The sequence below is a fragment of the Sceloporus occidentalis genome, unplaced genomic scaffold (assembly GCF_023333645.1).
Source record: "Sceloporus occidentalis isolate IW3139 unplaced genomic scaffold, rSceOcc1.0.p SCAF_280, whole genome shotgun sequence".
NCBI lineage: Eukaryota > Metazoa > Chordata > Lepidosauria > Squamata > Phrynosomatidae > Sceloporus > Sceloporus occidentalis.
In genome coordinates, this window is record NW_028317260.1 from 637,820 (window position 1) to 709,908 (window position 72,089).

The 72,089-nt window shown below is 40.1% G+C and overlaps 1 protein-coding gene across 2 annotated transcripts; it reads right to left on the minus strand.

The window, feature by feature from the left end:
- Nucleotides 1–5,014: 5,014 nt before the first annotated feature.
- Nucleotides 5,015–58,696, minus strand: LOC149275562 (SH3 and multiple ankyrin repeat domains protein 1-like). 2 transcript variants are annotated; one of them, XM_089504595.1, is made up of 25 exons: nt 58,571–58,696; nt 58,427–58,507; nt 51,622–51,825; nt 51,235–51,306; nt 50,746–50,854; nt 48,775–48,926; nt 45,357–45,524; nt 44,591–44,707; nt 43,479–43,556; nt 42,791–42,857; nt 42,283–42,565; nt 41,812–41,975; nt 39,640–39,753; nt 36,458–36,533; nt 17,073–17,155; nt 16,404–16,528; nt 15,639–15,774; nt 15,544–15,546; nt 14,964–15,044; nt 10,765–10,821; nt 10,187–10,311; nt 9,281–9,389; nt 7,759–8,796; nt 6,249–7,713; nt 5,015–5,585 (listed from the first exon to the last, which is right to left on the minus strand). In XM_089504595.1, exons 1-25 carry the CDS (start codon nt 58,694–58,696, stop codon nt 5,015–5,017), a joined length of 5,604 nt encoding a protein of 1,867 aa, XP_089360721.1. The 2 variants fall into 2 exon arrangements, with proteins under 2 accessions (XP_089360721.1, XP_089360720.1); XM_089504594.1 differs by having other exon boundaries at nt 58,427–58,696.
- Between the last annotated feature and the right edge of the window lie 13,393 nt (nt 58,697–72,089).

The following is a 72,089-nucleotide window of genomic DNA, read 5'->3' on the forward strand; positions in this document are numbered from 1 at the left end:
TTTACTTGGTACACAGTGTTTAAAATAAGTTAATTTACAATCCTATAAAAAACTTTTTCTTCATATAATGAGTCTTGGCACACACTTTTTTGTTAGCTTTTATCTTTTTTTTTTTTAACTTATATCTATGTACATTTCGCTATGTTGCCACTTTTTTACTAAGCGCAGTGATTTGGCGAGTATGGCAATGAGATGAAATGATTGTAAGATAGCAGCGTCTTTTTAGCGGTGACTCGTATTTACACCGTGACCTGGTGATCTTCAAATAACTTCGGGGACTAGGGACCGAGTGCCACCACAAGGCACACGACGCAATTACCTTTATGTGACTTTATAGATCGTGGGGAAGCACCAGAGCCTTGTGCCTAGCGGTGCTCGGGATCTAACTATGGTCCTGAAAGTTGAAGACCAAAAACTTGGTGGTAAGCCATTCACCGTGAGCCGCATTTCTGATTTTTATTGGCATAGTATGCCATTGTATGAGCAATTATCTCTATATTTATACAGCCATTGACGTAAAAATCTTATGCCGTCCGTCAGAAAATGATTAATTCTCAAATCAAATCCTGGTAATGAAAACAGAGAAAATCGATAATGCCACAAAAAAAAAAGACTAATAACTTATAGCGTTAAAAATTAGGAGAAAAGCTAAATAGGGATTCCAGAAGCTGGGTCGAATTTTTATGAAGGCTGCTCCTGCCTCGAGGCCTAATGCCACCATCTTAGATATATCTCTATTGGATGGTTTGGATGGGTTCTCGTCAACTATGACATAGAAAGGAAGAAAGATGCGATCTTTGGCAAAAAATGGGTAACTGGATTTTAAAGTGAATTAAACATACAGCTTAGTAAATTAATCGGAAAACAGCAGACCGAGGTTGGCAGACCAGTGGTTGACCTTGGCAAGCCTACCGTTGGCACACCACCATAACTGGACCGCCATGGCTTAGCGAAGACTAATGAGCTTGTTGCGGACCATAGAACTTTTTGGTTAGCTCCTGGGGGCCATAAAATGTCTCACTGAGCATATATGCCTCGCCTACTGTCGGAGGAACATGCTCTCCCTGACAACGGATATCTCAATTGAAAGAGTCACCAATGGTGAAATTAATACAAACAGTTAAATTAATCAGTAATCTACACATACATTTTTCTGTAATCTACAAAAAAAATCATAAAATTTCCTGTTCAGCTAAACATATTCACTAACCCCTAATTTTAACAAATCTTAGGTCCATCTCCTATTAAATTTACCCAAATGGTAATGGAGATCGGTCGGACAACTGGCTCCAAAATCAATGACAATTATAGTACAGATTTGCAAATCTTAGGCAATTTCTATCAATCATTTTCTGTTGATATTTGCAGTGAAACTATAGAATCAGCTGTTTTATTTCATTCTACAAATCATTTGGAACTCTGTTGGATAATTAACACATTTTAAGGCGTAAAATATTAATGATTTTACATGAACAAAAACCTGAAATAATCTTTTTTGCACTGTAGCAAAAATCTCCCCAAAACAGGGTCAAATGTATTACCCCTTTAATAAGTAATTTAGTAAACCTGTACGACTACGGTACCAAACACTGATATCATCAAACACTATTCCGTCTTTGTTCATTGATTTTGGAAGTCAAGAAGAAAAACTGTATATCCAAGACATGAAAACTTTAGCTTAAAAAGCATAAGTATCCTGTTAACAAAACTCAACTTTTTAAAAAGGATCTTAAAAATAGTATGAAACACAAAAGAGATATACTAATGCATCTTATAGACATATCAAGCCCCTCGTTTCCAAAAACATGACTGATAACCATAAAATATTAAAGTGTGAATCACAGTTTACAGCCTATTGGTAAAAATGGAATTCCAAAACAATTTCAAAAAAAAAAAATCACAATGGGAAAGAACTTTAAGTTAAAAAAATATAGTTTTGTTTTTTCTATTTACAAATAAAACTCAATGATTATGCCTAAATTAAATTTATATTTAAAATATTAAATTTTGCTTTATTTAATGTATGTATTTATTATTTTAATAGATGTTTTCCCTGTGAAAATACTGTTGAAAACAAAAGCAAGCAAAATAGAAATACCTGATGTGATCCTTTTTAAGGAAAAAAATATATTTATTTGCAAGATCAGGTGCATTGTTAGTTTTGCTGTAAAGAGACTGATTAATTAGTCGACGCTAAGTATCTATACATTTACATCCTATAACTCAACACCGATATTTGCAGGAAATGATGATGCCATGAAATAAATATTTTAACCCCTTAATGACAAAGCCCGTACATGTACGGGCTCAAAATGCATTATTTTCAATGGGTTAAGGGACCGCACATTGTCCTTAAGGGGTTAAAAAGGACCTGGCAACCAAATTTCCATCATGGAATCGTTACTTGCATTTTTTTTTTTAAAGAAAATTCAAAGCACGAAGAAAATTCCAACATTTTTATCATATCTATCATCTGGAAGACAGTCTTTATATATATGTTTTTTTATATATATATATAATATTTTAATAAAATGAAATCATCAAGGTTAAAATATTATGGAAATATATTCCTAGCCTTTTAAACAGAATATTGGGCTATTACGGAAACGAGCGCTGACTATACTGTTAACTACAAAGTGCCTGAATAAATCATATGCCTGACATCTTCAATTACCTAGAGGATTGTGAAAGTGGAGGAAGTTAACGTATTAAATTATATATATATATATATATTTTATAACTTTTATAAGAGGAAGCAGCATGTGGCTAATGGCTATGTATCCACTAGCCCCAGGTCTTCATGATGAGGTGGTCTTGGAATTTTTTTTCTATAAGACAAACCTTTTCATAAGATAATACTTTAGCTGATATCCACATCAGTAACCAATTGGAATACTCAAGACTAACCGTAGAGAGCTATATAAAAGTTATATATATTTTTTTAAATGTCTAAAACCATACACTGTTAACCCACCAAGGACTAAATATGGGTTTGATTCTCGTACAAAGGATCTCGACGCGTGAATTGCTTCTGTGGCCACAATGAAGCTTCATGGCTCTTGTCCTGCTGTTTGTGAGATGGTTTAATAAGTGAATGGTAAAAAAAAAAAAAAAAAAAAAAAAAAAACTACAAAAAAAAAACTTAATTGCCACATCTTTTGAGAACCAAGAACTTTGCAAACCACAAGGCCTAATCGATCTTTAGTTATTAACACATTTATATATATAAACCATGATACAGATAAAAGGGGCTTCATCCCAAAGGCTTGCTTTCATCTAATTAGTAAATACTTTTTTTTATCTAGAAATATTAGTGTCTATTGAAAACCAAAATATGGTAAGATATTGAGTGCCATAGGATTTCTTTCACCTTGTTCTTGAGTATTTTCAGCTCTGCCTGTTCCATAGGTCACATTACTAGAGTTTAGCAAACACACAGAGTTATAAAAAACAAAACAATATATAAATAGTAAGTTAAAGTAAGGCTATAATTCCCAGGTATTCCTTAACACAATATGTTCTCAAGTATCTCGTTCCTCCGTGTTACATCCCAGGTACCTTTTGTCTAGACGTTAGGACTCACCCATGGGGTTTGTTGAGAAAAGAAACGAAGGGCGCAAGGAACAGAATCAAAAAGTATGATAACGTTGTGTCTGATTTAAAGGAACCCTTGGCTCCCAGTCACAACAGCACAGTGGTCTTTCGGCTTTGGCTAAAGAGAAGGAGAGTATGCAGTCCATCCTACCAAGATAGAAATGACCGCCGAGGCTGTCTCTGAAACAAGAACTGGCCATCTCTGAAATTTAGACAAACTGCACTCCATGTTTATTCTCACAGCTTCCTGGCAACGTGTGCTTCGTGCTTGTTGGCCGCAAACCAGATGTCTTTCTATTCAAATCCATAAAGGCAACAACACCTTGACTCAAAGGCCCAGGCTTATTAGAAGAACAGCGTTCTTAGCTGTAATCCCCATTTATTTAGCTAGAATTGCTAAATTACTATGTCTTGAAACAATCGCTCCCGCGATCGTACTAATGCGAGACTCCTTATCTGTCTCTACACCCAGCAAAGAAAGAAAAGAATCCCTATTACATTCTGAGAATACGCTCAATTCTATTGACTGGGTAGCGCTCTTCTAAGAGCCGCCTGGGAATCCTACGGGGAAAAAAAACAGTGCTAAATATGGGTCATAACTGACCCCTCTAAATAACATTGTGTGAATAATAAAATCTACCCATTTAGTTGATACAAAATTGAAGTAACCTGGGGCTAAGCAATCCATCAAAGCTCCAGCTGATGTTAGACCTCAAACCCAAAAAGGATCCTTGTTTAGGATCATCAGCAAAGCAGGTACAGGTCGTCTACCCCTATGGTAACCGAATGGAAATATCACCCAAACATAGAATAGGGATGACGAAGGCGTTGATCATGATTTCTCAAAACTAAGTAGTTAACTACCAATGGTAGAATGTTCTTCACGGTCATCTCCCCCCCCCCCCCCTGTCTTATCGCCCACCTTCCCCACATATAATATTTTTATCTTCCTTTCTATGTTTGGCTGTGACATTACTACATGTTGACAGTACATGTGGAATATCAGAAACACCGGCGCAGCGGAAAGGGAGGACTTGTGCTCCGGAATAAATTCCTTTCCCAACAGCGCCACCAGAATGTGTTTTCTTTTTTTATTTATTTTTTAACGGCTCTCGAAGGAACCCGTCATTGCCTCTTGCCCCCAAAACTGTAAAATAAGCAGCTGGTGAATCAATCATTTCAGGAATATCCTGTGCAGTTTTAAGAATATACGTGTGTGTGTATAAATATATTGTGTATGTATATATATATATATATTATTTTTTTTCCAGTGATTTTCTTGCCTTTGTTGTTGTTTTTCATTGGCCTCATAGTACATTCAAATGTGCCTGCCTTGTGACTCTGTAACAAACCTTCTTTTGGTTTGTGATGATGGATTAGTGTTGAGATGAAAGAACTATGAATCTTATTATGTTTCAAATCACCTTTCCAAGAAGAATTTCAAAGCACGGTCAATGTTCATGCGATGACCCACCCTGGTCACTCCTAGGTCAATGTAATCCTCCTTGGTTAGTGAAGGTAAGTGGCTACCATCAATCTCATTGTCTAGGAAATGTTCTCGGTGTTCTCCAAGATTTAAATAGTCCAACCAGTCAGCCACATCGTATTTTGTCCAGAAATGAATAGGCTTAGAGGCAAAGGGTTTCTCTGTAGGTGGTAGGATGAAATGAGTTGGGGAAAGCGACCGACTGCCTGTTTGGAAGCTGGGGAAAGAGTCACCTGCTGCAGTGGGAGATCCTCTCAGGTCAAAGACTCCCGTATAGACAGGGGCTGAAGGCAGGATGGGGAGAGAAGACGGACGGGGAGTTGGGCTTATTTTGTGCTCTGTCGACAAAGCTGAAGGGCTCGGTGCTCGTCGAAGAGTAGGCCGGATGTCAAAGTCCACACTTTTGGGGTGTTTTGGAGTTGGCTGGGGAGACTTAGGCCAGTTATGGAACAAACTGCTCACAGGTTTAGAAGAAATCAAGGAAGCAGCCGAATCATCAGCTATCCTATAAGAAGACACAAACTGATGAATCAGAGTTAATAGCCCTTCAGAGAACACACATATATATATATATATATAGGTATCTACCTCCTATGGGTACACACACAAAGTTTTTTACTACCATATGGGGTCTCCCCAAATTTTAGAATCACTGACTGTCATAAACTAAGCTATGTTTACAAAGAACAGTCCTGGAAAGTCTAAATCAATCTTTAGCAGCCACCTTGTCAACTAATGGAATGTTCCAGTTGGTCTGCATCAATTTTAGAACTTTATATCAGAATTGTTCTTAAGATACATGGCCCATCATTCTTAACGTGATGTGATAGTTGATATAAGAAATCATTTAAAGTTACTGCAATAAATGAATACACATAGATAAGTCTCAACACATACCAGAGATCCTAGGGGTTTATCTTTTGATGCAATGGGTTCTATGCAAGTCAAGACAAGGAATTTTATTTTCACCGATTAACTATGCATTACAAAGAATAGCCGCAGACAGTTTTGCCATCCTGGCACAATAGAATGTATACTTAAGTCAATAAATAAGTCTCAACAATTTAACTACACATATTGTTGGGCAAGTAAAACCCTCCTTGTAAGAGGAATAAATGATATGACTATAAAACCGGTAAAAAGACTTTAGCTAAACCCATACGAATACCTGTGCCTCTGGAGAGATGTAGGTCTTTCCGTCGCAAAAGAAACTGCAGATTCTGGGGGCCGAGACCAGGAGACTCCACTCATATGATGAAGTTTTGAGCTCAGCTCGCTGATCATGTTGCTCTTTACTGTAGAGACAGGAGAGGTTTTTTCCTGGGAGAAGTCCTCCCAAGGAAGAGTGGGAGATTTCCGCTGAGCCTCCTTGGCTGACTCTGATGTTGCACTGAGCGAAGGCCCTTGAGATGGGGTCAGTGTAAAGACATTGTCTGTACAAGGAGCTATGGAAATGGTAGTGCTTGTTGCTGTAATGGGATCCCTGAGTAATCCAGGGGTTCTACTTGGAAATGTTCTTGAACGGATCTTATTTTGGTGGACAGCCTTTTCAGCACCAAATGCTTGCCCATCCAGATAAGTAATGTAAGTGTCCAGAAGTTCTGTTCCTTCTGTTGATAAACCCGACATGCTGGACAACGTAGAGACACTGCTGATCGTCTCTAGATGGTGATCACTGCTGCTACGGCTGTCAATCTCTTCAATACCAGAATCAGTCACTGTCTCTATAGTATCCAAAGCTGGTATTTGGATTGATGAGACAACGGATGAAAAGTTGACATGAGGTTCTTTGAGTTCTGGAGTCCCCTGGGTTAAGTTTGCTACTTCACTGTCATAAGAAGTGAGGCTAGAGGTTGTAGAGTCTAATGCAGGTGTGTTACTGGAGTCAGGAGGTGGAGGTGGCACAGGTGGAGGAAGGTTGGAGGCCATGCCTGTTGCGCCCGGTGGGGAGTCAGGCTTGTCAAAGCTATTTGAAAACTCTATGGGTGGAGGAAGGGGCTCGGTAAAAAGAAAGTCATCGTCAACATCAATAGAAGGTGCTGGGGGAGGCAGGACTAACAAAGGGAGACCGTTCTCTTTGGAATTTGTATCATTCGATTCAGGATTTGTGTTAGACAATTGAGGATGATTTGCCACTGTGTTTTTTACTGGCCTTTCATGTTTTACTTCCTTAACTAATGGGGTTTTGCCGTGCTCTTCCTCATCTTTGTGAGTGGAATTCTCCATAAACCGAACATGTAGTTCTATCTTTTCTGCCCCTTCCGCCCTCTTTTCCCATGCTTTACCTTGTTCAACCCCTTGCAGAAGCAACAGAGCAGGTGACCGGTGGCCAGAATTCTCGTCTGATTTCCTCTCTCCCGAAGACACCATACAAGGCTTATAATCTATCTCTTTTTTTTTAACAGATCCAGAGTCCCAAAGCCGGTGTGGGGAACTACTCCTCGATTCAAGAGGTGACTTAGGCTGTTCTGGAAAGCGTGGTGACGATGGACGCGATCTCCTATCTTCCACCTCATTTCGGGTATGCTGCTGGGTCTCTTTCAAAGCCCTTTCCCTGGCTGCCAATGCGAGACCAAGTGGAGAGTTGGGATCGAGGATTTTTCCTGTTAGGGGATGTATGAGTGGAGTGGTGGCTCCTCCACCTGGGCTAACATTAGACATTGTCAGTGGACTGGAACATGATTGTAGTTGTGGAATAAAAGTGGAACACACAGTGCTAAAAGCGCTAGTTGTACTAACGCCATACGTCTTGCCAGATTTAGGCTGGTAAGCATACCCACTAGTAACGTCTCTATTTACAGGGACTCCAAAGTTGGCGGGAATATTGAGATGCTTGTAGGGTTCACTGGAAAACATACCTTCATCAATAGATTTGGAATGCTTAAGCCTTGGGGCAGGTGTGGGCTCTGTATCTTCATCTGTTGAGAGAAAGAGAGCCGACTTTCGACGGGCTTCATTAAACCATTCACGGTCCCGCCGTGCTGCGCCAACAATGGCTGCTCCAAACTGGCTTGTAAAATCAATATTGTCGCGTAGTTGTAGGGACGGAATTGGGTCTGGTTGAGTCTCAGCCTCCATGCTGCTGCCTTGGCTGCTTCTTCCGCTACTACTAGTTGATGGGGCTTTGATAATGATGGTTGGGATAGGAATGGAACTTTTCTCGTGGGATTTTGCTGCCTGCTGTGACTGGTGATGAGACTGGTATTGCTGCTGTTGTTGTTGCTTCTGTTCTTGTTCATTTTCCACCTTAACCTGCTTGACCAGTTGACCTTTGCGACGCATTGCCTTTGCCGGGACGTACATTGCGGTGCTGGCAGCTCTGGCTGGAAGGTTGAAGTAACGCATTTCTTGTGCCTGGGATCTCCAGCCTCTCATGTTTGCCATTCTAATCTGATCGTCGGTTCCCTGTTCAGAGTCCTGGTGGTAAAGCTGTATTTTGTCTCGTCTCTCTCGAGTAGCGTCCATCATTTGCTGGTCGAAGAGTCCACTCTCCTGTCGCATTGTTGGTGAGTACAGCTTTGCATCTCCACTCTGATTAAAGTTTGATCTGGGAACCGGACTAACCCTGGCAGAAGGTGAGGGAGCGGTGTTGTATGGAGGGTCTGGCGGGGAAGTCGTAGGAGGGGGAGGGATGTCCTCTGAACTGGGAACCGACAGACTTCGGTTGAACTTCATTGGTGGCGCTGACAAAAATGGCTTTTCATCATCTCCTGTTCCTGTAACGATGAGTTCAGGAAGGTAGTGAGAACATGAATCTTGTGAAATCAAATTCCAATTGAATAGTTGCAGATTTGTCTTTCAAGAGATCATTATAATTACTGCCAGATTTTGGAGGGGTTTACAGAAGTCTAATTTTGAAAAACAAACCCAATATAGATTGCTAATTTTGGTTGTTATATCATAATCTCCACTGCTAAAACCCCCAGAAACTTGGTAAACTGCTGTTTTTCATCTTACATTTCAATCTATGTTATATATTTGTATAGTCAATAAATAATTCTGGGTTTTTTTATTTCAGAAAACTAATTAAGGAGGACAAAAGTAAAAAAAACAAATCACAAAAAAAAGCTTGTAGAAGGCTAAAAATTTGGTTGTAGAAGGCTACTGATGGAATAAGTTAAAGGGCTGGTATAATATTCAATTTAACTTAAATCAACTTATAATAAATAAAATTCAGCAGTATCCACAAATATTTCTTACCAATGGATTTCTGGCGCATCATCATGGCCTGGGAGGGCGAAGAGGACAAGTAGGAAGACCTCTCATACACCGACTGTGCACTTGGAACTCTATGTTGACCAAAGCTTGACTACAGAAATCATAAACATTAGTAGCAAAATATATACAATTCCGCCAAAAAAAACCAACATCTATAACACTAGAAGGAGGTTTTTTTTTTCCCCCAAGAAACACAATAAATAGGCACATAAATATCCATACTTTTAGTAGAAAAAAAAATCCCAATTCTTCATCTAAAATATTTAATTTCAAGTGTCATAATCATAAAAATAATAGTTATAATAAAAGTTATTTTTGAAATGTAATTACTCGGATATTTCTACTGAAATATTTGAATCTATCTGTGCCATCACTAATTGATACAGAAGGCATATAGGTTACAAGCCATTCACAATCAGCCACTCATGGCATCCAGAGGAGGCACAGCAGCCAACCCATGTCAACTAGAGAAAATAGAACTGTCCGATTGAAAATGGAATATAAAGTCCATTTTCAGTTACGAAATTAGATACATTTTAGGGCTTTGCAATGCCCTATCCATCTTCTTGATGACAAGACTACAATCCCATTTTTAGACAGCAGTATTATTCAAATAATTACAAGACTATCCTTGTTGTCTAGTTGGAGGAGAGCATGGACCTCACTTCTTCAGTATCTAGCGTGACTCCAGGCATGGCTGATACCCCAAAGCTCTTAGTCCTCAAGACTAAGAATTGATGAAATAGTGGAAAAGAAATGTACCATCTGAGCCCTAGATAGATTATCCAGCTCAATGCCTGTTGCCATCTAAGCAGTACAGAGGTCTCTAGGACCAGGTCTCAGTTGTCCACCGACTGAGAAACACAAGAAATAGGCTTTTTTTTATACCTCAGAGGAGAAAAATCCCTTTCCGGGAGTCCGTGATGATCCTAGTGGTGTCAGCGGGCTGGGACTAGTGGTCTCGTTAACACTAATGGTTTGTTGGGCAGCAGCCAGAATCTCATCCAGTTTATCTGAAAGAAAAGAAAAGCGGTCAACTGGATGTCTCCACCGCACAGCAGGAATAAGCAAAATCACCCAAAAAATATAGTTTCTCATAATTCTGAGATCCAGAAAGTCGTCTTTTTAGGCGCATGCAAAATTTAAATCTGATGTTGCCCTCCTTCTAGTAACTTGTGTTGTCTTTTGGCACAACCTTTATGAAGGCGGCTTGACTCAACAACAGCCAACACAACAATGGGGTAGAGAAAGCTTACTGGGGTGGAATAATCATGCAGATCCTAATAACCACCAGTCCCTGCCATAATATATATACAGAAGTTGAGTTTCTAGTACATATACATGGATTTTTTTACATTTAAACATTGCTTTATTTAGTGTGTAGAACCGTAAATTGTAGGGTTTAGGGGAAAACGACAGGTCTTCAAACTCTTGTCAAATCAGTTGGCTTTTTTCTCAGTCCTTACTTAAGGCCATTTGGTACACAGTACGTTTCTTCTCTGTATTGTGAGCCGGCTCATATTCTAAAATGAAATAACATTAGAAAGGTAAGAATGCTGGTAGAGGAACTAAGGCACTACTGCTTCTGCTGGGAGACAGAACACCCTGCCAGTAATTATTTCACGATTAAATGCAAGAAAACCACAAAACCTTGTGAAGACTGTTTTATACCAGACAGATAGAACGTCACACTTCTTAAGCGACTGGTCTATTTTTAAAAATATTGATTCCTTTAACAGGTAAGGAGCACTTACACCATTTTACCAAAACCTCATGAAAATGGGAGCAAAACATAGAAGAAGGCTCCAGAAATGTGGGTGGAAATACTGGCAGAATTCATGAAATGACACAGAATTTCTGGGAACGCTGTTTTTTTGACGATACGTGTAAGTTTAACTCTTGCAACACACAACGACCAATTTGCATCAGCCAAAGGACAGCTTGTCGAGGACATGCGCCTTTCGGGCAGTATTATTCATGTGCCAATGGAAGCTTCCGAGGCATGGATGCTACGTTTAAGAGAAGGGATGCTTGTAAGTGCTTCTTTTTGCCTTTCAAACATTCTATGGCTACGCTTGGAAATTGGATATCATTCTCAGTCTCATGCTTTTCAGAAATATCTGTAGTCAATGGGTCCATAATTCAATATGACGCTTACCATTTTTCTTTTTCCAAGGAGAAACTAAAGGAAACAACAAAAGAAGTCGTTAGTGAGCATCCATTTCTAATTGCATGCATTCCATCGGAGGAAGAGACCTCTGGGGTCTGAAGGGGCTCTATATCTTTTCCTGTGTCAACAGGTATAACCTTCAGCTAAAGACTCCTCTTGGACCAATTAATCTCCTCTTGGACCAATTAATCTCCTCTTGGACCAATTTATTTTTTATAATCCCACAAACATTCCCATTCTCAACCAGTGATGGATTCCCATCAGGTGGACAACACAATTGTCTTGAGTGACACATTTACCGTGAAATTGAAAAGGATGGAGGGGAAAAGTCTTGCCAGTAGCTCCGTCCACCCCAACCCATACAAAGCTTGCCATGTCACCACGTCTCACTCATTATAAGCATATCGCAACCATCCAAATAATCATAATAACATTTTTAGCAATGCATGAGTAGGACAGGGAGCGGCTGTAGTTATCAATATTTTTCCAGCAAACCAGAAAAAAATAACTTATGGCCAATAATAACCCCTATATAAGCAACATTGAGGTCATTTTCCAGGAAAGTTGGCCAACTTAGGTGGGACACAGGCATATCTGGATGGAGTTACCAGTTAACCACACATAATAGCCTAGAAAATGGACAAATACTCAATAAGGTAGATCTGGCGGAGTTCTAACTATGGCTCGATTGACAGTATCACGGGCTGTCTCTAAAACACCGTTCCTTTTATGTCCCTCCCAGACTATGGAAAGAGTACGAAGGGCAAGAGAGATACAAATGTCTACAAATGTAGCTAATGAGCTACAACCTCCGAAGCCCTGGTCTATATGAGGCCTGTCCCTCCACTACAGGCATAACAGTAATGGCTTGGGACTTACACATTCTTAGATGCGGCTCCTCTTGCCGGTCTCCATTTCATCGGTAGCCGATCCTTGGATCTATATAAACTATCTTACCAGCAGAACGTGAGGTGGAGGTGACCGGTGATTTACAGAAGGTGATGTATGGCAGCTGGATTTACCTAATTACCCAGCCGGATGTCATGATAAGATGTGTACAGACACTGGATCGTTGATAATATCTCGATGTATCCAACAAATTACATACTCAAATATACATTGTTATGTTACTCTATCATTTATGAACGGATGGACCAATCCTATCCACTACTTCTAGAGTTTTATTGGCAGAACCTGCCGTTTCTAGGATCTACAGATTATTTTCCAATTGTGTATTATAGATGGATACTTCTATAGATAAATGTCTTTTTTAATGTTTGCAATCAAAAAAAATAATATTCTTTTCTAGGTTTTAATTTATAATAATCGTGACACTTCATGGTCAAAATAATGTCCTTCTACATTCTTGGGTTAAGTAAAAGCTAAATTTTTGGTGTTTTGTTCAACATTCATTACCCCATTAGGCAAGTAGACCCCTACATATAACCTCAAGCCGCCAGCTATGCAGGGTTTTGGGTTATTATCATCACAAATTCCCAATTGCTCTTTAATTAGCACAATGAATCTATCATGAAAACGGAGCGATTGTTTGGTTGTCTCTGTGGACAAGGAAAGCTTTTGACCAACATGAGTGGCCACCAGCTTTATGAAACCACCAGTGTTTATCAAAATACCTTTTTCCACTTGGTATATCAAAAACATATATGAAAGAGGATAGAGGAGAATTTAATGGAAATGTTTATAGGAAGGATGGAAAGGCAAAAAATCAAAACACAAAAGGAAAGAAAAGAAGAAGAGAAATATGCCCGTCGTTAACATTTTCAGAGATGTAAAATTATTTCAATGACAAGCAGGGTAATAACCTTAAAAGCTTGCAGATAAAGACACGTCAATGAAAAACAAAATCTAATGAGATAGACAATCCAACCACACGTTTTCTAGAAACAGCTTTGGACATCACAGGCATCTTCAAAATGTGTAAATTTAGCTCAGTCCCACACTCAATGGAGTTTGAAGATTAAATTTGACCTAGAAGGTGAACAGCTGGCTCTTCTGTCCCTTTAAGAACAATGTCTATGTTTAAAGGGAACCTGTCACCCAACACTAAGAACCATACAATACAATATAGTCATCAAGCTGTATGGAGAGGCATAGCTGAATTCATTTTTTTAACTTTTTTTTATTTATTTTTTTATTTAATTTTTTATAAATAATTTATTAACAGAACTTCAACCTTAAGAGAATTCTGTCCAGTATCATTAGAACATGGAAGATTGTAACAATTCATTCCAAATTATTTCTGGGGGTGGTTCTGGCATATAGGATTCTTGGTGTGCAATTATGACACATACAGAACCAATATGTCATCGTTATCTTTCAATCTAAGAAAGTGCAGATGCTAATTTTTTCGAATATTCTAGTTTAGCCATCTGCGGGGTTCAGTTTCAGTGCCGCTAACGTTCTTTGAGAACACATTGCATCAACATTCCAAAGATGTTTCGTGCTATTATATATCATAAAAAATAATAAGGGTTATAGATAAAATGTTGTACCTGTGCAATATTTGTAAAAGTGCCCTTATCGCCACAGCCCCTAAGGGAATCGTCCAATCAGAAGGAATGTTTCATTGGTTGCTATGGCGATAACAGCACTATTTAAACGTTAAGATTTTTTTAATTAAATTCCCCCCAGACTGGCAGGCAGCGGCGTATCCTGGTCTAGGGCAGTAAATCCAGCAGCCCTTCTGCCACATAACAGGGAGCCATTTGCCCTATAGGGCCATCAGGGCCATTAGCACCAGTGGTCAATGGGGCGATTAAAATGGACATCACTGAACTCCCCAGCAGTCCATTAACACTAAAGAGGACTGCGCCAAGTCGGGACATCCTCCATAGTTTATTTATGCCTTTATGTGTTCTTAAAAGGCGGAACACCAGAATTTGACGACATATCCTGGCACCCAGGAGAGGAAGCAGCCCTAAAGGTTAGCATACTATTGTTGAAAGGCGTTATTTTTTCGATATTAAATAGCAACTGTCATGTTTGAGATTAAACCATGATTTAATCTTAATAATTCCAATGGGTAGGCCAAGCAGAAGTTGTAACCCACTTCCTAGCGTCTACCTGAGTGTTTAAGGAACTACGCATGAGCCTCTAGCACTAGAAGTGAAAATAAATAGAATTAGGGAAAATTTGTTTTTTCAGATCCGAAAGGTGGAAAATAATTTCCGGATTGACCAATATTGTAATATTTAATGTGATTTTTATAAGCAATTTTTTATTTTTTTTAAATGTATTTATCTATTGCAAAATTAATGTTTCTGTACTATAACTAAATGGGGGGGGGAGTTCTGTAAGGAGACAAATACTTTATTCTTATAATACTAAATTATTCTAAATTCAAGTTACATAAATAACTATACTAATTATATTCATTTATATTAAATAATAATATATTATAGTAATAATAATAATAATAATAATAATAACAAAACCTTTAACTAATCAACATTAGCAAAGATCTGAAAGGCTTACCCATTTCCTCCAATTCTGATGTCATGGATTTTGATCGTAGTGAAATTGCAGGTGGAGTAACGCGCTTTGTCTGCTGTGGCACTAAAGTAGTTTAAAAATAATATTTTAAAAATCCTTATAAAAAGAAAAAGTTAATCATGATAACACACCACATTTAAGAATTATTATTCCAGGTACCATTTCTGTTTTTATTAACGGCAATCCTCACAAAATATAAATAAATAGATAATCAAAAAAATAAATCTAATGCATTAAATCTAATCTTAAATTGTTTTAATAGAGCATATGTTTTTATATTTTATATTATGTTTTTAGGTTCCTATTGTATATCACATTTACTGTTTCTATAACATAAGGACTGTATAAGGAGGATTTTTAATGCTTTAATAATAAATATTTTTAAAAAATTGTTAATGCTAGTTTTTGACAGGGCGATAGCTGGACAGAATAATGTATAATAACGATAATATAATAATATTTTTATTCTCCATAGTAAGACAACGAAATCCAACAAATCGCATTGGTGGATATTTTAGAAATGCCTATTGTCCCACAAAAATAAGTCTCTAAGTTCTTCAACCTGCTCAATCAACAAAGCACGAACATTTTTTTGTAAATAAATTAATAAGCAATATCATAAAACAAGCGAGGAGTACGGAAATATTGAAAATGTACCTTTTTTCCGCATAGCTTCCTCCATTTCTGGATTCCTAGTAACCATGACGACTTTAACCATCAGGTTGTTCCCCCCTTGCCTAATCATATTTACTACTTGACGATGTCCAACTTTCACAACATTTTGCCCGTTCACCTAAAAACAGAGAAATCAGACTTCATCAGGCTGCATTCATGGCAATCTTGGCAAATTTGATTCACGCTATCTTGTCTACTTTTTTTTAAAATAGTAGACAGATTACGTCATTAAAAGAAAGCTTGACTACTGTACTGGTCAGCGACCGAGGGACTGGAATGACCTCATGCTGAGCTTCACTGGCATGAGGACAATTACAAAATATTATTATTCAAGCTGTGCCATAGCTCTCTTGAGCATGTCTATCAAAGTCGACAAACAGGCCGCATAGTGGTCAACGTTGCTTTTATGGAGATACACAAAATATCTGAGCTTTTGCGAGTCATTAGGTCTAATCAATATGTTCTTTCGGGATGAAAGAATGCTCTCTTATTGTAATGAAAAGATTTGGCTTATTTTTTGGTGAAAACCAATCCTGACTACGACTGAGTGAACTGACGGTGTTACCAAAACCTTGAGGACCAGAAGACCAGCATGAACTAAGCATCATTTATGAAGTAAGCTTGCTAGGTCCTGTTACATTTTACATAGAATTCCATTCTCGTAGCGTAGAGATCCACTATAGACGTTTCTCCCGGTGGAAAGTTGATATGTTTGAGATTGTCTATAATAAGTTGAAATGTGATTACCTCGATTAAAAAATCGCCCATTCTGAGCCCTGCTCTCCAGGCCACGCCGCCTTCATCCACGCTTTCCAAATATTGCAGTGCCGGGAATGCCGGTGTAGGTGTAAACTCTTCGATTGGGGTTTGTGCTGTAGATTGTCCAAAATATTTTTTTACAACTTTTTATAATGTTATTTATTGTTATTTTCTTTCAAGTTTATACAGTATTCCTAATACTGACCGTTAAAGGTTGAGGAGGTTCTGATGGAATTTTAATGTTACTACTTGAGATTGTAACATCCGTAAAAGTTAGATCGCCATGTATAACCAACAACATTTTCTTATTGAGCCAACATAAGACTGAAACAGTCTGCCTTCTGCCAAATCTCAACTGATGTAGCCAGCAACTTATACTAAAAAAACAGTTATTTTCTGTAATAAATTCAAGGGAAAAAATCCTTACAATCGGCCTGCATGACTACAGCCTGACATGAGCTCTCCATCAACATTATGGGTTCCATTCTTAAAGGATGAGACCCTTCACGTCTTGTATTCAATCGGCTTAATGTTGGTCATTTCTACTTGTTAAATGTCTTTAAAAAAATGTTGTGGAGAACCCATCTCTCCATCTCAGGTCTTTAGAGAAAAGAGACACCAGCCACCCTCCGCAAGTAATGGAGAGATCATACTCACCCTTAGCTCCCCTCAGCACAAAGCCAAAGCCTTCACTGTCTTTCTTCTGTAAGAGCACGGTCTTTTCTTTGATAATGTAGTCACTGAAACAAAAATGCAGATGTTACAACTGATTCAGGGATGGCAAAAGGAACAAGTTACTGTTGGCTCTTTACATGTCCCAAAAAACATAATTTTTAAGAGCATTCAAAGGAGAAGAAGGTATACTTGGTACCAATAATACTAAGTGATGTCGCCACTAGTAAAAATTATCTTTGGCCACTTGAAGTGTTAGGAGGGGGTTGTAGCCTACCAGTGAAAGCAAGGCTTCGGCTCTCCATCATACAGAATGTAGTAAGATGGAAAGTGGGTCGTCTTATTGCAACACCATGACTATTACCATTTAAAGACACATTTGCTCTACTTTTAAGGCTTTCTATCTAGATAAATCTTGATACCAATAAAACTGCAGCTGTTCCGCTCTTTCAGCCCTCTACTTTGAGGCCGATACAATGTTACAATGGTCTACAATCAGTAGACCTCTTGGTTCCAAAAGAATTAAAGTGACACCCCGTTTCCCAGCCAGCCTCTCCACCAAAGAACGCACTTTAATATGCATTCATTAAACCTACAAAGAGTATCCCTCCATGCATTTTCAAGGGGGAACCACACAAAAATGGGACCACTTACCTCTCATATGCATTAAAGTGCATATGCCGGCTGGGTTGTCCCTTTAAATAATGGAGAAGGCCATTGTACAAATTGTACTTTGACAAGAAACTTAATATAATACTTATAAATCCCCATTTCCAGATTAGAAAATACACCATGAAATACATTGTAAGAAAAAACTGCTGGTAAAACAGAAACGTTATTATCAAATGACCCCTACTAAGCATCCTGGAGTCAGATCTAATTCTACGGAGGAATTGGCATCTTAATGCGCTCGACACAGTCCTAGCGCACACACCTAATATGACGAAAGGCTATAACAAAACGGCTGACAGACTGTGAAACATCAGCTTCAGATCTCAATGGATAGAGAAAAGTTGCAAGGCAAAGGCTTTTAATGTAAGGGACCGTGGTGGAGAATGACAAATGAAACCAGCGATTTGGAGATCTCAAGAGGAATCTTCTGACCTTACAGAATGGATAATGAACGCTTGGAGTTAAAGAAGCATAGACTAGGTTTTACAGACAAAGAAGACGTAAGGAAACATCTCATCGGTGCAGCTATTGTTCATAGTCTTCCCCAAACATAGCCTGCGTTGCAGGAATGTGAAATGCGTTGTCAAATGTCTGAGACAATAATGGAATCTTGGGACAGTTCTGCAAAGTGGGCAACCCTATTCCAAAACCATGTAGTGGCCTTGAATAAAAGGTCACTATGTAAAGCTATTAAATAAAAAGGCTGCATGTGTGAAATGCGTTGGCATCCCCACCCCAATTTAGTGAACAGTTAAGACTTCTCCAGCCATTATAATGTCAAAGGGTTGGCCTATGTCAAGGTGATAGTTCACGGACTCTGTGGTTAACCTGAAAACTCTCGAGGGAAGTTATGGGACAAAGGTTTTTTTTAACGGGACAATGTGGTTCCTGCAATGGGTCACGAGGATTCAGAAAAGTGGGGTACCTGCCATTGGGGGACAGGTGGGAACCATGTGTGTACAGCGGGGCCTGTAAAGGACTGTATGTGTTCGTGGGGGCACCTGTAACAGAACTAAGGGACATATCTGCTGTAGTGTAATAGGGGGGGCTTTTGATAGCTTTAAGGTGGGAGATGGGGAGAAAATATGTAAAGTGGGATGAGTCTTATCTATGATGAGTCTTATGATCCTTGCAGACATGTGTCACAGTTTTTACTAACCCTGCAAGTATGCGGCCCTACCGGCCACCGGCCCACCAGGGTTTTGTCCGATGTGTAAGATGGCCAGTCCTGGCCTGACCCCCAGTGACCGTTAAATCAATGGAAGAATGTCAGAGGGTCACCCCACTTTATCTAGGATTTATTTAGGGGCCCAGTCTTGGAGGAGAAACTCACCAGGGTTGGCCCCTCGGAATGAGTTGCAAAACAAAATGTTCAGGTCACCTGCAAACACGTAGCACCGCGAATTAACCCCGACCTTTACAATCCTACACACCGTGGCCATGGAAAAAGCTGCTTTCAAGGCTCATAAGGACATTTTCATGAGAACTTTACGTGTGACTCTACATATTGTAACAATGGGCGTTTTCGCCTCCCACTCATCCATACTTATCTTAAGGTTTCCAACCTTTCCAACGACTGCCGCACGACTCTTTTAAATAAGACCATGAAAGGCGCATAGCGGCGTTAAATAACACACGCAGAGTACTGCAAGAGAAGTTATGTATATATATATATATATATATATATATATATATAGGATAGTTCACCAAGTACCTATAATGTTCTTTATTGATGACCTAGTGGGGCAGAACCAGAATGAGCCAATCAAACTGTCTACTCCAACTCCTTAATCTGCAGTAATGGAGAGATCCAGGCTATGACATCACAAATGTCAAAACACCACCGAAAATACTCATTTTCTGTCCTTTTCCGCTAGAGCGCCAGGATCTACAAATTCCCCATCAGGACAGGTATGGCGACGAGAGCAATCGTTGCGCACTGATATACATTTCTTAAAACATTTGTCAATATCATCAGTTTAAGCCCTTTCTTCTAAATGAGGTCCAAGAGTCAAGGTCGATAGGGAATAACGATTCTAGGAATTGCTTAGCGAATCGCGAATTCTAAGACATGATTTGAGGCAACGTTCAGCTGAGTTCCATCAAGATGAACTCACCTATACAGCATTATTATTATTACTATTTTATATAGCGCCATGAAGTTTCAGAGCGCTGTACAATGGGTCAAGTTACGAAAACTGTTTGAATCGGTTCGGCTGTAATGATAATATGAATTATTTAAGGCAAGGATATATTGTAGATACCTATTTTTCACGTTAAAAAAATATAAATATAAATATTTATATAAATATAATAGAAATATTTAATTTTTTAAATAGAACATTTTAATATAATGAAAAATTACATTAATTAAAATAAACCGATGGAGTTTTTCTATACAGTTTGTTTAAAATATTAGATCAATTCTTTTTTTATGACACTAAATATTATATTAAGTTATAGTTGAGATATTTTCTCCCTTTGGAGAGGATAAAGAGAAATTTTTGGGCTAAAAAAAAAGCGTCCCAGGAAAAAAAACAAAAATTATGAAAAAAAATTTTCATTTTTAATTGCTAATCAATAGGAATAATTATCATTATAATTCCTAGTAACTATATCAGAAAAGAAAAAAATATTATTATTTTTTTTCCAGGTGACCCTTATACACAGCCCTAATTGTCTTGAAGTTTATAGGAAGGAGATCATAATTTCTTTGCCCAGCGGGGTAGCCGTTTCCCTACCGAGTACAATACAATGAGGACGTTATTTTAAAGGATAATTTATTCTAATTCTGTAGCTCAGTTATTATGGTTTATTTATGATCAAAGAACATATCTTCATTCTATGTGACTATTATCTTCTCTTAAAAAAAGGCTCAAGACACCTTGAAGTCCCCCAGATATACAAATTCTTTTTCTTATAGGAATGCTATCCTATATTTTCAAAAATAAAATAAAGAAAAAAACAGAAAAAGGTGGGTTTTCCATTACTTTAAACTGTTATGCCTTAAACCGAATTAAATTTATAGGAAAAAAAATATAGGAAAACCTTGGTAGGTTGGTTGACTTTCTTATAACATAAATATTTATGTGATATCAACTTAATTGGCAAATGTACGCCAAATGTATTGGAACGGAGTCAAAATTATTCACTATCCTAGCGTGAAAAACGGTCATTTTTCTGATCTATTATAAGTCAAAAAAGAAAATCTCATCCGAAACGATTATAGCGTAGAGGCACGTTCTTTTAAAGACTACAGGATTGTGGATTAGCAATATAAATTCTAATAGACAAAGCCAAGGGGCTCTTAGCCGTGGCCCCTGTAGTTTGAGATATATGCCTTCTTGGCTTCTAAAATAATTGTAGCCAGCTCCCAAAATTATATGTCTGTCCGGTAAAATGTCATACCCCGGCAGTAGGTCCGGAAGGGAATTACCGGAACCTGTGCCGCCTGTGGCAGAGGGGCTTCCTCTCCCCTTGGACCTGCCGCCCTTGGCTTGGTGGCCCTTGATCAGAACACGCCACTGACCATTAAGGACCAATGTCCAACTAGAACATCCAACTGAATCCCGTTCGTCCTACTGGTTCCGCGCAATTGTTCCACCTTGTCCATTCTCCCAACTACTAAGAGAAGATAACATTGTGTCTATGATAAAAGCCCCGGAGATGCGGGCAGAAAAAGGAGAATAAAAGTAGAGCGTTCTTAGAACCAGGGCAGTTTCAGAATTAATAGCCCCCAAAAATGCAAATATTTAATTGTTTCCTCAGCCCAGCAGAATTCAACTAAAGCAATTCAATAGAACCAGGAACAGTCAATACATTAGACTATAGAGCATCACGGGGAGGATTAGGTATAAGACAAAAATAGCATCTTGTGTTCTCAAGTTCATTGGAATAAAATGATGTCATCTAAAGAAAGGAAGCTGGTGTTTCAGCCTCTTCTACAGCATTTTTTTAAGATGACCAAACAGTTTGCCAGCGTCTGAAGAGCCAAACACAAGAACCATTCAGCCCATCTAGTCTGTCAACCCTTTAATATTATTTATTCGGTTCCTTGTCTTATGTTTCAGGATAACATCATGTCTTTCTCATGCAGGTTTAAATTCCATCACTCTATCCTTTATACATTTACATACTGAGAGTCTACAGAGTTTAGACTTTGACTTTGATGAGCCTGTGCTTCATGGACGAGACCATATGGTTACCTGCTTTGTAGAACAAAAATACAACATACATTCCCTTTGTGAAATTGTCTTTTTAGAACCTTTACATGTTTTCTCAATTAAAACATGGCTTGGGTCGGTGATCGCTAACTTTACCGTTCCATCATCATTATCATCATCATCATACCTGTGTAACTCCAACACTAACACGCTTCTGACCCAGTATCTACCTGAACCAAGACTGTTTCAATCTGGAAGAATTCTGCCCAACATCAAAGAAATCAAAGGATGGATTCTAATTAAGCAAATGAGGCAACAAGTTAAAGTCTCCATGTCTGACCAGAGGAGGTTGCTCCTTATGGAAGCTCTTAGCCTCTTCAACAGGGAGATGAGGACTGGAAATGAGGAGGCCAGAAAAGTTGTTAAAAGTTAGATATGGATTTCTTGGTTATAGTTAAAGGTCTTTAGTCGTTAATCATTTCTTTCTAATGGATTGTTTTTTTAATGTATCCGTTGCAGAGAAGTTAAAGTCTTTAGGTGAAGGGGTCTTCTGGGGTCCTAAGACTTGGTGTGATTCTACATCTGGTTTTTGGAATGTGCTCACCTACTAAATGGTATCACAAGGACCCAAAAGGACCAGCTGAGACAGACTACTCTTCCAACGGTACCGTCGGCTTTACAATTACTGTAAAACCGATTGTTTGACGGAAAACTAGAATGTGTTGACAGCTGCCACATGGATATTTTACCTCTATGCAAATGTGCGGAGAGTGATATAACAGAGATTGACGTAAACTGATAAACAGGAGCTAATGGCTTGAAAATTGAAGGACACTTCACACCAGACAATCTGTTATAGCATCTTTGGTTTTAGATTGTAAGCTCATTCGAACAGCTCATAATTAAACCAGTAACATTTGAGACTGTAGCTCATATGTTCTTTTGAGCTGTCACCTCCTAACTTTTTGTTTAGGAGGTGACATCTCAAAATGTCCAAAATGTTATGTGATGAACTACTTATTATTGTCCTGTTTGGCCATTGTACAGCGCTGCAGAATATGATGGCGCTATACAAATCAATGAAAAATACGATTTTAGAAGAAGAATAAGCATTGGCCATATGTCCTTTAGTCCTTCAGTTATAGGAAAACCAAATTGGACCCTTATCCTTCTTATTGAGGATTCTGCTTCTTGTATGGCATAGTAGAGAGTACACATTTGGGGCTGTTGGTAGCTATGACCCCTGAGATCATCCTTAAAGTTAAACGTATGGCATCAGTAAGGATTACTTTTAATGTTTTCTTCCAAAAGTAGCCTATGTCAACATGGATTCGAGGCTGGTTTTCATTTAAATATTCCTAGCTTTAAATAGCTTTCAATAGCTTTCCTTATTCAACCTAATTCCACGGCGAGAGGGGGGGATGCAGAAATCAGATTATGTTCTCATGGAGTGAAGGTAACAAAAGAAACAGAATGTGCCCTTTACCCCGACTTTGTACTAAAAATTAACTCTTGGAAAGCCTTACTTATTAGTCTCTCAGGCGTATAAAAAGAAATGCCTCTCTGGTACCCAGATAGTTACAGCAATACACTGTCAAGGGGTAGTTATGGCCGTGTGTAATTTACAATGATCTATAAAGAGGCCATAATCTAGAGGCCAGGTCAGAGTCTTAGATGTAAGGGTGGTAGATGAGCGGAACAGCCTCCCAGCAGAAGTGGTTAGGGGCTACTACAATGAGGAAGCATGGATAGGCGTAAGGCTCCTGAATCTAAGACGAGGGCAGATTCATTTTTGAGTCTTTACAGCAGGAAATATAGGCAGACTAGATGGAGCCGAATGGGACTGATCTGCCATAAAATTATTGTACAACTCAACAGAACGCGACAGTGTCAGCTTGGCAAATTATCTATTGGATGAAGTGTGATGGGATCTGCCAGTCCGAGCCCCCACTGATTACAGGGAGGACTTCAGCTGTTGGCAGAACATAGTAGGAACTGTGGAGGAGCCTGGTACCATTGCCAAGTTTAGCTGAATGTTTCTGAACCTCATGAACATAATACTGAACCACGCACGGCAATCTCACCTAGTTATTCTATTGACCTTCCCTTGAAGGTCCAGGTGTTGAAGGACCTGAGGTCCATCTTTAGGGCAGGTCAACAATATAACACAGGGGCCCACCGGAGATGATACTTGGATATGACTTAGAGAATACAAGGATTATGTCTAGGGTGGAAGGTAACTCTGAAGACAACCATGTGGACCTTGAGTTAATATGGCACCCATGGCTGAACTGTGTCTAAGTACAATTTAGTAACATTAGTATGACATCATAATTCCAGAATCCGTATACATCTGGTGCATTTCACCAAACTACTTATTGTATTTGATGACTGTTATTTAAGAGACATCAGGTCAGGAATGACGTGAGCCTTTGCTCCCTACAAATGAAATTAGGTATTTGTTTCCTCTGTGTCTAATTTTGGCAAATTCGGCCCCGATAACAATTTCAACTTGATCACGTTTTAGAACAATATGTCCTACAAGCATCAACTAAGTCATTATACAACAAAAACAATAAAACGTTTAGAAGTCATGAGTTACTGAGTCACTACAAAAGTTTAAAATGATATCATTCCAAGACCCCCGTAACTATAACGTCAAAACACTTTTTAACCAACAAATCACAGGCTATCTTCATGACCTCCATGTAATTTCTCAACAACAGAAATATCCAAATTTTGTGAAAACTTCACACGTCCTAAAAGTTATTTTTTAATTCCAAAATCTCACAAAGACTATATCGCGGTTATTATAAATACTGTACCAATAAAAGATTTATACCAGTATAGTAATTGCGTGTCCCCCCGTATAGTTAGATGATTTGCTCACTTTTAGTTTCGGCTTCCATGCCATAAAATACGGATTGGGAAAAAGTAAAATTCGGATTCCTAATGCCGGCAATGGATTTTCTGTAAATTCTTTTCCCAACATTGGCTTCCTTTGCTTTTAATGTAAAGTTTCACTCTGACACTAAACTTAAGGAGTTGGTAGAGAGGCTCTAGAAACTTTAAAGCTGCAGTGCCACTTAGACAAAACAAAAATCGCCCTACATTTTTCTTTAAAAAAGTATTATTTTAAGTAGAATTAAAAAAAATTTTAATTGTAATTTTTTTTATTTTTTTTAAACTTTATGTTGAGCAAGATAAAAATATTGTCTATGCTTTCTATATAACGTCTGGTTTTAAGCATTGTATATTAAGCCTTTCAAACTGCCTGTTAAATACTAATATACATAAATAAAAAAATAAATATAAATATATATATATATATATATATATATATATATAAATATTTATATATAATGAATTAAATCCGTTTCAACATTTTTACCCCGGCTGTGGGGTAAAAAGGAGAAAAAAGGCAGGATGAAAACTCCGCGCTCAAAGTCTTTGAAGCGTAGCAGCATGAACAAAGCATTATAGAGCAATGCCTTTCATTCATTCTGTGTTAAAACAGATTATATGCTTCTTTTTTTGAAGGGGTATAGAAAATAATGAACCATTCAGAAGGGTACGCAATGCATGTTAGTCGGAGGTGGGGGGGGGTGAAATGCTCACCCCTCCGGGAGTGAAGGGGTTAACAGGAACTACGGCGAGCACCTATACCGGCGAATAATGAAAAAGGAAGGTTAAAGCTTCCTGTGCATGAATTACAATTACCTTCTAGTCCCTCAAATTTGGAATAATTACTTGTTCAAGCAGATTGAACGCTGTTTGCAATAAGGAACCTTAAGAAAAAAAACAACACAATGTTCCTGCCGTTCTTCATTGCTGTGAACTGAGAAATGCTATACATTTATCTATACGGTGAATACTGTATATGTTTTATCGAGCAGCGACTGCTCACTCAGGGTTTGACGTATATGTTCAGAGGTTTATCATATATACTCCATTTTACCATCAAATACACATGGTTTACTGCAAGACCCCTCACCGCATAGCTTTCGCATATCCAGATTCTCCACCCTACCAAGGGTTAATGATACAGGATTCATCGCAAAGACCGTTGCATGCACACATCAATTTTTTTTTCCATTAAAAAAAGCAATTTTTTGAAATTCCCCTTTGTTTTCTACATCCCTCCTCCCAATGGTTTCATTAAGGGTAAATATTAGTAGGGGGATGGGGGGGCCTGATTGCCCAAAAACCGATATATATATATATATATATATATATATATATCAGCATTTCCAAATACCCCCCCACACACGCACACACACACCTCCCCAACCCCTACCTCATTCCCTCCTGAATAGAGAGAGATTCGAAAGCCATAGCAGCATCGATAAACAGAGGAATGGAAGAAGACAGAGTGCACACACTCACATATATACACACACATGGGTGAATGGGGGTGGGGGGGAGGAGGGGGCGGAATGTGTGTAGCAGCCGAGAGAAAGAAAGATGAATGAATTGTGTGAATGAATAACAAATGAATAGAAGAAAGGTAAAGCCAGTGCTAGGCCCTCAACGGAAGAGGCAGCATCATCAGAGTGTGTGTCTAGGGAAAGGGAGGGGGGCTTCAAGCCCCCCTTCCCTCCCACAGACCCCCCCCTACACACACACACACACATACACACACCCACTTATAATAATATAAAACAGCGGTTTGCAGGTGGAAAAAAAAAGAAGGGTGACAAGAGGCGTCGTGCCGGCTTGAAAGGGTGATCCTCTTTTACCTGTAAATATACCAGACACTTCGCCTTCGGGGCCCCAAGGCCGGCCAGCTAGAGGAGAGGGAGGAATGCATCCTGCCATCTGACAAAGCCATGATGCTTCTCGGAACCTCAGAATTACGGCAGAGCTCAGCCTCATTCTAAAATACCTCGCTGATAGAGAGAGACAGAGAGAGAGAAAGAGAGAGCGAGAGAGAGAGAGCGAGAGAGAGAGAGAGAGAGCGAGGGGCAGTGCGTCTGTGATAGTACAGCAGCAGCGCAGCCGTCTGTACGCTACCCAAGCCAAGAACCCACTATGTGATACTCACATCATAGCCTCTGTGTGTCTTTGAGCAGGGCACCGACACTCTACTCACTGGCAGAACGCTCAATGAAGCCAGTGCACGGGAGCTCTTCGTGGTCCTGAAACATTCCCGTTATGCTCAGGAACCGAATAGCTCGAGCCTTTAACCCCCTAGTGTTCAATAATGTGCACGTTTAGGTAGCTTATATGCTGTAACAATAGGTGAAGCAAGCATTCGTTCGAACTGTCGCTCAACATAGAGCATAATAGAAATAAAACATACCATCTACGATATAGACCACCGAAAAGATAATACATCGCTATGGAATCATAGGGGACGAGAAAGAGAAGCGTTTTCTTGCTACAATGTATAGGGAGGGGGTGTAAGGGAAAAAATATATATATTGATGCCGTTCTATATGGGTCCCCGGAGAGAGCTTATCTGGACAAGTGTGTCCAGCTTTGGAGGCGATCCGATCCAAATGACATTACTAGGGGCAGTTATAGGAACTGCCTAAGAAATGGTGCAAGGACTACATTGTAAAGTCGATGTACAAAGCTCCGGAGGGGAAGCTCACAAAAGGAGGAATATTGCAGAGGGGATGAGCGAGGGGATCGGCGAGCTGAGGCCCAGGGGTCGGGCGGCTCATGGTAAAAATGGAGAAAAAGTAACACATTTCGCAGTTACGGTAGTAGATAAATGGAGAAAACTTCAAGAAGTATTTTTGCCCCTTTGAGGCAAAATTGGAAATCGCACCCATATGGGGTTTCTGCCTCCCTCTGGTTGAACTCGATGTACGTCTATCTTTTTTCAACCTAAATCACACCATTACTGCGTTACTACGTTAAGGAGTGATAACAGGTCTGGTCGTTACCGTAGCAACTGCCTACAATCACTTAATGGTGTCGACAGTTGATATTCAGTACATATGGAGCAAATATCACAAGCCATGGAAAGCAGAAAAGGAGGGGCTTAGTGTAGCTCCACCCACTCCCTGTTCATATTTGGTCATGTGACTCCAAACTTCTCCTCATATACCCCCACAAACCTATGCTTTGTATAGTACATCAATTGCACGAACATTATTTCCGCTCTCAGTTTATATGGCCACAACCAATCGGTGACTGCTTTTGTGCCACGTGACAATTAAGTCTTCCCAGCAAAAATGATGAACAAGGCCGGATCTCACATGATTAAAGAATTATTTTCTGGAATGCTTTTGAGCATTCATTAGTGTTGCGACTGATGTTTCTAATGCTACATTTAGTTACAAAAGTGTTACATTCAGCAGGATTTATAATGTGATTGGCCCTCAGAAGCCCCTGTGACCTTGGATGGCTGTTATTTAAAACCCCAGGTCTGCAAATACTACCTGCCCTGGTAGGTGCTCCCATGCACCCACCTCAGTTCCATAAAATAAATATTTTACAATGCCATATTTTCGCGTTACTATGACCTCCACATATTATATGGATATTATATAAATATATAATATCCATATATACTTCATTGATCATTTTATAATGTGACAGATTTATTTCAATTGTCAGAACTTTTTGGCTGTCCCAAAAATATTCTTAATCACTCTCTCATTTTCATACTTTCACAAGCAAACAAATATTACTTGGCTGTATTTGACTTCTGGATACATAGTCAGTGTTTGGTAAGCTCTGATGTCATACATGGAGTAAGCAATTACATATGTATCAATAATATAATAAAATATAATAATATAATATAAGAATAACTGGTAACATTATATCACGGATGTTCTAAGTACATGTCTGACAAACTAGGGACCCTTGTAGGTAACAGCACAATATTTCAATGATGACCCTCTCAGAAGATCCATAAATCCAAAAATTAGCATCATACAAGAGTATATCTTCAAAGAGATGAGATTTGAGGTCCTTCTTAACAACAAAAAGAAGATATGGAGGTGATATGGAAGTTCTAGAGGTTCTAGAGGTATGAGGAAGTACAAGAAAGGTTTTGAGGAATGAGGAGCTTGTGGAGAACCTGATAAGACAGAGAGGGAGATAAGGAATGGTGAGGGATAAACTGGGGTAGCGTGGAGTGATTGTAGAAGCCAAGATAAGAAGGAGGGCCATGGCATCTTGGTGAGGAACGTATGGACATGATGGGTGCCATTTGGTTGTAAGCTACAGTGAATATGAGGGATTAAAAGGAAAAAGACCCAAAGAAAATCACCTATCTAATCACCATCTATACATATGGTATCCAAGGAATCCTGGTGAGTGTTTAAGTATATTTCCCGGTATGAACAGGAGCTTGCACTCTACTAGACACATGGGTAGGAAAAGACTTGTTCCTTACTGCAAACTCCACATCAGATCATGTCAGACACAGTAAACAGTATTTCAGTATTTAACAAAGTAAAGGAGAAATGTTAGAACCTAGAACAAGAGGTCATTATCTAAAAGTAGAGGGTCTCAGATGCAATTACTGTGTGTGACAGGGTGGTTGATAAGTGGAAGGGTCTCCCAGCATAAGTGGTAGAGGTTAATACAGTGATGGAATTTAAACATGCATGGGATAGGCATATGGCTCCTGAATCTAAGACGAGACCAACGACTGATTAAGGTCTTTAAATGGGCAGATTAGATGGGCCGAATGGCTCTTATCTGTCATCATATTGAAAGCATGGGAGACCTTCCTCTTAGAAGACACGTTCTATAAGCATTAATTCCCGACCTCTAATGGTATTATACTATTGAACATTCTGGAATGTGGTCAAAACTTATGTTTGCACCACAAGATTCCCTTAAGTCATTCCAGGGCAAATATCTCAAATGAAGCCTCTTCGTGCATTTGTCATTGGTGGTCAGCTTCACGTTTTTGAACTCTCTAAAGAAATTTGGTTGGAAACCATAACATCACTAAATCTATCTGAATTTGATGGATTTTGTAGCCTGTCTTCTGGTTACACAAATTTACACATCAGAATATCTGCAACTTTTCACTTAGGAAATAATCTTGTGGGGGGGGGGTAACTGCGATGTTTGGGCAACAAATCTCTGATACATTCTTCTTGCCATTCTACCCAACAGAAAACAGATAACTAGTTAGATTATCCAATAAATAACATTATGTTGGCTGTTGGGTTCCTTGGACCTCAACATCATAGATAGATCTCAAAAGCAGGTGGATGGGTTACGGAACCTCGACGGAAACTAATTGGCCAACGTTCTATGGACCTGAATCGCCAAAAAAGTGAATAATTATTTTTTTTTTAAATATGTAAAATCCATAAATTGTACTTACGCCTTTCTTGGTTTGGGCATTGTCTCTTGGTGACCCAGTAGCCTCATCGCCAACCCAGATTAACGTAGATTACTAAAAAGCGCCACGTTCACCGACCCTCGTCAACTAATTCATCCTCGACTGGTAACTGATACTTTTTAAAGCAGCTAAGGCTTATAACTATCCTGGGGGTATCTGATTGGCTGTCTAATTCAGATTGAAATTTGAGCCAATCACAAAGATGGGTTAGTTGTGCTGTTTAACTCATTCATTCCTTGGATTGGATTAAATCCTATGATTTCAGAACCATGGAGAGGGAACAAGCACAAAGAGGTCCTATTCCTCAAACGGGGGTAAACCTGCGTGGGGCGGTGGTCATCACGTAAAAAAATCAGCCAGTTCTGGAAGTCGCTTTTAAATAAAATAGGGTAGAAACAAAAAAACAGCTGGCAGATCGGCCCCATTCGGCCCCCGTCTAGTCGCCCGTTTCTCCTGCTGTAAAGACTCAAACCTTAATCAGTCGTTGGTCACGCCTTACATTCAGGAGCCGTATGCCTATCATGTTTAAATCACCTAACTGTATTACCCTCTACCACTTCTGCTGGGAGGCGGTTCCATTTACCTACACCCATTCCCAGTGAATATACCAGCTTATTGGGAAAAACAAAAATACCCAAAATTCTGGTAACTAAAAAGGATACAGACCACATAGCAACTACTTGAAAAAAGGAAACATTGGAAAATGATTAAGATGGGTAAATTATATATGTAAAAAAACTAGATAAAAATAGAATCGGAAAATATAAGGAGACGACGCGTAGTGATGTTATGAGTCAGCATCGCTCCTTATAATTATCTCATATTATGCCTATTCACTAAGAAGTCGAGTGGTCAGTCGAGTTAACCCTTACCTTGACTGATTACTCAAATTCTTAGTGAACGGACCCAAGACTCTCCATTTATTATCTGGTAATATTTATAATAATAAAAAAAAAGGAAAGCTGCCGTGTTAGCTTCTGCTTTAATAATGGAAGCTACGCAATACACTTCCATTTATAGACATATTGTTATTAAAAATAATAAAAATAATAATAATAATAATTGCCCCGTGGGGCACATAGGGAGGAAGCCAATGCTGTTGCCCGATTGGAATGGACGAGGCTTTGGTTGAAGAAAGCAGCGGAGCGCCGTGGATTTCTATCATCAATACATTTCACGCAAGAGCAGCGAAGAGTGTAATTAAAAGCTGCTCCCTTTCCGAGCCCATTACTGGCACCCGCGGTCCATAGGCACAGACACGGTTACCTGGCGTCGGGTCCACGTTGGGCTTATAAAGGCTGACACGTATAACCGTGACTGTGCCGCGGCGTGTTATTGGCGAGTACAGTACATTAAACTCCAATGTGACGCCGGTTATGTCGGCAACGTTCTCTACAAAAGGTACTTTGCGACAACAATCATCGGATAAGGCAGAGGCGCAAGACGAGGCCGAAAGCAAAATCCCACACGGGATAAAATTAGCAAACGATTTGCCAAAAATGAGTCGTCGAACGCAATAAAAAAGAAGAAACGGTGCCCATACAGATTAAAAATAGTAAATAGGGCACTTCTTGGAATCTCTGTAGCAAAAGGGGCAGCACGCGGCTTTTGCCGCTAGAATCAGACGGCAGGATTGTACTTTTAAGAAGAATTATGGATGAATTGGTTAAAAAAAAAGTTGTACTGAAGAGGTATGTTAGGGGTTAAATCTGATCTAGTTTGGTCTATGGAAATATAGGCGCGATGGATGATAAAGCCCGACTGTTGATTGGTTCAAGCAGCCCTTATAAGAGCCGAGCAGGGATGGGTGAGAACTAGAATAAAGGAATTTGATTGGATAATGCTGATTCTGCCACAGGCTGCCACCCCACTGTAAAGTTACCTATCTGCAAAACTATTACATTGATTATCTAACATAAAAATAATAATCTATAGGTAGTTTTAATACAATTTTCTATTTAATTCTAAACAGTAGGTCTTTTCATTCCATCGAATATTATATCAAATAATATATTTTTTTTAATTTAATGGGAATTAAATTACCGGCTCTAATTACCTGGCTCAAAAAACTCCGCTTTCGGATTCTGATGCTCATTAAACAAAAATACAATTTATTAGATCTGTTATTTAATTTTTTTCCAATGAAGCTTTTTCTCAGTTTCTATGGCAACAACCTATCTGTGCCTGCTTTCGTGTCAGGTGACAATTAAGCATTCCTGACAAAAAAAAAATCTGATTGACCGAGAAGTTTATTTCGGCATTACCTAGGCTGGTGGGTCACCAAAAGGTAGGTGAACATGGAAGTGTACTTATTACACAATAATTAATACAACTTTAATAAAGCGTGTGGCTTGGTACATTAAGTATCGTATGATATACATTAAAGTAAATTCAGAATTGAATAGCAACCTTTGTTGAAGAAGAGTTAAATGACAGAAGACATGCCTAGTGCCATCACTAAATATTCAAAATATTTATTTTTCTTGTGTAATTAGGGGTTTTTTTGCTAAATATAATTCTTAAAGTACAAATGAGCAAATATTTCTCTTAAGAATGATTTTTCCAAGGATAAGTAGTAGAGATAGTGTTCAACTTTAAAGACCTGCGAAAAGATCCCCAAGATGGCCTATCTCCACACAGAATTAACTCGATAAGGTCCTCAAACTCTATGAGAGAAGCAGAAATTCAAATAAAGTAAGGCTAGACGCTAACAATTTAACTTCTTATCGGTAATTCTGTCTGATACGTTCACGTTTCCTAATTAGATTGAATCGAAGTTTCGTTAATTCTTGGAACTTGACTTGGAACACGGCAAATTGGGACAAAAATCGGCAGATGGTTGTCAGGTGAAGTTCTCTAGTGTTCATGGTGTGAAACTCGATATTTAAGGACATACAGGTAATATGAGGTCACCCTAGATGTATAGTTGGAAATATGAAAGCATACTGTATGCGGGAGGACATTTTGGAAGATGTAGATGATAAATGAGGTTGTACAGGAGACAAGATACATCAGGTCATACATTAGGTCATACATGAGGCCATGCAGCATACTCGTGGTCAGATAGATGAGGTCATACTGGATGCATGAAGTCATAGAGGACATGTGATGTCCTATAGGACGTATAGAAGATAGTGGATTCCGAAGGTGCCTCTGGACTTTGGAGGACACTCATTATGTATGAGGTCATGTGGGATACGTGAGGTCACATTGGCGCCTCAAAGTAAATGTGAATGCCGTACATCCTCATGTTGAGCCATAGCCACGGAGATTTCTTTAATGAGTTAAAGATGTCAATCATAACAAGGTTTCTTGGGTTTTGTTTTGTTTGTTTTTTGGGGGGTTTTTTTTTTTTGCTTTTTCCAACTTTTTTCCTTTTGCCATAAAAAATCCAGAAAGTCGAGCATTCAAGACGTTAGCGTGTATGCAATGATACATTATTTAGCAGAACGCTTTTTTTGTTCTTTTTCAGGCTGTTTCATAGGAAAGGTAACATAAGAAGCAGAGATAAAATATTCAGGTAGCATATTCAATGGAAACCAAAAATACGATAAGAGAGAGAGAGAGAAAGAGAGAGAGAGAGAGAGAGAGAGACAGAGACAGAGAAAGAGAGAGAGAGAGGAGAGAGAGAAAAGAACAGTAAGAAGGGACAGGACAGAAATAATGCAGAAGAATTAGAAAAAAAAAAAATGGCCCCTTTTATAAATGTGACATATACAAGAAATAAAATAAAAAAATGCAAAAAATTGGCACTTTCCCAAAAAACTTGTGCTGACAGCATGGCTCTAAATTCCTAGGTGAGTAAAAGAATAAATCTACATGTTCAATATGTCTGCCCCCACAAAAAAACACGCAGAGAGCTACGGATTAAAAGAGAACTCGAGCTTTCTTGTCAAAAGCCACCAATGAAAACAAAAAATTACAATTAACATTTTTAGCGTATAGTTCAGAAGTAATTACCCATTTTTACATATATATATATATATTTTTATTTATTTTTTTACATATAAGTTACCGCTTCTGAGTCAGAAAGACCAGATTCGGAAATTAGCCTTATGGATAACTGTGTTTGGGTTTTTTTCCTCAATCCCAACAAAAAAACCTTAAACTACTGATTCCTGTTGGTATATTGACGGCTGGCGCGGAAATAGATCACGCAGCCACGAACGACACACGTGTAACATTGTAGCTCGATTTGGCTCAATCTGTTCTTCTCTAACTGGGTCATGCACCGAGTTAAATTCCTCCCACTGTGGAGGGACCTTGGAAGTTCTGTTTCGGATTTCCGACACCTCCTCCCCCTCCAGAACTATTGTATCCATTGCTATTTTTGAACGTGGCAGTTATGTCACTATTTAATATTTCTCCCTGTACACATCAGGGGCAGCTTGGGAAAAAAAAGCCCCTGGGACCCCTATTATACCTTCAGACCACCTGCCCTACCTAATATACCCATGTTCTATACCTACCCACTAGATCAGAGTGATCCACCCGTTATGCTCTACCGGTAAACGTTTTAGAACGTTATTTCTTTCTAGTATGTGGAACACCAAACCACGGCCGAAGTCTCAAAAACTCCCCAAAAGTCCCTCTAAACGTAATTCTCGGCCTAGGTGGGCTCCACTGAGTATGCATGGGCCATCGTGGACCATCGCGAGCCACCAATATTACCAAAAGTCCTACTCGCCAACCTCTTAGCAGACTTCAAAAAGGTTCTAATGGTGTTATATTTTATTTATTGTATGTATTTATATTATGTTTTATTCTTTTACACACATTCCAGGTATTACCAGGTCCAAGCAGTATACATTTTCTTTATCGTTTCGAGATATATCTATTCTTCTAATGGCAGGCAGCACGTAAGCGACGAGCCACCTTCAGTGCTTGCTTTATTACATATGTTATCCTTAGACAACCTTTTGCTTTGTGAACACTTTGGTACATCAATCCTGAAATACAAGGACCACAAAAATACAAACGCCTTGAATGGACATAATATTCTTCTTCGCCCATTGAGGTGATGGCTGGAGATAAGGAGATGGAGGATTGATGAGTCGCGTATATTTCTCTACTCTCTGATATAACGCCAGGCTAAATATTATTTATAATTTATTGTATTGTAAATAAGAGGGATGAGACGACGTTCTACAACAATGACGAGTTACCAATAAAGAGCCGGGCAATAACCACGTTTAGGTCGTCCAAGAGCCAACATGGTGTCAGAGATCCAACACAGTAATGAGAGAAGGTAGAGAGTGAGTAGGAGAGAGGTCCACGTTTCTGGTCGACGTGCACATGTCTCGTGCTCACACGCTAACATCACGCCACAAACAACACTTCCTGAATAGACATGTGCGCCGTGAGCAGTCACGGGATATATAACCGCCATGACGCTTGTGATCCATACATCAGCAGAAACTCAGACAAGGGAAGAAGAAGAATTTCCATGCGATTGACTCCCTGAACCATAAAGTGCTACTTTCTACCCATTCTTGGAGAAGGAAGGATTTTTTGTTACCAACTCTACTGCAGTGAATGGGAACTCAAGGTCCAAATGGCCCATGCCTGGTTAGCTGTAATACATTATCAGTATATATCACGTACTGTATGTAAGCCTGTAGTGACCGTCTTGTGAATGGTCTTCTATGAACGCTCACAGGTCATGCACCGCCGTCACGGAACACAATGTACAATATCCACGCACAGACGCAACCTGCGTGCCACCTATACTTGGAAGCTTGGTATACAGATATTATCTAAAGCTGCGCAGCCAAGAAGCCATTTGATCTATACATTCGCTTTTGGTTTTGATAGGACAATGTAAAGATAAAACTGTTCTACAACGTGAGACTTCGTTGGGTTTCCACCACAAATAGGCTTTCCTTTGGAAGGGTTTCGAGCTACAAAGCCCGTGTCCTACATCTATAAGTGAGTGTTGTCCTAATCTAAACCCTGAGTGTTTGTTATCACCCTTAACGCCCTCCCCATTTTATTTAATTCAAGTTCCTGTCTTTATTCAGAATAAAAAGTAAATCGTTTTTGTAAACTATACCTTCTGTTCCCAATTCTTTCCCTATCCTAATTCCCGTTGACCCGTCTAATTTTCTTGGCACCGACCGGAACGGTAGCCGCAGATGTCCTTGAGGACGAAGCGAGGTCCGCAGACAGATGGCACGCAGGGTGGAGATGGAGGAAAAGCAGGTGGTCCTTACCTGGGGGCATCAAAGCTGTCATATGATCCCACCGTGTAGTGTCTGAACAAACGCTTGGCTTTATCACTCCGGCTCTCTGGGAAAGCGCAAGCAGGCGGGGAAAAAAAACGAGAAAAGAATGAGAAAACGGAAATGATCCGCTAAATGACCCTAAAAATCAGTATAGTTATTAAATAGCAAGAATGCATTACAAGAGCAAGCGATATATGTAAGAGGCTGTCGCTAACATAAAGTCAATAAATATATTTATTCTTTTGTCTCTCGGAACAAAAATATTCTCACATTTGGGTTTTCAGATGTTTAGCGACATGCGTAACCCTTAAAATGCCACGTGATCACACTTAACCTAATTTTCTAAATTTTTTTTATAATGTATTTTGGCGGCTGGGGTCTCCCGTATTTTTTGTTATTAAGTCGGCGTGATGTATCTGCCCTCTCCATGATGTCATTTTTAGGTCAATGTTTTGTTCCATCGGGGTATTAAAGACGTCAAAGTCTACAAATGGACATCAGATCCGTTCATTTAGGGCTATGGAGTCCGCTGGCATTAAGATGTGAATACACGAACACGGTATTGAATGAGGACCACCATCAGTGGGTACGGGGCCCGAGCCAGCAGGGGGGCCCGAGCCAGCAGGGGGGCCCAGCCGTCCTGATCTGTCATGGTCTATCTCATTAGCCCTTGAGCCCTGCTATACAAGTCTGGACCCTTGTGGGCTTTGGGGTCCAGATGGCCCCTCGCTGGACTATGGGTGTCTAGTGGCCACACTGAGACCTAGCGGTCCCCTCGCGAGCTTTAGGGCCTGATGTAATAACTCATGATTTATGTTATCGTATGATAGAAGAAGTCAAAAAGATGGAAAGTACAGTGGATGGAAAGAAAAAGGCAACAGTCCTAATTGACAATGCGGCTTTTAGTAATGAATGCTAATTAAACGTGATTAGAGGTAAAAACAACAGCTGATTTTCACAAATTGTGCGTCTTCTCACATTGAAGAGTAAACACGGCAGCCGAATAACCCGAGAGGCAACTTTAAAAGTAACCACACTGTATATATTACAGAAGCCAGGAGGATGACATAGACCGGGGCGTTGGGAGATAATCGGGGTGTCCCGTGGCAAAGGGACACTTTTTCGTTATTCTTATCTTTTTATTCCTGTATTCCTTTATTTAACCCTAAAAGTTCTTCGGCCACCATCCACGGGAGGAGGCGGTGGGGCAATAAAAGATATCCAACAACATCTCATTACGATTTATTTTAGTATATTGATGTCAAATTTCATGAATTTGGACATTTTTTTGAATGTTTTTTTTTTTTTCTTTTTGTCTAACAATTCCAGATACATAATATCTATCAAAATCAGGATTTGTTTGTCCGGTGGGCCCAATACGAGACGTAACTATTTCCATTACATATCAATTATAGAAATCGTAAACTGCCACTAAACACTGATTTATATATAACCGTGTACAGTATATGCAAGCGTTGCCCATTTATATTTTTGGGGGGGAATGCAATATTCTAATCAATAGTCATATGACGGAAATGGAAGTCACTGATAGGTTCAGGGTTTTGTTGCCATGTCAGCAGAAACATTTTTCTTGATGTTCTGTGTTGTCTTGATATCCTTACATCTTTAAAGACTAAAAGGACACCTCAGTATGTGCTAAATTAATATGCTAAAGCCACTGGATGTTTTGTAGATGAAATGGTGCTTTTTTTTATTGTAAATAACATGTTTTTGTTGCTTGTGATTGACCTGTTTGTGGACAAGGACCTCTGATTTCTGAATATGTCCAAGTGGAAGCTTGAAGGGCAAGCATCGTATCAACGTATCGACGAAGAAGGCTGTTTCTACATCTCAGAAACTGTGTATCAGAATTGTTACCGGAAGCTTAAGTCTTTATGTTAGAAACCGGGAAAGGAGGGGGGGGGGCAGGTATGGCTTGCAGTTCATGTTGACAACCACTGGGTGGCAGCAAAGTCCAACTTTTGCATTTAATCATTCATTTTTATGAACCTGAACACATTTACTGGGTAAACATGACTAATGTGAGCGAGAATGGAGGTGATTTACAGCCTGTGTATAAAGGCACTAGACTTCTGGCTGGTGTGTCTTTACTAAGCCAATTAGCAATCTATCAGTGATAACAAGACCGAGGACTCAGCAGCGTATCCTGGCAGGGTGCTGCCCTATGCTTAACGGAGCTGCCGCTACCACTTACCCCCGGGGCTGCCTTCCTCTATGCCGAGTGCATGCATGTAATGTTAGATGCTGGCACTCTGCATTTCAAAGACAGGGGCACGGAGTAAGATCATTATGGACCCTGTGCCAGCTAGACACAGCGCTCCGTCGTGTATAAGGGCCGGCTACAAGGGGATCTCCTCGCCCCGTTCACGAAGCACTGATGCACCATAGGACCATCAGCAGGGGAGGGCTGGCAGCCTAAGGCCTGGGGGCAAGTCAAGTCAAGTGGCCCATTGTGCCACCGAATCAGCCCATCTATTCCGGAGCTTTCACCCCTCACGCTGGCATTGCTCCCATCACTAGGCGGCCGTCGCACGCGGCCGCTGGGTGTTGATGCTGCTGGCCGTGCACCCAGCGGCCGTTTAGATTAGATTTCGGGCGGCCTGGGGGGCAATTGCCCCCCTGCCCCCCGGCCCGCCCCTGACCATCAGGAAACAATGTAACAGAAGCAGAAGATGGCCCACAATGGGATGGAGAATGTGGTCTCTTGCGCAAACCCCAGCCCTGCTCCACCACATGCTCCTCTTATTGCCCCATCCTATGCTCACAATGATGCCACCATTACCTAAATATCACAATGGGGCACCAAAGTTCGGAAAGCTGCCCAGTGTGGACCCAGTCCTGGGTGTAGGCATGGGTAGCTTTCTTGGGTCCAATGAACGGCTACTGGTTCTTCTTCTTAGTGGCGACCCTCATCTAAAATCATATTTTTCCCTGCTGTAGGAGGCTTCATGCCAGCTTGTGAATGATCATAACTGAAGAGGTTTTTGGCTCCATCTCAACATGATCAGGTGTTGGGTTTAAGCATATAGCTATGGGTGAGATAATGTTGATTAAATGTCTCATTTGCATGTTGATTTGCATATGTTATTTCTGGCGAACCGTGTAAATAAGTAATAAGTAATGTATTTGTGATGAGACATGAGAGGTACCTTGCTTCCCTTCCTGGGGTTTCGTTGGTATTTCCTCCACACAGTCAGAAGGGAACCATCCTGTTCGACCTTTAGCATTTCCTTCCCAAAATCCTCCTTCCCCAACGCTCAGGACTGTGAAAAGCCAAAAGTCACGCGTTAATTGGATGCAGAAGACAAAAAGTTTATTATAGAAATTCTACGCCTGATATCCGAACACTATTTTGCCCCCCATTTCACCCAAGTTCCTCTACCTTTAGCCAGAAAACACGCAAAGCTAAGATCAAAGATTCAGACGTTTCCTTACATGACATTTTGTTTTTTGTTTTTTGTTTTTATCCCTTCCATTACAGGTGGGCTCCAAATATCGCTGCCTGGGGTCCGTAGACACCCAGAGCCTCCCTAGTACGGTTAGAAAAATGCCCCAGTCCCTTTGTTGGGACTGTCCAAGAAACGTGACCACCGGCAGTATGTAATACATAAAATACCCTTCACGCCGTTGTATAAGGTTCCGATATTTTGGGAAAAAATGTCAATTCTCGTTAAAGTAAGGAAGGGGCAGACCTCGTAAATCAAATTGTTTCTTTATCTTCTGATAAATTAGAGGTCCTACTTTTGTTCTGCGAGGTTGACCTCAAGGACAACTCAACTTCCATCTAGAAATGGAATCTTTGTGATGGAGGGTTAGCATTTAAAGAGTCTCAGGGTCAGCTGATTAAGAATGTTCACAAGCATGTATCGAACGCCCAGGAAGGCTGGAACAGATTACAGGGAAGCGTTCTTCGTCAGGGGGCTTAATAAGATGCTACGATGTATCTTTATTTATCATTCCTCCTACGATACTGCACTGCAGCCCCGAGCGGAGTACACAGATGGGTAAACTGCATTCTAATCAAACGGTAAGCCTCATATCAATGCTGTGCTGTTCTTACAGCAGTGCGGGACCATAATCTACGCATGATGCAGCACTGTTACCAGCTAAATGTACCCGCCACGGCAAGAGGCAAGCTTTCCCTAAAGCACTCTTAAGTACGGAGCACATACGCCGCGCCTGATCATCTTAGAGGGCTCTTCATTAAGATGCAAATTCTAGATAATGTTCCGGTGTCAAAGCACCAAAGAAGTCTTCTTCAAATTCACAGGTTTTTGGGGGGGAGGCGAAATCACTTTTTTCGCATTCCACGAGAGGTCACTGTTGCATCATACTTTAGAGATCGTAAATAGCTGTTGTACTTCATATACCTCTCAAGTACCTACAGGTGCAGGCTTATCGTCTGCACTTAAACGTCCTCTTTCTCTTTCTTATTTCCCAAACCAGTATGGAAAAAAAGAATGTTTAATCTTAACCATTGAATTGGTAATTTCACCGTCGCTGCGGATCAGAGGAGTTGTGGGTCACCGATAGCTGGTATTGTTACGTCTGATGCTCTCTGGTTCAAGGTAGCTCATGTTGGCCATCAAGTCTCCTCCTTGAATTAGAGGAATCCTGAAGGACAGATCAGACCAGAACCGACCAAGCTTTTGAACTCCAAGATTCCTATGTATTTGGTTGTGGTGGAAATCCAGTAATTTGTCTTACAAACCAAGTGATTGGTTAAGAACTCGTTATGACTTTTCATTAAATAAAAATGTAGGATTTGAAGTCAATTCTACTCCATGGTTCTCCTAAATGTGTTTACCAAGCTGCCAAATTTTCTTCCTATTAACACACAAGCTGTGTTGAGTAAGGTTCTGTTCTGAGATATCCTCTTTAAAAAAAAATTCAATTCACATTTGCAAAAAAGAATAGAGATGGATATAAAATGCTTGTATTTTTATCTTAAGTTCCATCTACATGCCAACTCTTCTGCGTGCTGTTCTTTGAGTCACTGATAAGTGCAGTCCATGTCCGAGTTTAGTCATTAATCATTGCAGAGTCATTGGGGTCTTGGTACCTGAAGCAATGTTCAAGGTCCCAAACCACATTGGCATTACATCAACTTCTGGAAGCAAGGTTTTTTTTACAGGGAAGCTGAAGTGTATCCCTCATCTTGAGGACCTGGGGCAGCTGCAGCTCTGAGCTATTAGCATTGGGACCATCCAGTTGGCTTTGGTTTGGCTTCTCAACCCAATTATGATGACAGAAACCCATCCATGTCTACCCGTGTCCTCCCTTATTTCCATAGCTGGATTTGAATGGTAGCTTTTAATTACCTTTGACTTTTTCTCCTTTGCTGAGAGACATTTCTCCTTCCCCTTGGGCTTGGTAGGGCTTTATGACAACAAACGTACGTCCGGGCACTGCCGAATACAGCTTCCGTTTCATACGATGATTGGTGGTTCCGCTACCAGAAGGCTCTTTGGTTGAGCCACTAGAACTGATTAGAAAAGAGAGATCAGAATGAGGAAAATATTAATATTCATGATCAACATAAGACACGAGGTTGGGTATACGTCCTCTCTAACGAGTAAACACAACCTTCGTACCATGCTCAAGCTTGAGGGATCTCACTTTGGATTATCTCTTAAATTATTGTGGTTCTGGAAACTTGGACATTACAGATATTATATATATATCAGTATATTGAGCCCTGCAGGGATCCATCTGTGACAAAGGCATTCTAGTTTGATGAACAGGCAGAGTGTAGAATGCTTGCTTTAATAATGACTTCTCATTATTAGTACCTTGGGCGCCCACGTGGCTGTTTCTTGGACTCCTCTGTATGGCGTCCTCTTGAAGGTGATCGATTTCGAGCGCCACGTGGGCTACTGGAGCTGCGGAGAGTTCCCCCTGAGGCCTTTTGTCCCTGTAGAGTGACAGTGTTGGCAGTGGAAGAAGAAAAGACCATCCAATCGGGCAGTGAAAGGCTATTGTCGCTATTGGCACGGAGAAGGACGTGAGGAACGGAGAGAGCTCTTCCGCCTTCGCGCCGATGGACTGCATAGGAAGGAGATTCCTGAAAGGGTACTGAGAAGACAATACAATGATCAGACCTGACGCCATCCGCCAAACTTCATTCAATAGTCCATCAGAAACAATGGAATGACTCGATAATGGTAGCCACCAAATGGTTCTCACAACGTGCCTTAAGATGGCTTTTGGAGCTTTTGTGCTCAGGAGTAACGAGTATAAATCCAACCTTGGCCAAGTTCCACCATCAAGCTATCCGACTCGTTCATAGAATCTACTCACCGACATCAGAATCTCTGTGGCTTTTTATTAGTTCGCCCAGCTCAAAATTTCCTGATATAACCGCAACCTGCAAGACAGAGAAATAAAATAGAACATAAAGTTAGAAGGAGAAGACAGATGGAAGAGAGAGAGAGAGAGAGAGAGAGAGAGCTAAAAAGCAGAAGAAAAAAGGGATGGCAAATAAAAACGCATTTGGTGGATATTCATAAGTTCCGCGATGATAGTGATAGCCGCGTCAAATTAAGAGAGTGCATTGGGCTGTGACAAATCGCTCTAAATTATGCACAACCTTCATAGCCGGAGGCTGAAAAAAAGGGAATTAAAAATAAACGCAGAAAACAAACACTGTATTCTAAAGCATGGAGGATGGGGCTGGATGCTCACGTCACCCGGGGACCGAGCAAGGCTGATAATGGGCTGCGGAATTAGGCTGGTGGACGGCGACCAGAACGCAGTAGTTACAGAGTAACTCATTTACGAGGTGTAAAGGTATAGAAGGTGGACCGGTGGGATCTATCAGGTCATACATTCTTCAGAACAGATAATAACGCTGGACACCATTTTTCCAGGTATTGAGCCCCCAGAAGGGAGGTTTTGACTTGTTTCTTTACACGTACAATTTTAAACTAGAACTATTTATATATATATATCTATAGTTATTGGTGAAAGGAGTAGTCTAGGAACTTGCCTGGAATGGGGTCTGGCCGCTATGGTTCTTTATATCCTTTCGTGCCCCGCGGTAAAGCAGGATCCGGGCGCTGCTTTCCTAAAATGATAGAAATATAGGGAAAACAGGAAAATATTGTCAGTTTTTGTGACAAGCAGTGTGAACGATATGCGTGCTGCATCGCCATGGCCACTAGAGGGCAATATAGATCCTTTAATAAGGGAAACATTTAACCCCCTGGTGTACTGGGAAAAATAATATATAGAATGTGTATGTATATATACTGTATATGTTATATATAATAATAAATTATAATTTATTATATCGATCTTGACCAAACCAGTCCATAAGGGCCATGAGACTGTCAGAATGTGAACATTTAGGATTGATTGATATAGCGCCATCACATTCGGCAGCGCTGTACATGTCTCTATTTACGTGTAATTAACATCGCACACCAAGGTGTAAAGAATTATCATGGAAACATTTCTATTTTCCAGCAATGAGGATGAGATTAGACAGCACTGGGGTAACATACATCCCAAGTGCCCTTGTTTCCGACGGCCAGTCCCTCATTGGGACCCAAATTGAAATTGAAGCCGCCTGTGGGTCATACAATTTTATGATCAAAAACTAAAAGAAAAATAGATATAGCTGTATTAGCCCAAGAGATAATGTCAATGGAAAAAAGACCTCAGAGGTCTCTTCTTGATGATCAACCCCAACTATAGACTCGAAAATCAAGGTGGAATGTCTATGGGCCACACATGGTAAAAACCTGCACACGAATCACCCTGAAGGAGCAGTTACTGTTAATGCAAGTGCCCCGGCTCAGGATTATGGGAGTTGTATCTGACAGCACGTAAAGTGCCTTTGGCCATCTCTTTATATGATGAGTGAGTGACACTGCGGCTAAAGCCATAGACCCCCCAGCTTGGCCAAGTCATGAGTCAGGACTTCCCAAATCAGCCAGATCTACCTACTGCCACCCGAGGAAGAGCAAAGGAGATTTAATGAACCATGACACCAGAGGCAAAGCCCGAGACCTGATGCGACTGTCAGTCCGAGAATATTAAGGCAGCCGGGGTAATTACGCCTGACACCGAGCGAAGAAGAGAGGCAATGCTGCTGACCTTGTTGTACAGGGCACAGATATGGAGCGCGGTGTTTCCAGAAGCATTCTGAGCTGCCGGGTCGGCACCATAGAAAAGTAGATGTTCTAAATGCTGCGAGTGTCCATGCTGACAAGCCTAGAGAGGAGGCAAGAAGGAAAACAACCCACTGAATATCAACTGTCTACCATTTAGAACAGAAGCAAGGATGGCAGAGAGGTACATCTTTTTCTGCTAAAGCTCCTAACCTTGATCAGCTGCTCTAAATGTCCTATATCTAGATGTGATGTAAGTACTTGACTGAGACGGTTGTCCATAAGTGGAACGGACTCTCAGCAGAAGTGGTAAACGTTAACACAGTAAGGGAATGTAACCGTTCAATGGATAGGCATATAGATGGAGGGAATGAGGCTGATCTGCCATCAGATTCCATGTTGGGCTGGTCTCCTGTGAAGCAGGTATCCCCTGCCTATGGATACCAGAAGATGCCTGGACCAACAACTCCTTCATACCTTCTCCAACACTTGTCAGCTTTTGTGGGAGATTACTGTGATGTTATGTGTGGGGTGGCCAACAAGTCATATGACATATTGGAGTTTTAAATACTGTCCAGGTGGCACATCGGCCACCATGTGGAGCTAAGGACTTCTGGCCTTTGGGCTCCCAGAAGAAAGGGTGGTCCATGTGTTGGTGGCATCACCTGTGGTTTCTTCACATCTATCGATACGTATTTAATATGAAAAGTCTCGTACAATGTGGTTTTTCAAAGACTACGTTTTTTTGTTACCTGATGGACTTCTTGCCATCCGTTCTCATCCAAAGTGCCAATTAAAGCCCGATTGTACAGCAGTAACTCGCAGCACCGCGGGTCCCCTCCTACCATGGCGGTGTGGTACAGAGGCGTCAGTCCCCGACGATCCTTGTAATTTGGAGACCCGCCAAGATCCAAGAGCGTCTGCAAAGAGTAGTTTCAAACGTATTAGCAGATAACAAATATTTGGGTTTGAGAGAAGAACCCCCAGTGAAATAAGACACCGAATGCCTCCTATTCCTGCTGAAGGTCATCGTACCCCTGTTAAGTTTTGTTTTTCAGAAAACAGGGGAATTAGGAAAATATTAGGATTCTTTTATTGATTTTTAATTAATATATTGGTTTACTGCTGTTTCTATACACATTATCGGGGCTTTTAGGGCCGTAGAACCCTGTGATACCCTCATATCCAGCAAACATTCTGACCTCCTAGAAATGAGGAATACGGTTTATAAAGAGGGACTGTCCTTCCTGCAGTGGGACACTTGGGAGGTATGTGATTTGGTAACATCTCATTGCTATATGGCTTATCATTAAATCCGTGCTTGATTAAAGGTGTCGTAACACTGAACAGCTTCACCTCCTGACAAGTCACGCTCTCCATAAGGTCTGTTTGTATCATTTGGTTCAATGGAAGCTTAATGAATGGCTAATAAAGAGTTAAAATCTGGAACAATCATTCAGAATGCATTACCCACATGTGCCATTCCATTAATGGAAGCTGATTGGTTGTTGGAGCTTTAAAAGGAAGTGGAGACAAGAGGGACTAGTAGGAAGTAATTTGATTTGCAGGGCTGACCTCGTATGGCATGAATCTCCGCTCGGTTAAAATAGTGCATATTTTTTATTTTATTCAAACAAACTTTAGGGATTTTTTTTTTAAAATATAAAAAAAGTATCCAATTGTTATAGAAAGAAATTGCTTTATGGGTAAAGAATCTACATGGATTATTCAAAACATCTCCCGTGGCACTGAAAGGGTTAATGACTTTTTTTTTCTTTTTTCTTTTTTTTGCAATTTAAGGAGTAAGATCCTAATTCTTTAGATCTTAACGCAATTTTACTATTCTATAAGAGCATGATGGGTTAAAAGGGAGAGCAAATTAACCCCTTGGCAACAGGGTTGGCCAGAATCACATAGCAAAGAACGCACACACACACACACACACCCCTCCCAGGCCGGTCTGGTCGCCGACGGGTTAACAGGGCTCACTGGCACGTGGATCCTCTGTTGGTGGCACAGCAGGTTACTATCTTCCTGCTACTACTGACCTCAATATGCTTTATACTAATTTGCTCCTATGGCAACGGGAGAGCTGCTGTTTAATAGGAGAGTAGGAGGAGGGTTGGTAATCCATTTAGCTTTCTACAATAACCCCTCCGTGGGGGGCAAAAAGGGGCATTTTTTTTTCCAAATATGGTTTCCAAGGAAACAGAATCCCCCCCGCCAGTAATTAACCCCTGCAGGGGTAGTGTCTGCTACTGGGCTGCAATCCAATATGTGAAGCCGGCAGGAGGACGTTAGACTCTGCCTGCGTTCCAAAATCCTCTGTAATGTGTCTATGGCAGAGAATCCGGATGTAAACATTGGCGAAAACCAAAGCTAGATAGGTTGTTAGGGGGTCTCGGATGCCCCCGCTAACACCATGGCATGGTTTTGGACATATGGGGCACTTGCCTTTATCTGAGTTACTTAACAATGCAACTCGTTAACCCTCGGGCCCTGTCACGGCTGATAAAAATTCAGAAGAAATTTGGAGTGTCAGTCAAAGCTTTTTCATATTGCTTATTCAGGAATTTTTAACCTTGGATTGGAAACTGACGGTTACTCGTATCGTAGACATTATTCAATTGGCTTTACAATTCAAGGTGTTTTGGATTGTAACTCCCATTGCCCTCAGGGGGGCACTGAACTATCATCTGTCCCCCAATAAAAACCCATTCTGGCTCTATTGGGCTGAAGTCTCAAAGTTGTCTGTATTAATCCATTTTGAACAGCGTTACGCAGCGTTACACACATAAAATAGGACTAAGGGGTCATTTTTAGACATGGCGTCCATGGTGTTGATGTAACATAGTGTTGGCCCACTCTGATGGGGTCCTGTGAACTGACTGCTAATGGAACTGCTTCCTTCTAGTTCTTGAAACTAAATCCATAAATTGTTTACAATCGCCTGGCAAAACCAGCATATTAGTTCCCTGTCCCAAAGTTCTCTCCCTTCTCCTCACCACTCAAAGACCACCAGAGCCATTCAACAACTAGGAACCTAATAGCGGGGTAGAGAACTTCAAGATGCAGATCCTTAGAAGATCAAGTTAAGAAAGATGCTCCCATGATAAACATATAATGTGGGCTTCTAATGCATACATTAGGCCTCCCAACTGTCCTGCTTTACACTGAACAGTCCCAATTTTGTCACTCTGTCTCTTTTCGGGGCAGGGGTAGAGCTTGGCAGGACAGCGAAATTCAGGACCTCAAGTCTTGATTTCCATTCACATTCATGCAAGCCTTTGACGCCTTGGACAATTTATCTGACCAAAATCCAGTTCTCCAATCTAGAACCTACCAGCCATTGATGACCTAAAGAGCAGCAGCTGACGTTCTAGCTTGTGACACATCTTTATCCACAGATAAAGCATAAAAGGCTGCCGGATTTATACACCAACATAGATAACACAAAGCGACGGGTCTTCCCCGATTAACCTTCAGAGACCTAATGTATGTTTGACAAGCGGGTTTTCTTGGCGGCTTCTACTGATGTATGAATCATAGAGACTCGTGATCCCATCTATCACCATATACCATAATCATTACTCTTACGCTTTCATCCCGGGGTATTCCCTGAATCAATCACTTAATACAGATAGGGTCACATAGCGTAAAAGGCGGCCGTACATGTCGGAGATGAGCAATTCACAATCTGCGGGATTCTTTTCGTTTTAAGGTCAATGCCACCGACGCTGGAACCTGATTAACGAGTCGCTTTTACAACAAAATCATAGGATTTGTGTTTGTTGCTTTTTCTCGGAGCGCGCCATCCTATTGCGTAAGATGCTTATTCCTCTGATTGCGCACCTCAGTTGGGTTGATAAGAGTTCTTGCGGGGACTTGTTTGGGACTTTAACAGTACAGGAGGGAAGGTTTTTTTTTATTTCAAAGGAGGAGAAATGTTAGAACAAGACAGTGAGGGGATTTAAACATGTGAGGGGTAGGCATATGGCTCCTGAATCTAAGACAAGACAGATGACTGATTAAGGTCTTTAGAAGAGGAAAAATGAGCGATTTAGACAGGCGCCGGAAGGGTCTTATGTGTTTTATCTTGGGGGCAGGTAGAACCTACCCTTAGTTAACTAAACCATATGTACATAAAGCATCTTTATATATGGACCATACCATTAGGGCATTGTAGTTTCGAGCGCAGACCGCTTTGTGAAGAGCTGTTGTCCCATCTCGTGCTCTGAAATCGATGTGGGCACCTCCGAGACAAAGCATCCTAATGACGTCCACAGTCCCTTCAAGCTGGGACGCCAGAGTAAGAGGTGTCTCTAAAAAATGAGCATGAAATACAGAGTCAAACTGATAGAGTTTTAGAATGCCATACATGAAAGTAACAAAGTATTTCATCTCCTAACTTTGTGACATAGAAGACCAACTCTACTGAATCCTCCATCTCACCCCTGCACCATTAATGGCTACATTGCGCACATTTGTGGAAATCCAGCTCAATGATTTAAAGTGGGGTCCCATCCCCCAAAATAAACAAATAAAAATAAAAGAAATCCTTGTGTTTTTGGGTACATTTTTTAATATATCTTCTGTATAGTATTTCTGAGGAGATGTCGTAAAAATTGAATTCTTTGGGCGAAGGGGGACTTTGACATAATTTCCTCCGTCCAAAGCCTAACAGCTTGTAAGTAAACAGCCAATCAGTAAGCTCGGGTGAACTGCATTCTGGGATACATTATCTCAGCAGAAGATATTTGGTGACGGATCCACTTTAGTTATAGCCGAGCCGTGCTAATGTGTATTATGACACCCTAGTGGGAAAAGTCATAACATTGTAACAACGTTTCTACCCGCAGCTATGGATCAAGTTATGACAACTTGGGGGGGGGGGGCGTTTACTATTATCCGTGAATTAAAAAATGCTTTATTTTACAAAAAAATTTCACTTCAGGTAACCCTGGTGACATTAACTATAAAAATAAAATACATTTTGGGAATAAAATGTCACAATTCGATCACATTTTATGACCGATTTTCCCCTAGAAAACATCAACCACAAGATCTTCATAAAGGAATAGAATTCTACTGCGTTTGGTAAAACGGCAAAGTGCAAGCTTTCAAGACTAAGGTCTCTTTATTATCTACATAGCTCTTCTTCATATGTGATTCCTATCATTTCCAGGGGCAAATTAGGGATAAATGGGTCATGTTTTATAATGGAAAGCATCGTCTTTTACTTATACGCCTCATCCGTAGTGTTAATCAGCTATATTTTTCACTGATGATAACGTTCTATTGATCTGTTGTGTCCTATGCTAGTCTAATGGCAGCGTATTGATTCACAGTGTTTGTTTATGACTTGCTAGCGTCTGTCTTTCAGGTTCTCCTCTGATTACATAACCCCACATTTATAGGGCACTAATTATTCAGTGCTAATAGTAAAATTGGTTTTATTTCAAAAAATTATATAGACCTGACAATATAATGTTGTGTATCAATGTAGAAAAATATGCGGCCGTTCTCTGGCGAGGAACAATTTATTAAACAAATTATTATTTAATTGAAAAAATATTAATAAAAAATGTTTATTAAATCTTCATAAAACGGAATACTTTTTGACAAAACGCAAAGCTCTTTTAGAAAAAAATCTTTACATTTTTTTTGGAAGGGAATACTTAAACGTCACATGACACAAAGGCAAGCACTTGATAGGCTATTGACATGGCAACTGAGAAATACAGAAAGAAAATACAATCTCAGATGTGCAAGACAGCTCAATTTAGTGTTTTTTTCTTTCCTCATTGGTTTGTAAAACGAATGCAGGTGCGTTATTATATTTATTTAGCGGCTGATTTTTTGAAAAAAAAAAATTTTTGTAATTATGTTGTAACTTTCCACTAATGATATGTTAACATTCTATAGATCTATGACGACGATACGGGATCGTTCTGTATGTCGTGTTTTGATCTGTTAGAAAGGTTAATGCAGTTTATATATAAAAGCATTATTCATACCAGTGCTGCTTATTTATCCACAACCCCACCATTGTTTGTTTTTTTGACAGTCGCAAGGCTTAAAACAATAGTTGTTGGCGGTCTTGCTTCTCCTGACTTGTCGTCTTCGGTCCCATCAGCTTACCTCCAGTTTCTGAATCGTGATAGTTGGGGTCCAGGCCTTTGTCCAGCAATCTGGCCACCTTCTCTGCCGAAGCATGCTGAATGTACTCCAGGAACTTTTTAAGACCAGCCTAAAACAACGATAATTCAGGACATTCTACTCATTATCCATCTGTGCCAAAGCCCATCCTATGTGTTACGACCGTACACAAAACATACGTACACATGTGGTAGTCGATTAAAAGTGGTTGTTATCCACAAAACACTTCTGAGAGAAAGGTTGATAGTTGGGTGTTAGATAGTTTAGAGGAAGGACTGGGATTTGGGTGGGTGCGTTGGTCTAGGACATGCCTTGTGGTGAGGATAAGGGTCAGAATATAGACAGCTTGCGGTCCACCCCACCTAATTTTACTAGAGTCCATGCGGGACACATCACCATGGGGTTCTTTCATGTGGTACCCAAAGTAGACTGCTGGAAACCCTACAGCTGGGCCTGGGCACCTCAACTCACCTTGGTGTGGAGCTTGGCCAGTTGCTTTTCATCAAGGTTAGTCTGTTTGTAAACGCGAGTCTTATAGCGGAACTGAGAGCAAACGGAGAAGTGAGAATGAGAAAAGAGACGTCACTTCAAGCACAACGTTTTAGACTTGGAGAAAACCCTAATGACTATATGTAATATAATTCTATAATCAAGCCATCATACAGTATGTCTTAGAGGGGCAAGCCATAATGTGGAAGGAAACATGGGCCAATTCTTATCAAATTCTAGGTTTCCTCAGTTCTCATTAGTGGTGGAAAACCCGAAGACTGCTTTTATAACGTAAATGTATATATGTGGCTTTCTGCCTGTGATCGCCATAAAAAGATGAGAAACCAATTTAGGGTTTATGCTACATACCTCCAAATACGGAACACCCTTTTCAAAAGACTGAGGATATTCACGAAGGAGGCGTTCTTCATCCAAAAACTTGGCGTCTCTTCCGTTGGTCGCTGGTTGGAAGAGGCCATAGTTGAGGACATCTTTGAGACTCTCGTTCAGGGTACACAGGATCTGCTGCTTTGCAACCCAGATGGTGGCATCTGGATTAAATCGGAGACATTTCTGCAAATCATAATTAAGATTATTATAAAATGTATTACATGCAAGACCACAACCGTACAACCCTACTTTCAAAAGCCCCCTTGTATTAATTGAAGCCAACCTAGAACTGTTTAGCAGTAATAAATGTCATGTTCTGCATTTGTATGTTTTTGATTGGAGAAATCAAATATTATCCTAATAACATCTATCCAAACATGATTGACAGAATAATTTTTCCTAACACTCCTATATATTTAGTTATATACTGTAATTTAATGTTCTCTGAACCACACATTCATGGAAGCACCCGGGTTCTAGGTAGCAAGGATATTTTAAATTTCCCTCTAAAGGTCTTTTTATACAGTATGTTCTTTTAAATGTTTCACTTTTTTATTTTTTTAAAGACACTGTATCCCTTCAAATGGATCATTGCGCCATCGTTTCCAAGGTGATGATAGCTTGTACTTTTTTGTGGTTACTGTTTCCATGGAGATGTTAAAAGCACCAAAGCCCTCTCACTGTGAGCTTAAAGTGAGCCATGACGAGTAATGGAATCATATCGGGTAAAGGTGCCAGGAGAGCAGGCAGAATTTTTCTCCGGACAAAATTAGAGCTTAACTTAATCGGAGTTAATGATTGACAGATGGAATCTAATTTAAAGCTTCTGTAGTAATCAATTACGGACAAAGAACATACATCTGTTACTGTTACAAAATTGTGCATCCATGTAGTTAACTGCAATCGTGTGTGTTTGTTATGAACCCTTGCTAATAATAACATTAAATACGATGAATAAGGTTTGTCCAAGACAGAAAACGAGTTGTTGATAATCCATGTAGAAGAAGCTCCTATTTTTTTCCCCTTGGGCTGGAAAATAGCAGAAAAATCTATATGACCAAAAGTATGTAGATACCCCCCATAGTTATTGAGTTGAAGTGTTTCAGCCAGACACATTGCTAACAGGAATACAGAATTAAGAACATAGGCAGCCATGGCTCTCACTATCTGGAAGTCTGATGGACAAATCTGGGTTTGGCGGATGCCAGGAGAACGTTAGCTACCGGAATGCGTAATGTTTGGTGGAGGAGGGATAATAGTCTGGGGCTGTTTTTTCAGGGTTTGGGCCCCTTAGTTCCAGTGAAGGGTAATGTTAATTACCTTGCTTCAGTACACCAAGACATTGTGGACAATGCTTTGCTTCCAACTTTGTGGGAACAGTTTGGGGAAGACCCTTTTCTATTCCAGCATGACTGCGCCCCAGCGCACAAAGCAAAGCCCATGGTCGGATGAGTTTGATGCGGAAGAACTTGACCGGCCGCACAGAGTCCCGACCTCAACCCCATCGAACACCTTTGGGATGAACTGGAACGGAGACTGCGAGCCGGGCGTCTCGTCCAACATCAGTGCCTGACCTCACAAACGCTCTACTGGATGAATGGGCAAAAATCCCCACAGAAATCCCCCAAAATCTTGTGGAGAGCCTTCCCAGAAGAGTGGAAGCTGCAAAGGGGGCACCAACTTCATATTAATGCCCATGGTTTTTGAATGGGATGTCCAACAAGCTCATATAGGTGTGATGGCCAGGTGTTCACAAAGGCATTTAAATATAACTAGAACTTTTGTTTGTGCAGTTGGTTGCCCGCTGCCCAATCTTTTAGCCTATCTCTTGCCTTTTTATTTTTCCTCTTTGTTTTCAGACAGCGAAGTAAAGTATTTTGACCAGTAGAACAATACATTCGAAGGGGAGGTATTTTCAGAAAGATGTAAAATTACCAGCTTGGTAAAATAATGAATGAAAGTTAAGCAATCCATGCTGGGTTGTTGCCAGTCATTCTATTGTTTGCCATAAGGTGGTACAATAAAGAGTCTGGATTTTTGTCTACATAGAAATGTCTAAAAACCATTATTTTTAAGACTATTTTGATTGCGATACTCATTAAAAAATGTATGAGTTCCCAAATATAAAAGACGAGGTGATGAAAACGACATAAAGATCCACTAAACCATTTAGTGGTACAATAAAGAGTTCGACTCATCCAACCATGACCCAGAGACTAATGGACAAATCTAGCGTGTAAAACATCAGCTCATGGCCACCGTTGCAAAATAAAAATTAAAAAAAAATATTCCTAGTAAAACACGATTTCCGGAAAATATGTCCAAAAACAGGCAGCTAGAAACATGAATGAATAATAATGTAAAATAAAGCCTTGGGCTACGACGTGAATTTTAGATTTTATTTTTATAGAGACCAGATCTTCGGCAGAGTACTAAGTCTATTAAAGGACTTCTCTCTCTCTCTCTCTCGGAATAATTCCATTTATTAAAACATTTCTTTACACTGATTTTCTTTGCCGACAGAAGTTTGAACGACTTGAGGAACATCCAGTTCCTGAAGAAAGAGATTCGACAGATGTGTGTTAGTATGAGTGGGTGTGTGTGTATGTTGCAAGTCTTCTATAAGCCCCTTACACGATCCATGGCATACTTTACGTACCCTACAAATCGACAAGAGAATTTAAGAAGTTTGGGTGTTTTTTTTGTTTCTATGGCAATGGCCAATCAGTGCCTGTCTTTGACACAAATTAGGAAAAATATGATCGAGGCAGAATGGTACTTGATTAAATAACAAAGAATAGTCTCCGAGAAGGGTCTGGACATTAAACAGGTCTAGGAGTGACAATTCCAACGCTGCATTTAGTTTACAAAGGTATTAAATTTGAGCAGAGGATGTGGAACTGCACCTTTAATGCAGGAAGTGCATTATTTAGATACTTCTGATTCACTTTTCAAGTGCCGATACCACCGTACTCAACACAAGTGTCTAACGGGGATTTAGCTGCCAGGTGTAATTTGGTCTTGGCTGTATTCCCAGACTTTATTATCAGACTGATTTCATGAGAACTATCACTATTTCAAGTCTTTTTTTTATTTTCTTTCAATGCACTTTAAAAAAGTTAAGTATTTCAGTATAGGTTGTTATTTTGTTTTTGTTTTGTTTGTATTTTGCGTGTTCTAAAAACCCTTAATTTTCAGTGTTCCCACCCCCTCCCATTTCAAGGGCCTTTTTTTAAAGCAGACCTACTGGGATACCACAAAAAAAGTCCGGTTAGGGTGTCTGCCCCGGGGCAGATCTAGAAGCCACCTCAACATGGCTGGCTGATGCAGAGATCTACGGCGAGCCGCAGGGTCAAGTAATGTGGCATCCTGCAAACGGTGTCAGGTTGGAGAGACGATGTGTGGGTTCGTGTGACTATGTTATCTCTTTATTGCTGGATTCCTAAATTCCCAAAGCTCATACACTGATTGGCAGTATCTCTGGAACATGAATAGATAATAATTTGGAGGGCAAAAGAACAGCTGCTCCAGAATGTGTATATAGAATAGATTGGAAGCTCATATGGCCTGGATCTACTTTTTATGTGTCTATTCAGGAAAGAGTATCATTTTTATGCTCATGTAGCATGCGGCCAGATATATCCGGACGCTGAACGCATTTTCCAGCACCCGATCTGCCCAGGACTGGTCATGTTCCAACACGGAAACTTAGTGTGGTTTGTGTGGTTGCGATGTATATGTTTACATGTCTGACATTCCATTGAGGGTGATGTGTGTTTGAGTGTCGGTATGAGAGAGTGTCAATTAAGGTTGGGGGTCTAATGAAGGTGGTGGGGATATGATGATGATTGCAATATGTTTTATGGGGGCTGGACATACAAATTGTACGGGGCCGGTCAAGTTCTTCCACACCAAGGTCATCCAACCATGTGTTTATGGACCATTCCGCTATATAGGAAGACCCTTTTCTATTCCGGCATGAGTGCGCCCCAGCGGACAAAGCATGGTCCATAAAGACATTGGATGGGTTTGGTGTGGAAGAACTTGACCGGCCGCTGGAACGGAGATTGTGAGCCGGTCGTCTCATCCAACATCAGCACCTGACCTCACAAACGCTCTACTGGATGAACGGGCAAAAATTCCCACAAAAACTCTCCAAAATCTTGTGGAAAGCCTTCCCAGAAGAGTGCAAGCTTTTATAGCTGAAAAAGGGGTAACCGGCTATATATTAATGTCTATGTATTTAGAATTTGATGCCCTGTTGGTGGAATAGTCAGGTGTCCCTAATACTTCTGTCCTATAGTGTATTTTTGTAGCGATGTCTTAAGAAAATTAGTTTGGACACACTATTCAATTTCATTATTTATTACACGACACACAGACAACCCGCTGTATGTTTGTTTTTTATTTCTACCCTTCTTTTTTTGTCGATTCTGTAAGCTGTAAAGTCTAACGTAACACTGCTGAGCTTCCGTCAATCGCCTCCAAAAATCAAAAGTCGCAGAACAGAACCCCCGCGAACGGTGGTAAAATGTTTCTATCCACAGTGGATATTGCGGTCTAGTGAGAAATCAAATCTATATTGGCTTCCCGTGTCATCGCATTCCTTTTCTGACATCGTATAACATTCTCAATGGAAAGAGACCTAACATTCTATCACGATAAAAGCATAACCGCCTCTACTATTGGGAATTTACTTCCATGTCAAGCAAACTAAAACACACTCGTGTCAATATGAGCAAAGTATCAAGTGAGTCCTGGGTCGTAAGGACACAATGTACGTCACGTTGTGACTCCTTCCTCATTGTTTCGTGGGCTTCTTCCTTTGCCATTTTGTATGTAGCTTTGGGCACCGTTGATTTGTGTTACTGGTGGTCTCCTTACCTGTATGTATTGGTAGGGGGTATCTGGAAGACCGACTTATTATGATGTCATGCTTGTGCTTTGTGTCTCCTGAAGCATTCAGAAAATTGAAGCAGGAAAAGAAGAAACTTTGCCAACTAAGTGTCTTTCAGATACCTGCTCGAGCGAGACGTATCGGTGCTACAACGGGTGCAGAAGTGGCAAACGGCCTTGGACTCGGACTGCTCCATTATGAGTGGTCCTACAATTCTGCAAAAATGATGCTCTGTACAGAAGACCGTCAAGATTTGCAGATCAGCTAAAATGATGTGCTGATTAAAGTCATTTAATTCCTGTCCTCTCTACAGCAGAAATGAAATCGCTAACGTACTCTAACGTATCTTCTTAAAAGTGTCTCCTGGAGACTCCCCGTAGTCCTTCATGTATGGTGAAATCTGGGCTTTAATGAGAGGTTGACTCAGAGAGAAAGGGAAGCCGGCCAAGGGAACACTGTTTATTTGATTTTGTTTGTGCTGAGTTAGACATTAATCATAACTCGCGGGTAATGACCACCCAGGGGACCTCGCGATAGCATAAGAAAAGAAAATTGAAAAAGGGAGTGGGAGCTAAAAGCATAACTTAGGATACAGACCGCTTAATGGTGGCTTCCTATCAAATGCAAATGTAGAAGAGCGTAGAAATATTTTCGGTAGGGCGCAAGATTCATCTGGTCTTAGAAGAATACGTCCAACTTACATGTTTTTGGGGTCTTTTTCTTAAAAAAAAAAAAAAGGTACTTAGGTATTTAGTTTTAATGTCTGAGACATGCTAAGGAACACGCAAGGGTCTCCAGCTCAACTTCGTGAAGAGACAGTGATGTCCATCACTTGCCAGGTTGCCTTCAAAATGAATCGAGTGGCCAACTAGGAGTAATTCTAATGAAGACTTTGCAATATAAGACTGCAGATTCCTAACGAGGGGTTCACGGGGCAGGGTATCTTTTTTTAAAAGTATCGTCCCCAGGAAATCTAGGTTATTGGAAACCCAAATGGAAATCAATATGAAAAATACAATGCATCATTGGAAACCGGTTCAATGTTTCAGCTCTACTTCAGGATCAAGTCTTTAAAAATCCTTTTTTGCAACCTAAATCTCCATCTTAATTGGGGTCTGACGTAGATGATATTTATTAGCTGCAAAGCACAGGGACCCTTAAACGGCAATTTTACCCAATAACGCCACGGTCAGCTTTTCTAGCGAATTACCCATTATTGGTTTGTCTACTGACGTACGCTAGATATAAAATAATGAATACATTCAGGTCCTGATTTCCTGTAATCTCATACATAATGCATATGACTTGATGGCCTGAATCATCCTACTCAACCAGCTATGTGGGCGACGAAGTGAGATTGTAATGTTATTTAACCGTGGCCCATATTAAATTGCGAATCATATATGTAGGCAATTTGTTCTACTTATTGCATCGAGTTGTGGTTGAGATAAAGTGACCATGATATATTCTGCCATTGTAGCTTTAATTATGTGAAAACCACATTAAGGGAAACATTGTTCCATGGTGATATTTAGTTGTGAAAGTTTTTTAATTTTTAAAAAAACCTGAATAGGAATTTATTAAAGCACTTGCAGAGTTTTTTTAAGTGGTCAGCAATTGTTGGCTTAGGTCCTTGAAAAGATGGAAGTGACCCATGAAAACACCCTCATTTGTGGGGTACTAAATGACCAAAGTGACCTTCACCACCCCAAGAAGTTGGGTTGTGACGTAAGTCTTGACCCCACAGGAATCTTGATAATCTGTGGTTTGGAAAAGGCCATTGCCCAGTATAGCTTTAAAGATTCTGCTGGGAAAATTATAGTTCTTACGTGTTCTGAGACTTTACTATCATTTTAATGATGTGGACTGATAGGAAATATGCCTTACCGTCTGATGCAGGTCAGGTATCCCGATGCGGAAGACCATCATACTGAAATGGGAGTCTTCAGGAACCGACATCGACCTTTCCTTTATTCTGCGTGCAGCCACCGACGATGATGAAAGAGGGTTAGGACCAACAGTGCTGGTGGCAGAAGTGGGATTATTTTTCCCTCCAGGGACGGTACCCTCTCTGGAGGTGTCTGAGTCTGATTCTTCCCCAGGGTATTCGGAGACGCTCCTCCTCTCCTCCTCGCTTGACACAGGACTCTGGGGCATTGTCAGGAAGGCAGAACCACAGCAGCATTACAATGCCAGCTGGAAGATGGAAACAAAAGTCCTTCAGTATCATCTATCACGTACTGGTTCAAAAGAAACTAGCCCAAAGAAACCAAAAACCCTTTTAATTGTGTGTGAGACATGACTTTTCCCCAGGCAAAATAATGTCTATAGACTATGGCCCAAAATGGTGAAGGCTCCTTGAGCAGAAATATTTTTTTCGGGTCTCACCCAATGCCCCGAACACAGCAAGGGCCCAGGGCATTTGCCCCTTCTTGGGCTAGCATAAAGAAGACCCTGGAGTCCCCCATCCATAAGATATGTCTCCTGCCTCCTTAGCCCAATACATTGATTTCATTGCCATGAGGCGTAGCGATGCTCTGAATCTTCCCCAATGAGACGTCATCAATTATTAATTACCTTTTACAATTAATTTTAAAACTTTGCATACCCCAAAAACATATTTCCTCTCGCTCGCCGCACAAAATTGTGATTGCAGCAAAGCTTGTTACAGAAAGTACCGTATTCAGAAGGTTTTACAAAGGCACCACAGGAGAACAATAATGAATAGGTCTCCTGAACAAGGTACATGCACAAAACTGACACAGTGTGGTTCACTTTTAAGCAAGTTATCATCCTTGGATTTATTTTTTATTTTTTTTTGTATTTTTTTTTTTCCACAATTTATCTTCAAAAGCTCAATGTCTGCGCTGTACTGTGTTCACATGGCAACCTCGGCTGTCTCTTTTAACATGCTCTCCCTTCCCTGTACTCTACTCTGTTCCACTTTATGTTGGTTTCAAAGAACACATATGTCTTGCTACGTACGTCAGTGATACCTATTTGAAAGCGAAGAGCTATCTAAAATTTTTTAAAATGAATATATATAAAAATATACATTTATTATTATTTAATATATATTAATATATATTTAATATATATAAAATATATACATTTATTATTAAATATATTTAAAAAATTACATTAAATATATAAAATATATATTAAAGCTAGTTTAAAAAAAATCCATTTTCTGCTGCAGAAAACATTCTTGGTTCATAAATAGTATATTTATGGCATTAATGGACATTATTGAAGTGAAATCCACTAGCTAAAGGAAAAGACGGCAACCTCTAAATATTCATTCACCTGCCGGTTGTTTAAATTTTGCACGTCTATTTATGACATCATATGTGGATAAGATGTTTTATTTAAAGTAATGTACAGCATATATATTTTACTTGTAAAAAAAAAAAAAAGACCTTCCAGTAATATTTTTTACAGTTCTGAGAACCCCCCGAGATTTTGCTTAATAAAACACTGAATAAACACACGTTGGAACGATAAAAAATGTATGCAATCCGCGTAGGAATCAACGTGGACAAATCGCCGCCTGTCGTAATAACAAGGCGATGCTAAGAAATATCATATTTGTGGTTACTGATGAATACACGATACAATGTAACACGTGAAGCGCATTGAAATGGAGCGTTAGATGAGACACCATTCAAAAGTGCAATTACACTAATCTACACGCTTATTCCGGTATAATAGAAGAGCTCTTCTGAGCCATCGCCGGACACCGTTTCCCAGGCAAATCCTTTGATGGAATCAGATCGGTAGAGGGTTTTGAAGAGCATCTTATAGATAGAAACATTACACATGATAATGATTGTTATGATGGATATCTAAAGAGGAGCCTATACATGGAAAGAGAATGTTCTAAAACACAACAGTAGAGTTATTATTAAGTAAAATATATATTATTATCCCTTTAAATACTCTTGGGCTCTATCTTGAAGGTTTCAGTGGCTGGCTTAATCTGATGTCCTTCACCTTTTCCACCTTTCCTTGTATTGTCGATATTTTAACATTTTTCATTTCTAGATTTGAAAAGGAATGGGTTAGAATAAAGGTGACCTTACTCGGGACCTAAAAGGTAAAGTCTTCATCGGAAACGATAAGAAATGTTCTTAGGAATACACCCATATGTAAAGTGTTTAATTGCTTGAATTAGTCCTTAAAATTGATTGAGGCAATTAAATTGTTAATGAGTAGCATCATGTCATTGTTACCAATTAACAGTAATTAGTACAGGTATACAGTCTGTTTGTGCTTTTTCCTTATTTCTAGGGGCATTCTAGTGACCGATACATAGACATATAGTGCAGTATATTCCAAGAAACTTGGTCCTTTCTAGTAAAAAAAAAAACCAAAACATTTATCATAGTCAATATCATTATTAAATCCCTATCCACAAAGTTATATCAAATGCCGCAAACATTCCGTATTTAGGTTACAATGCTATCCGCATCAACCTTCTCTTACTCTCTACCAATTCATGCTTTGTTAGGAACTAAACACCAGGTCCTGAGTGGAGGACAGTGTCAGGTGGTCTTTAGCTTCTTCATTAAAAAACCTTTTTTAAAAAGATCTTCAAATCTATTGATTCGGGCCCTACTCGGACCTGGGTTATCAGACGGTTTGGCCATTGTCCACAGTGGCAGCGAGAAGGACTTTAGACGTATCTGACAAGCCTTTGTACAGTTATGGAGTAAGTTGACCAGAAATGATTGACCCAAAACCAAAAATACCATCAGAAGCAAAGTGAGAGAGGGTGCTCCATACAGGTATGGAGATGTATATACGGCAGACAGATGGGGAGTGCATATCCCCATGACATCTAAAGCTCTCATTTATGGTGGTTAACATTGGGCTGAAGAAGTCTACGTACTTTGCCTTTTCTCCTAGGCTTTGAAGAGTTCCCACCAGGAACTTCTTCATATCCAATGCTGGCCTTTCACATCCAGACATTATATAGTGGTATTAAGAAGGGACCAAGGACCTGTAGGATGGACACACTAATGAGAAGACAGCATCGACACATCATTCTGTTACTTTGCCGCCATTTTAACTTCAGACCCAAGTACATCGCTCCATTAAAACCTTAATAGTCATAACAGACCACTAAAGACCGTACGTCTAATCATTGGCCACGCGTTCCTTTCGTTTCCTAAATGGATTAAAGCATATTCAGGTTATAACGCCTCCTGTAACGCATCTGTCACATTTTCCTTTTTTGTTTATGCTCTGTGCTAAATATACACGTGCATTTTCAAGAGTTTGTTCATTTGATCTAATGCGTACAGACATTCTCGGAGGTAATTAACTGAATTCGCGAATAAAATCCTTTCCAAAACAATGTAAGGGGCAGAATACAGACGGTATGCAGGAATCTCATGCGCTAGGTTAGTTAGATTCAAACCTTTTTTTAATATGCTCATTAAAATACCATTCAAGTGGATCTGTCGCTTTTGCCACGAACGTCGGTGTGAATTTGCAAACATCTTCCACCGATACGTAGGCGGGTTAAATTATTTCGTTTAAAGGGAAATTATTACATCTGTGATGAAATCGGAATTGCATCCAGTGCTGAAAACCATCTCTCACTTGTGTTTTTTTTTTATTTAATTTAATTTTTAAAAGTTATTTAGTTTTATGACTTAAGCTCTGATGTCCTCCAAAGATTTTTTATGATCTATAATGACGATTGCAGTGTAGTTGTACTGTCAGCCTTGACAGGATGGTATAACACATCTTCCCGGACCCCCCTGCATTGTTTCATCAGCTAATACACCTTAATACATATAAGAGATGAAAGAGCCCTCATGTCCTGTGTATGTGTAAGTGGTTGCGTGTTAGCATGAATGTGTAGGTGAGTGAGAGGGATTATGTGTTAGCAAGTGTGTGTGTGTGTGTAAATATGTGTACCAGGGCATATGTGAGTTACAGGGGGTGGCAAGCGGCTAATGGGGCCACTATGCTTTACCTGCCCCCGGGGGACAGAAGGTGCTAGCCTTCCCCTGTGTAAATACATATGAAGTTCTGAACATAATTTTAAAAAAAAACAAAAAAACACATATAAGAACAAGGGCAATATAGAATGTGAGAACTCCCCCTTTAACCAAAATTCTTTCATACAGCTAGACATGTTTTTGGTTCACTTCCTGGAATTCATCTTGATGCCATCAGCTCTTATATCGTGAACAGAACCCCCAGAGCTCTCCATAATAAACGGCGGGGTAAGCTCTAATAGGCTATTTGTGATAAAGTGCTGCTATAAACAAGGCCATGATGGAGTAGAAGCCATCCTTCCATTGTTTCACCAACCCCTGGCTGCTACTTGTCACCAGCGCAATTACCTTGAATGATGCCAGTTAAATATATTTTAAGGGCAAACACCCTCAGCATAGCAGAAATTATTTTATTAATCCCACAAATTTACAAACATGCACATTCCTAGTATATATGGTGCAGCAAAATGGGTGTTATGTACTATTATGTATCAAATCGGATATGTCATTAAAGGAATGGTAATCTCTCATAAGATGAAACATTAAGATGATTTTTGCTTTACAACAAGAACCTTGACATATCTCCTTAAGGAGCAGCCATTTACACGTTGAAGATGTGAGAACATTGTATCATATTTCTTGTATTGCAATTATATAAGAAATATCAATTAAATGACTCCGTACAAAAATATATATCCATGCACAATGAGTTCTATTCATATGAGGAAGAGTGACTTTATGGGGATGGCCGAATATGATGGGCCCACTTGGATGAGGACCATAGTATTAATACCATATCTAGAGAAGAGGGACCAATAAGGTAAATATATTTCTAAAGACTTCTTCCTATTATTTGTGATATATTATAAGTGAGACTTTTATTATACTTCATTACTTCTCTCATGTCAGAGCGATCTGTGGATGAAATCACATTTTGTAGATCATTCTGACCCTAGAAGAACATAACAGACTCAATTATAACAATATATCTCTTTTGAGCTATCATTCCTGAACATGATTCAATCTTAACACCACTCAACAAAAGATTGATTAATAAACTTCAAAAGACAAGGACTGGAAGCAACTCACCCAAGTAAACCGTGGCACAAGCTTGGACGAGTAAATACCACCAAATTCTGCCATAGTAAATAAAAAATGTACAACATTCGCCTATTAGGCAGCATTGTGTGTGTGATGTATAAAATGGGGAGAAAAAGGATTGTTACAACTATGTAAAAAAGCTGAACAATGCAATCACAAGCAACATATTGAAAGGGACATCTGTTATGATCACATCAGATGACAATGGCGCATCATCTAAAAGTTGGCGTCCTACTAGAGAAATGGTCATGGAATCATAACAAATGTATTCTTTTTATGCTAACCTTTGATTAATGTCGTGTTCAGGAATATTGATTTTGCCTTCAAATGAGTAACTTTGCCCGCTAAGCACCCTAGAAGCTGGAAAGACATCACTGTCTTCCTTTTAATTGACTCTCAGAAGCTAGCCTGATGGGTCAACCCCACAAAGCATTGGACACCCTGTTACCTAATGCAGAACAGAAGTCCTTTACAACTCCTAAATGGCATACATGGGTAAATGACCTAGACCTAGATAATGGTGACCTGGTACCATTTTCCTTGAAATTAAGCTCCATTGCCTCCTCACCCATTCTCCTGTATCGCTGGTCAGAAATAAGTCACTTAGGTTGACCTGTATTTGGTACCTATAGACAATTATTACTCAATGAGTGAGATGTAGATGATTTACAAGGAAATTACATTCTGATCTTCCTGCATTGTAAATGTCTCATCCAGATTGTCTTACAGGAGAAATGTATTGTTACATGCAAAGAAATTGGATTTTTAATTCCACTTAACTGGACAACGTGAATCAATGTCCTGCACAGAGAGACGGCAACGGAGAGAGAGAAACAGATACAGAGAATGTGAGAAAGGAGAGAAGAAAAGAGAACAAGTATTAGAAAGGGACTCGTCTTGTCTAATTTAACCTGATTTTAGTGAATTTTACAAATAAAGCTGAAGTGAAGCGTGGATAGAAATCAATGGGAGTACATTAAATATGTACAAACTTGTAGCTTCCAACAATATCATTAATATTTCATGGTTTTCGGTTTTTATGTGCATTCCTTTCTACTTTTTAACAAACAGAATATTGACTGTTTAGGGGCTTATTGTACGTCCTTAGGATGTTCTGGTATCAAAGTATGACGTCAATACAGAGAAGTGTGAATGATTAAAAATCAAGGTGCAAAAAGCCTTTTTATTAATTTAAAATATATATATTCAGTATGTATATAATATATATCTCCAGTTGTGCTAAAAAGAGAAGTCACATCCAGCTATGGCCTCCATCTGATCCAGGAGGTGTCAACGTCCTGACAAAATTAATTCTTACTTTGAACACAAATTACTTAATAAGTTTCAGCCTTTTTGATTGAGCTGCTCATATTGAGATATCCGCAAGGTCTGGCCTGGTTATGGTGTAGCCTGAAATTAGACAACCTTGGGCTAAGGGCTTCAGAGCCTACTTTCTGTCGACGTGGGGACTGATGTCCACATACCTGACAACTGTCTTGATTAATCAGGAGAAAATGTAATGTTAAGTCACGCTTCTCCCACAATACACCCTCACCCCACGGACACAACCAACAAGAATTCCAACTGGGACATAGGTCCACCTTGTGTTTCATCTCCTGCTCCTTTCACTAGATCGCTATCCATTCTGTGCTTCAAACCCCCATCAGGCTCCACTTCTTTCCTCTCCCAAGGTAGAAAGAAGAGGAGACTCCAAGCTACTATTCAACTTTCAATTATTCAAATTTAACATTAACATATTTTATTCCATATTTTTTTTTTCCTCATTCTCAATAATTTGTCTATAATAATAAAATATATGGTATGGTAAGAAATTAAGAGAGAAGGGTTTATATTTTATTACTTAGTATTATCTTTTATAAAATGATAGGTCGTCTCAGGAACTCATCTTTGTCCCATTTAAGCTGGTACCTCAAGCCCTGGTATTCATATATTTCAGTCACGCTTTGTCCCAGAAAAGCTTTGTAGCGGAGGGACAGCTGTTCTAATTTCCCCGACGCCATTAAAATCAAAATTAAGAAGTAGAGGACAAAGTGTTTTTTTTTTTACACAGTCTAACCTTAATGTGAACCTGCCATCAAAATACGGCATGAAGGTACTCGACGGAGCAAAAAAATATCATTTACTGTATACATCTAGATGATATTTTAAAGATTTCGTCTTGTTTCCGCATGTGATTGACGTTCTCTCATCAAATATGGCCGCCAAATAATTAAAATGTGTTGTCTCTTAAGTGACATTTCAATAGACAGACTTTAGACTCTCATAGTTGATTAGAAAATGTATAATTTGACTCCTTACCCTGCCTTTTGTATGTACGTTGTCTATTTATTTTCCCACCGCAATAAGCCATTTTAGCATCCCACTCGAACAAGCTACGCTGTTATCAGGCTAACATCTAAACAACTCCCTACCTTAATTTGCCTCTTAAACATCAATGACGGCGCTGTCTTTATCTGACAATCCGGTGCAGGAATTCTATTTCTCCGGGAATTGTGGCTGTTATGTCGGTTCGTATAGCCAAGAAATCCCGAAGCTACTGTGCATGCATAGTCATGAACAATACTTTTATCCCCATACCTACAATAAAATGTTTTGCATTTTGTTACTTAATAATACAAACACAGTGTTTCCTAACTACTATGTAGAAAAAGTTAATGTACTGAAGTTTGAAGCAAATGTATAGTTCAAGATAAAAAAAAGAATTGCTCTGTCCTTGTGACATTATCATGTAACCCCCCCATGCAACAGCAAATGTTAACTTAATGCTTAAAAGAAACATTTTGATCTATGCATCAGTTCCCAGTACTGCAAGGTCAATGTATAGGTCAATTTTAACGCTATACGCATCACATTTAATTATATAGTACCATCTGATTCTGTAGCGCTGTTACAATAGGGGACAGTGAAAATATTTAACAAAGACAATTTAACACATGTTACAGCATACTGGGACAGGCGTTTGAGGGCCCTGGTCTCAGGAGCTTACAATTTATACCATTCTTACGCTCCCTATCAAAAGTAAATCATGTTGGTTTTTCTCATAATCATTTTCTTTAATGTCTGCAAACCAAACACTTTCCAAAGGCTGACCTTTGAGTACTGATATTAATTAACCCAAATGAAATGGCAAATTACAATCAAGGAGCCTGATTTTCCTGAATATATAATCCAGACACCAAAAGGGCAAAGCGATAATCAGAACTGATAATTTTGTGTTTTATTATTTTCAGACATATTGCTATATACAACCTATATTTTATTAACATTTTTAAACATCACATAAAATCCTTCTAATCACCCTAATCCTAAACCTAAACTTTTTTTGCTAGACTTTTTTAATATTAACCCTTAGTAAGGATTAAGCGTGAATATTCAAAAAAAACAGCAAAAACTGGTAACGATTTGAAGATTCACCAATTTTCCTGCTCTGTATATATATAAAAATAGAGAATGTATCCAATCATTTCCTAAGAAAAATAAGCAAAATATATACATTTTGAAAATCTTTGATTGTTTCTTTGCTGTATCATGGCCCTTGGTGGGCTATAGGCAGGGCTGCCATTAGGGGGTACAACCAGTACCTGTGCATGGGACCTGGGCAAGCAGGAGAGCGCTGTCTCCCTGATCTATCACAGGCCCCCTCATTGGTGTCTGCAGGCTGCTACTGTATCTTGGCCCCTTTTGAGGAATTGGAGTCTGGTTGCCCTATTACGAGAATGGGGTGGGGCAGTGGGAGGAGCATGGCGTGGGACCGGGCAGAGGGTTGGCTGTGGTTTTAGGTTTGTACCGCTCTTCATGATTTTTGAAGTTGACTCTGGCTCTAGACACATTTCTGGGGGTCCATAAGCAGCATACATGGTAACTCTCGGGTTTTGCCGGAGACTCTAGGTGACGCGCCACTTCTCTGGATCTCCAGATCACCATAGGGCAACTCCGGTAGTGGTGTTGTGGTGCACCTCACTCCCTGCCCACTTCTCCTCCAATAATGACGTGTCCCACAGGACCACCTGCAACGTCCGTGGGACCTCCTATCCCAGTCCAGGTAGCCGGAGCCTGGAAATTTCCAGGTATGCTGAGCAGTCCCCTTGATATCGCGTACTCTGTCGACTACCTTTCATGGAAGGGGTCCCCCAACTGCTCTGAGAATCTAATGGGGTCTTCAGCAAATACAATACCGAGAATCAAGAGTTTGATTCAGATATTTCACAAGCTGTACGGTGATTTACAGATGCTCACAGCTAGAGAGACCGATGGAATAAAACCCGGCATGGACTGCTCTAATCCGTTGACATTCTATATTCTAGGTAAGGCAGAGAATGGCAATTGTGGGAAAAGAACAGAATATCAAGTAGTAGCTTCCATAGCGCAGCTATCGACCTGGCTTTTTTCTTAATCTCAGACATCGCGCAGGACTGGGTGTTTTGTTGCTACTCGGTATCGCCGTTTGTCATTGAAAGGTAATCTCCTCTTTCTTCTCTTAAAACAGAAGCAGATCCTGCCTTCGATGCGCTAATTAAGACTTGGTTTGCCCTGGAGGCCCCACGCCGTTTCTGGTTATTGGGTGTTTGTAGCAAGTATATTATATTTCCCAAGAAAATGGTCTGTGGTTATACACTCACCACGATGCCCCGACGCAGCTCATTAAACAACCTGCAGCGAGGTGGATCGTTGGGGAATGGGTTTACAGTGTAACCCACTGGTTTATGAGTGAGCTAAGGAGATGCGGTGTTTGTTATTTGTAAGATTCTCAGAAGAAATAGACATCTCAAGACTGCAGAGAAACAAAAAAGAGGGGGGAGATGGACTAAAAGCTGTGGCAGGGCCAGACTGGCAATGACGAGGAAGCCCTGGCACTTTAAGGCCAGCGGTCGCCTAATGTCAGTGCGGCTGACAGCGGTATAAGTATTGCCCTGAAGGGGACATACAGGCAGGGCCAGCATGACTGGGCTGGCCGCAAATCGCCCACTGTTATCTGTTACCCCTCTCGACATTGTTTTAATTCTCCCATAGCTGCAGCACCTAATCTGCCACTGGAGCACCAGATCTGTTGAGTATGGGCCAGTTGGCCCATCGAATATTTGCCCGTTGCCAGTCCAGACTTGTTCTATGGATCCCGATCTACCAAATTCTGAGTAGTCGTTCTCACTTAAGAACATAATGAATAAGTGTTGAGCAAATAAACTTCTGGAGATTTCTGCATTCAGGTATCCGTCATATAAACCTAGCCCTAATGTAGGTCAATTAAGCATACCGAAACGGATGATGTCATAGATGATGTGGGTCACAAAGCTTTCGTAAGACATTGCTCAGCTGTCTTCCACTCCATTCCTTTGGGACATGAAGACTTAGTACGCCTGTTCTCCATAACAACACTTTTTGTTTCAGTTTTCTCACATTCTGAAGAAAGAGCAACAGAATCTTTGCATTCGTATAAAAACATCTGGTTTCAGCTAATAAGCCGGGATGCTCAACGCAAAGAGCAATTTATAAATATCTTCCCAGCTGTTGATAATCCCATCTCCGCATCTTCTTCCGCAACGCTTGGCCACAGAGAGCTGTTTTTAAACATACTGACGTACGGCCCGGCACAAACGCGGTGGAAATGCGATCGCTTTAATGTCATGTCTCCCTCTTAAGCCATTAAAGATCTTTAGCAGAATTTATTCATTTTTTTTTTCGTTCATCTCCCTGCCAAGCCGGGCTCTTGGGCTGAGCGGCTTTTTTTTCAAAGGAAAAGTAATCTTGAATTATGCAAAGAAAAAGAAAAAAAGGATTTACAGAATATGGAGAAAGTTCTAAAAGCAAAGGGTACAAATAACAAAACTCAGCATATACAAAATCACCTCTTCCACATTCATCTCGTACACCATAAATAATAAAATAGGGATAAATAAGGATATTTTGGCCTTTGTGTCCAAAGACGACTGAACAAGGGTTCTTGTTGGTGAACTAAAGTTACGAGTAAGAATATAGGAATTAAGACACACAAAAAAATATAAGTAAAAAGATTACCCCATCACACCATTTTAGAATAATTACTTTTAATTCATTAAATCGATTTCTTCTCCTGAAGTTCTATTACTTCTTCTCCCATTATTCTAAAGGCCACCTGAAGACCTGATATGGAGGAATAATCACGTAGATCCTGGGAACAAGCAGTTTCTCCCATGATATGTATATAAGTGGGTTTCTAATACACATTTGTTCCTTATTGATTACATTTGTATGTTTTTTGGTGTATAGAATGTAGAACTTGGGTGGGTGGACAGATTTGCTACTGATATCCTTTATATCAGTTTTGAAGGATATGTTATTCCTGGTGTTAACCTCTTCATTTTAAGCAGTAGGGAAGGAATATTGGATATGAGGCAAGCCACAGTCCTCAAGAACCCTCAAACACTACCAGGTTAGAGGATAGATGTCCATGTCCCTCTTTATGTAGCAGGTGATCCATCATTGACTGTTTGGACAACCAGGGCTGGCAGTGGCGGAACTACCGGGGTCGCAGGGGTCGCGACTGCGACCGGGCCCCGGCGGCAGGGGGGCCCAAGCCAAGGGGCCGCCCGAAATCTTTTTTACGTTTGTTTTTTTAAATAAGGCAGGGGCGTCCAACATGCGGCCCGCGAGACCTCGAGGTGCGGCCCGCGTAAGATCAGCAGCCAGGGCAACCGATCTTACACAAGCCGCACCTCAAGCCCTGCTACTTACTTGTGGGAGGGTCTTCTGGACTGCACATAGGAAGCGGAGTTCACGTGACATCCTACTTCCTCTGTGCTTTAGCAGAGAAGGCAGAGGGAAGCCGCGCCCCCTGCTGAAATCTGTGAGCGGCATCGAGGAGCTGCAGTGCAGGTAAGGGGGTGGGCAGGGTGTTTGAATGAGTGTGTGTGATTGAGGGAATGAATCTGTGAATTAATGATTATATGAATAAATGAGTGTGTGTGTGTGTGTGTGATAGCATGGATGTGTAAGTGCTGGAACCTAGGCATGATGGGACTGTGGTTGCTGTTAGCAATCACACTCCTATCATGCCAAGTCAGCCAGTACATGCTGAAACCTGGCCAGCTGCCCCCCTTGTGTAGTGATGCTGCTAGCAGTATGGGGTCTGCACTTACAGCCACCCTGTACCAGCATGTACTGGCTGACTTGGCATGATAGGAGTGTGATTGCTAACAGCAATCACAGCGAGCACAGTCCCATCATGCCTAGGTACCAGCATTTACTTGTTGCCTGGGTATGATAGGAGTGTGATTGCTGTTAGCAATCACACTCCTATCATGCCAAGTCATATTGCTAATTTTGTCCAATTGTGTGTTACCTACTTTTATTAAACATGTGAGTTTTTATTATTATTTTTAAAGGTGGGGGTCATTTTCGGTTTTGGCTAAGTGAACCCTGAACCCTTAACAGATTCTCGCACCCGGGCCCTGAGGCGTCTAGTTACGCCCCTGAGGGCTGGCAAATGGAGACACCAAAAAACCTAGAATCCTGGGGGGGGCAATGAGGATCAGACTTAAGGAACTAAGGTCACCTGCCCCTCAAACACAACCACCACCGGAGAGTTTAAGGTTCTTTGAAGGGTTCTACACGCATGTTCTAATGCACTATGCCAACCGCAATAAGCTTCCCCTCCGAGAAGGACCCAGCTGCCCTCCATAATGCATAGTTGAGAACATACACCTCTGCTATTAAATATTAACAAAATGTTTATACATAGAAGAAAAAAACATTTTGCCTTTATATTAAAGGAGAGCCACTTGGCCCCTTGATGGCACATTAGCGTGTTATAGTTTAATGACATTTTCCCAAATAACATATCAGCTGGTAATCATTTTGGGTTCTCCCATCCCCCTCTCCTCATATCTGGAAGAGCCAAATATCTCAGCTTTTATCATTCCAGGGGGAAATAAATTAATGTACTGGAAGTACACTAAAAAAAAAAAATCCTAGTGGGTTTTTTTTTTTCTCAACAGGTTTCCATGGAGACCGCAAGCAATAAGAAGCCTAAAATATGGCATTTTTTTTGTCTATTAGAATGTCTCAGGGAGGAAGTGCCCGTTGGAGGGTGTAAGACAGTAATACAGCTGCTGTATTTTTTCCTGTTTCTATGACAACAACAAAAGCCATAGAATGGTATGGAATGATCCTATTACTATGGAATTACCCAAAGATTTACACTTTTTTTTTTTCTTTTTTTCTTCCCAGTTTGGCCCATATAGAAGGTGATTGACAGGGGCAAACGTCTAATGGGAATCGCATCAAAAACTGCAGGTTCAAAAGCATTGAGGGTGAAATTATTTCTTTATTTTTTTATCTTATTAACTCTTTCCTTTACAAAATATTGTAATTTTCTGGACTAAAATATTTTTTGAATTGTTTGTTTATTTTAAAAATTATAAGAGTTACAGAATTCTGTTCAA

Bases quoted from the DNA above. Each gene is read 5' to 3' on its own strand.
- LOC149275562 (XM_089504594.1), bottom strand. From the start codon at position 58,696: ATGCCCCAGAGTCCTGTGTCAAGCGAGGAGGAGAGGAGGAGCGTCTCC. The intron at 45,525-48,774 runs GTATGGTCCATA...TACTCTTTGCAG, and splicing joins GAAACTACAATGCCCTAATG to ACGCTCTTGGATCTTGGCGG. The intron at 10,822-14,963 runs GTAAGCCTTTCA...ATTTCATTTTAG, and splicing joins ATCAGAATTGGAGGAAATGG to AATATGAGCCGGCTCACAAT.